This window comes from Oncorhynchus clarkii, chromosome 3 (assembly GCF_045791955.1).
Source record: "Oncorhynchus clarkii lewisi isolate Uvic-CL-2024 chromosome 3, UVic_Ocla_1.0, whole genome shotgun sequence".
In the NCBI taxonomy this organism is placed as follows: domain Eukaryota; kingdom Metazoa; phylum Chordata; class Actinopteri; order Salmoniformes; family Salmonidae; genus Oncorhynchus; species Oncorhynchus clarkii.
The window spans coordinates 83,062,910-83,134,998 of record NC_092149.1 but is presented as its reverse complement, the minus strand read 5'-3'; the positions used below and the strand labels follow the sequence as shown (position 1 = coordinate 83,134,998).

The 72,089-nt window shown below is 43.3% G+C and overlaps 1 protein-coding gene across 1 annotated transcript; it reads left to right on the top strand.

Annotated features, from left to right (window-relative positions):
• The first annotated feature begins 27,700 nt into the window (after positions 1-27,700).
• Positions 27,701-67,938, top strand: LOC139386201 (uncharacterized). The gene is made up of 5 exons (XM_071131682.1): positions 27,701-28,038; positions 28,348-28,460; positions 28,613-28,691; positions 64,949-66,144; positions 66,245-67,938. Exons 1-5 carry the CDS (start codon positions 27,701-27,703, stop codon positions 67,936-67,938), a joined length of 3,420 nt encoding a protein of 1,139 aa, XP_070987783.1.
• The last annotated feature ends 4,151 nt before the right edge of the window (positions 67,939-72,089 follow it).

Genomic DNA, 72,089 nt, shown 5'->3' with positions numbered 1-72,089 from the left:
CACAAACTGCACAAATAGTAGAAGGAATTACTGCACACTGGCTTTTGCCAAGGTAAAGACACGCCAGCGCATGCACACATGTTCTAAACTCCTACACCGTACAGACCACCAGATCACCGTACAGACCACCAGATCACTGTACAGACCACCAGATCACTGTACAGACCACCAGATCACTGTACAGACCACCAGATCACCGTACAGACCACCAGATCACTGTACAGACCACCAGATCACCGTACAGACCACCAGATCACCGTACATACCACCAGATCACTGTACAGACCACCAGATCACCGTACAGACCACCAGATCACCGTACAGACCACCAGATCACTGTACAGAACACCAGATCACTGTACAGACCACCAGATCACTGTACAGACCACCAGATCACCGTATAGACCTCCAGTTCACCGTACAGACCACCAGATCACTGTACAGACCACCAGATCACCGTACAGACCACTAGATCACCGTACAGATCACTGTACAGACCACCAGATCACCGTACAGACCACCAGATCACTGTACAGACCAGCAGATCACTGTACAGACCACCAGATCACCGTACAGACCACCAGATCACTGTACAGACCACCAGATCACTGTACAGACCACCAGATCACTGTACAGACCACCAGATCACTCTACAGACCACCAGATCACCGTATAGACCTCCAGTTCACTGTACAGAACACCAGATCACTGTACAGACCACCAGATCACTGTACAGACCACCAGATCACCGTATAGACCTCCAGTTCACCGTACAGACCACCAGATCACTGTACAGACCACCAGATCACCGTACAGACCACCAGATCACCGTACAGACCACCAGATCACTGCAGGGCATGTTCAAAGAGGTGGATTTCAGTTTCCAAATAATAAATACATAAATAATGCCTTAATGGAAAACATACTGTAGAAATAACAACACTGAAGTTTGACTCTAGCCAGTATGCTCACTGTTATCTAGTCGTTTTGAATTCATGGCACATTTGCCTCCACTTTAGGTTGTGGGAAGGGAAGTGTTTTGATTTTAAACAGACAACTCGATCAAAGGGGCCATCTCTGCTACCAAAGACACAATACCTTTCAAAGCTACAGCTGACTGTTGTGTCCCACTGGACTAGAGGACAATCTATTTTGGATGTAGTTTACGAGCTGGGTTTCATTGTCCGCTGTGTGACTGTATGAGACAGTAGCCTAGGACAGACAGTTGTTGATGTGTGGGTACGGAAGCTTGTCCAGCCAGCCCTATTCAACCAGGCCAGGCCAGGCCAGGAGACTCTGTATCAGTCTCTCTCTCTCTCTAGCTCAGAGGAAATTAATTGTTGACTAAAATAGCCTTTGTTGCCAGGCCAGGAAGTCATATTGTAGGAGAAGGGCTGAGAACAGAGTGAAGTCATGAGGAGGGGTGACCTTGGAGACCGACACACACAAAGGTTCCCACTGACACCCAGATAGCAGGGCAGCATTGGGACTAAGAGCACATCATAGAGAAGACCCCCCCCCCACACACACACATATTACGCACACACACACACACATCACACACACACACACACACACATTACACACAAACACACATTACACACACACACACACACACACTCACACTACACACACACGCACACACACACACACACATCACACACACACACACACACACATTACACACAAACACACATTACACACACACACACACACACACTCACACTACACACACACGCACACACACACACACACACACACACACACACACACACACACACACACACACACACACACACACACACACACACACACACACACAGACGCACACTACACCCATTATTACACACTCACACTAAACCCATTCTTACACACATGTAAACACATACACAACATACCTCTACACTCATAGCCAAACAGGAGGTCAAAGTATCATTGGTGTTCTCCAAAGTGTCACATAATTTTTTTAATGTTTTTTTTTCATGCTTTTTAATATACAATATTAGACATTTAGCCTATGAACAAAATGTTATTCCTTTCTCTTCCTCCTTTCTCTTCCTCCCCCTTCCTCCCTCTTCCTCCCTCCCCCCCCCCCCCCCCCCACCCCCACTCTGTTCCTGGCTTTATGATGCTGCTCTCTGCCTGTCTGTCGTCCTCCACATACTGCACACACGCACACAGGTATACACACACAGACACTCAATTACAAAAATGCATATAGGCATGCGCAAAGCACACACACCGATGCTCACAGAGACAATCATTAATTATCTCACAGAGACACTCGTTAATTATCTCACAGAGACACTCATTAATTCTCCCAAAGACAAACACATATGCACGCAGGTACTGAAGAGTCTAGACAAACACTTTGGCCTAATAACATACACATAACACTCTCTTTTTTCACACGCAAACACAAGACGCACACGTAGGCAACACACATACATGTTGTTTTATTTATTTGATTTATTTCACCTTTATTTAACCAGGTAGGCTAGTTGAGAACACCTTTATTTAACCAGGTAGGCTAGTTGAGAACACCTTTATTTAACCAGGTAGGCTAGTTGAGAACACCTTTATTTAACCAGGTAGGCTAGTTGAGAACACCTTTATTTAACCAGGTAGGCTAGTTGAGAACACCTTTATTTAACCAGGTAGGCTAGTTGAGAACACCTTTATTTAACCAGGTAGGCTAGTTGAGAACACCTTTATTTAACCAGGTAGGCTAGTTGAGAACACCTTTATTTAACCAGGTAGGCTAGTTGAGAACACCTTTATTTAACCAGGTAGGCTAGTTGAGAACACCTTTATTTAACCAGGTAGGCAAGTTGAGAACAAGTTCTCATTTATAATTGCGACCTGGCCAAGATAAAGCAAAGCAGTTCGAGACATACAACGACACAGAGTTACACATGGAATAAACAAACGTACAGTCAATAACACAATAGAAAAATAAAGTCTATATACAATGTGAGACAATGAGGTGAGATATGGGAGGTAAAGGCAAAAAAAGGCCATGGTGGCGAAGTAAATACAATATAGCACGTAAAACACTGGAATGGTAGATTTGCAGTAGAAGATTGTGCAAAGTAGAGATAGAAATAAATCATAAATACATACATTAGGGGGAGAGGTAGTTGTTTGGGCTAAATTATAGATGGGCTATGTACAGGTGCAGTAATCTGTGAGCTGCTCTGACAGCTGGTGCTTAAAGCTAGTGGTGCTGCTACGGTGACCAGCGAGCTGGCACTGTGATAGACTGCATCCAGTTTATTGAGTAGGGTATTGGAGGCTATTTTGAAGATGACATCGCTGAAGTCGAGGATCGGTAGGATGGTCAGTTTTACGAGGGTATGTTTGGCAGCATGAGTGAAGGATGCTTTGAAGAGGGGGATAACCGCGGCAGCATTCCTATCTTTCAGAATCTCAGACGACACGAAAGAGAGGTTGAACAGGCTATTAACAGGGGGTTGCAACAATTTCGGCAGATAGTTTTAGAAAGTAAGGGTCCAGATTGTCTAGCCTGGCTGATTTGTAGGGGTCCAGATGTTGCAGCTCTTTCAGAACATCAGCTGACTGGATTTGGGCGAAGGAGAAATGGGGAAGGCTTGGGCGAGTTGTTGTGGGGGGTGCAGTGTTGTTGACCAGTGTAGGTGTAGCCAGGTGGAAAGCATGGCCAGCCGTAGAGAAATGCTTATTGAAATTCTCAATTATAGTGAATTTATCGGTGGTGACAGTGTTTCCTAGCCTCAGAGCAGTGGGCAGCTGGGAGGAGGTGCTCTTATTCTCCATGGACTTTACAGTGTCCCAGAACCGTTTTAAATTAGTACTACATGAGGCATATAAAAAAAAACTTTATTAATAAAAAAAAATGTTTACCTCCTTTTCTCCCCAATTGTTGTAGTAGTTACTATCTTTTCTCATCGCTACAACTCCCGTACGGGCTCGGGAGAGACGAAGTTCGAAAGCCATGCGTCCTCCGAAACACAACCCAACCAAGCCGCGCTGCTTCTTAACACAGCGCGCATCCAACCCGACACCAACGTGTCGGAGGAAACACTGTGCACCTGGTTAGCTTGCACTGCGCCCGGCCCGCCACAGGAGTCGCTAGTGCAAGATGAGACAAGGATATCACTACCGGCCAAACCCTCCCTAACCCGGATGACGCTACGCCAATTGTGTGTCGCTCCACGGACCTCCCGGTCACGGCCAGCTGCGACAGAGCCTGGGCGCAAACCCAGAGTCTCTGGTGGCACAGCTAGCACTGCGATGCAGTGCACTAGACCACTGCACCACCCGGGATGCCCCAGAATGCAAGTTAATGTTTGAAAAAGCTAGCCTTAGCTTTCCTAACTGCCTGTGTTTATTTTTGTTCCCAACTTCCCTGAAAAGTTGCATATCACGGGGGCTATTCGATGCTAATGCAGAATACCACAGGATGTTTTTGTGCTGGTCAAGGGCAGACAGGTCTGGAGTGAACCAAGGGCTGTTCTTCGTTCTACATTTTTTGAATGGGACATGCTTATTTAAGATGGTGAGACAGGCACTTTTAAAGAATAGCCTGCCATCATCTACTGACGGGATGAGGTCAATGTCATTCCAGGATATCCCGGCCAGGTCAATTATAAAGGCCTGCTAGCAGAAGTGTTTTAGGGACAGTGACAGTGATGAGGGGTGGTCGTTTGGTCGCAGACCCATTACGGATGCAGGCAATGAGGCAGTGATCGCTGAGATCTTGATTGAAAACAGCAGAGGTGTATTTAGAGGACGAGTTAGTTAGGATGACATCTATGAGTGTGCCCGTGTTTACAGATTTGGAGTTGTACCTGGTAGGTTCATTGATCATTTGTATGGGATTGAGGGCATCAAGCTTGGATTGTAGGATGGCTGGTATGTTAAGCATGTCCCAGTTTAGTTCACCTAGTAGCACGAGCTCAGAAGATAGATGGGAGGGATTCAAATTCACATATGGTATCGAGGGCACAGCTGGGGGCAGAGGGAGGTCTATAGCAAGCGGCAACAGTGATACTTGTTTCTGGAAAGGTGAATTTTTAGAAGTAGAAGCTCGAATTGTTTGGGTACAGACCTGGATAGTAATACAGAACTCAGAAGTAGATTGCAACACTGCCACCTTTGGCAGTTCTATCTTGGCGGAAAATGTTATAGTTAGCGATGGAGATTTCAAGAATTTTGGTGGTTTTCCTAAGCCAGGATTCAGACACGACTAAGACATCAGGGTTGGCAGAGTGTGCTAAAGCAGTGAGTAAAACAAACTTAGGGAGTAGGCTTCTAATGTTAACATGCATGAAACCAAGGCTTTTACGGTTACAGAAGTCAACAAATGAGAGCACCTGGGGAGTGGAGCTAGGCACTGCAGGACCTGGATTAACCTCTACATCACCAGAGGAACAGAGGAGAAGTAGGATAAGGGTACGGCTAAATGCTATACGAACTGGCCGTCTAGCACATTCGGAACAGAAATTTAAAGGAGCAGGTTTCTGGGCACGATAGCATAGATTCAAGGCATAGTGTACAGACAAAGGTAAGGTAGGATGTGAGTACATTGGAGGTAAACCTAGGCATTGAGTAATGATGAGAGAGATATAGTCTCTAAAGACATTTAAACCAGGTGATGTCATCGCATATGTAGGAGGTGGGACAACGTGGTTGGTTAAGGCATATTGAGCAGGGCTAGAGGCTCTACAGTGAAATAAGACAGTAATCACTAACCAGGACAGTAATGGACAAGGCATATTGATATTAGAGAGAGGCATGCGTTGCCAAGTGAACGTATGGGTCCAGTGAGTGGTTGGGCTGACTGGGAACACGGCGATTCAGACAGTTAGCAGGCCGATGCTAACACGCTAACAGTTAGTATGCCGGGGCTAAACAAGCTAGTAGTTAGCAGACCGGGGCTGGCAAGCAAGCAGTTAGCAGGGGCTAGCAGTTAACAGACCGGAGCAGGCAAGCTAGCAGTTAGCAGACCGGGGCAAGTCTTCTAGGAGTTAACAGACCGATACCGTGCCCTATACCGGCAGTAGAAGGGCTCCGGATACTGTAGCCCAGGAGTCGGCTTCGGTGGTAGCACAGGAGCCCTGGCCGGGCTAGCTTCAGGCTAATTGGTGCTTGCTCCGGGATGGATACGCTAGCCAGGAGTGGTCACCCGGGATTGCGGTTAGCTAGTTGCGAAGATCCCGATGAAAATGTTCAGAGTTTGTGGTAGGAATCCGGGGATATGGAGAGAAAAATAGGTCCGTTATGCTCTGGTTTGAAACGCGTTGTACGAACTGGCGAGAGCTTTCCGAGCTAAAGGTTAGCTGATGACCGCTAGCAATGGTTTGCTAACTGATAGCTGGTAGGTAGTTAGCTAGTTAGCTAGCTAGCTTCAGTTGAGGTTTTCCAGTTCGGAGGTAAATTGAAATACTTTAGAAAAAAGCAGATCCACGCAACATTGGGTGAGGCGGGTTGCAGGAGAGTATTTAGAAGTTGAGGTTTAGGAAAATATTTTTAAAATATATGTGAAGAAAAATATGTAAAAAGATATATACAAGGGACACGACAGGACAAAAGACAAAGACGTCTGACTGCTACGCCATCTTGGATTCAAGCCAACAGATTTCCGACAGAAGCACCAGATCATCAGCAAACAGTAGACATCAACATCACAGGCATTTTGGGGGTTGGAGGGATTTTATTTTGTCCTGTAGTTCATTCATTGTAATTGGAGAATCCAGTGGGTTCTGGTAGTCTTTAATAGTTAGTATTCTAAGATGTGTATTTGATCATATATATATATTTTTACTGTTTGTTCTTTGTTATAGAACCAACAAGATTGAAGAAGTGGTTTATCCATACATCTCCATTTTGGATAGATCCTCGTGTTGTTGTTTGTTTAGTGTGTTCCACTTTTCCCAGAAGTGGTTAGATTCTATGGATTCTTCAATTACATTGAGCTGATTTCTGACATGCTGTTCCTTCTACTTCCGTAGTATATTTCTGTATTGTTTTAGTGATTCACCACAGTGAAGGTGTAGGCTCAGGTTTTCTGGGTCTCTATGTTTTTGGTTGGATAAGTTTCTCAATTTTTTATTCTTTGTCAAACCATTTGTCATTGCTGTTAATTTTCTTAGATTGTCTGCTTCAATTATTTTTTTTTTGATAGGGAAACTGAGAGGTCAAATATACTGTTAAGATTTTATACTGCCAAGTTTACACCTTCACTATTAAATTGAAATGTTTTGTCCAGGATGTTGTCTAAAAGGGATTGGATTTGTTGATGTCTAATTGGTTTTTGGTATGTTTCCACGCTACTTTCTTTCCATCTATAACATTTCTTAGTATTATGTGGTCCATTTGGCTTTGATGCCTCATAATTGAGTATTGCTTTCTTCATCTAGACTGTAATTTTGATGTGACCTGATAGGGGTGTCAGTGGGCTGACTGTGAACACTGAGAGTTTCTGGATTGAGGTCAGTGATTAAGTAATCTTCAGTACTACTGCCAAGGGATGAGCTGTAGGTGTACCTACCATAGGAGTCCCCTCGGAGCCTTCAATCGACTATGTACAGACCCAGCGTGCGACAGAGCTGCAGGAGTTGTGACCCGTTTTTGTTGGTTGTTTTGGCTTAGTTGTGTCTAGGGGGGTATAATTGGGAGGGAATGCTGTCACTTCAAGGTAGGTGTTTGTTCCCCTGTGTGCTAAGAGTGTCAGGTTCTTGTCCAGTTCTGGTATTTAGGTCGCCGCAGACTAGGAAATGTCCCAGGAAATGGAAATGGTTGATCTCCCCCTCTAGGATGGAGAAGTGGTTGTCGTTAAAGTATGGGGATTCTATTGGGGGGGATACATATGTAGGTAGCACACATGAGGACGTTTTTCTCAGTTGAGATAATTTACTCATTCATTTCTAGCCAGATGTAAAATGCTCCTGTTTTGATTCATTTAATAGAGTGGGTTAGGTCACGCCTGGTAGTTTGGTGAATGTGACTACTAGCTCTCTGTAAACTAGAGGGCAACCAGTGGGTCCGTCTCCTCTATACCTGGTTTCTTGTAGGATGACAATGTCTGTATTTCCACATTTTTTTGTTTAAGCCTGGGTTCCTGCTCTTTAGGCCAAAGGCAGATGACCTGAGACCTTGTATGTTCTGTGTTTCTCTCTCACTCACACTCTTTGTTCGTCTCTCTCCCTCAGTTGTTGCTATTCTAGTTATAAGCTTTTCACAGACCTTTTTGTTAAACAAATAACAAATAGAATGTTTTTTGATTTGATAGGGAAGCTGAGAGGTCAAATATACTGTTAAGATTTTCTACTGCCAAGTTTACAACTTCACTATTACACACACACACACACACACACACACACACACACACACACACACACACACACACACACACACACACACACACACTATATGTTATCCATATACTAATCAATCACAGATGGTTTTGCAGCCTCCCGGCCATTTCAGCAATGTTAACACAATTATCAATTAAGAGTTCAAAGACATAGCAAAGGTGATGGGGAAAAGGATTCCAGAATCCCTGTCTGGGAGTGTGTATTTGGCTGTGTGGGTGTGTTTTAACACACATTGAGATGTCAACTATTCTTCCTTAATAAATCCCAATCCACAAACTGCTTGGTATTCTAGATTGTTGATTCTTCCTTAAAACAACGTAGATCTGAAACACAAGGACATGAGTGATACAACACTAAGCAGTGGAAATAGACATTTTTTTCAGTGGAATTTGGAATCGAACTTTTGACCACTGTTGAGATTTTGAAAATATCAAACAAACTTTCGTCTTTGGGTTAACTGTCCCTGTCAGTGATGGAGCTATTTTGAGACAACTACAGTAATCACTGTGTGAAAAATATGTGGCTTTGTTGCTTATACAATTTTTTCGTTGTAGGACAGGAAAAGAACAGCTTTGGATTGGACCAGTTTGTGGGCCAGTTCGTGGGCCAGTTTGTGGGCCAGTTCGCGGACCAGTTTGTGGGACAGTTCATGGACCAGTTTGTTGGCCAGTTTGTGGGCCAGTTTGTTTGGGCCAGTTCGTGGACCAGTTTGTGGGCCAGTTCATGGGCCAGTTTGTGGGCCAGTTCGTGGGCCAGTTCGTGGGCCAGTTCTTGGGCCAGTTTGTGGGCCAGTTTGCGAGCCAGTTCGTGGGCCAGTTTGCGGGCCAGTTTGTGGGCCAGTTTGTGGGCCAGTTCATGAGCCAGTTCGCAGGCCAGTTCGCGGGCTAGTTCGCGGGCCAGTTTGCGGGCCAGTTCATGGGCCAGTTCGTAGGCCAGTTCGTTGGCCAGTTCGTGGGCCAGTTCGTGGGCCAGTTCGTGGGCCAGTTCATGGGCCAGTTCGTAGGCCAGTTCGTTGGCCAGTTCGTGGGCCAGTTCGTGGCGCAAACAAAGACTTCTCAAAGTAACTGCAGGTATATCCCCCCAATAGAGTTCCCCAGCTTGTAGTTCTGAAAAACAGAAATGACTTACTTCTGGTTTCCGAATGGGGAAACTGAATGGGGAAACTGAATGGGAGAAGAATAGGGTTTGGGATAAACGCTGAAAATAAGGTCTGATGTTGACACAGGTTTAGGAGATATCATACGTTCTGTTCTATGAGATAATATCAGTCAGTTATTAAAACCGTCATGAATTATGAGGCCTTTTATGTGCTTGTTTTGATGACATAAACGTTTATGATCTCACGTACCGCAGAACTTACTTTTGGCGTTTATCCAAAAACTCCCTTCATTTCCCCATAGGCTTTTTATATAGAGTACATAGAGTACATAGGCTTTATCCAACGAACCATGGTGGAGTATATAGGCTTTTTATATAGAGTACATAGAGTACATAGGCTTTTTATATAGAGTACATAGAGTAGTATATAGAGTACATAGGCTTTTTATATAGAGTACATAGAGTATATAGGCTTTTTATATAGAGTACATAGAGTACATAGGCTTTATCCAACGAACCATGGTGGAGTATATAGAGTACATAGGCTTTTTATATAGAGTACATAGGCTTTTTATATAGAGTATATAGGCTTTGTCCAATGAACCATGGTGGAGTATATAGGCTTTTTATATAGAGTACATAGAGTACATAGGCTTTTTATATAGAGTACATAGAGTACATAGGCTTTTTATATAGAGTACATAGGCTTTATCCAACGAACCATGGTGGAGTATATAGGCTTTTTATATAGAGTACATAGAGTACATAGGCTTTTTATATAGAGTACATAGGCTTTATCCAACGAACCATGGTGGAGTATATAGGCTTTTTATATAGAGTACATAGAGTAGTATATAGAGTACATAGGCTTTTTATATAGAGTACATAGAGTAGTATATAGAGTACATAGGCTTTTTATATAGAGTACATAGGCTTTTTATATAGAGTACATAGAGTACATAGGCTTTATCCAACGAACCATGGTGGAGTATATAGGCTTTTTATATAGAGTACATAGAGTACATAGGCTTTTTATATAGAGTACATAGAGTAGTATATAGAGTACATAGGCTTTTTATATAGAGTACATAGAGTATATAGGCTTTTTATATAGAGTACATAGAGTACATAGGCTTTATCCAACGAACCATGGTGGAGTATATAGAGTACATAGGCTTTTTATATAGAGTACATAGGCTTTTTATATAGAGTATATAGGCTTTGTCCAACGAACCATGGTGGAGTATATAGGCTTTTTATATAGAGTACATAGAGTACATAGGCTTTTTATATAGAGTACATAGAGTACATAGGCTTTTTATATAGAGTACATAGGCTTTATCCAACGAACCATGGTGGAGTATATAGGCTTTTTATATAGAGTACATAGAGTACATAGGCTTTTTATATAGAGTACATAGGCTTTATCCAACGAACCATGGTGGAGTATATAGGCTTTTTATATAGAGTACATAGAGTAGTATATAGAGTACATAGGCTTTTTATATAGAGTACATAGAGTAGTATATAGAGTACATAGGCTTTTTATATAGAGTACATAGGCTTTTTATATAGAGTATATAGGCTTTGTCCAACGAACCATGGTGGAGTATATAGAGTACATAGGCTTTGTCCAACGAACCATGGTGGAGTATATAGAGTATATAGCGTAGTATATAGAGTATATAGCGTAGTATATAGAGTATATAGGCTTTGTCCAACGAACCATGGTGGAGTATATAGAGTATATAGGCTTTTTATATAGAGTACATAGGCTTTTTATATAGAGTACATAGGCTTTTTATATAGAGTATATAGGCTTTGTCCAACGAACCATGGTGGAGTATATAGAGTATATAGGCTTTGTCCAACGAACCATGGTGGAGTCAGTGCCTACAAAAATAGCACAAATAATATAGCGTAGTATATAGAGTATATAGCGTAGTATATAGAGTATATAGCGTAGTATATAGAGTATATAGAGTAGTATATAGAGTATATAGCGTATTATATAGAGTATATAGCGTAGTATATAGAGTATATAGCGTAGTATATAGAGTATATAGAGTAGTATATAGAGTATATAGCGTAGTATATAGAGTATATAGCGTAGTATATAGAGTATATAGAGTAGTATATAGAGTATATAGCGTAGTATATAGAGTATATAGCGTAGTATATAGAGTATATAGAGTAGTATATAGAGTATATAGCGTAGTATATAGAGTATATAGCGTAGTATATAGAGTATATAGAGTAGTATATAGAGTATATAGCGTATTATATAGAGTATATAGCGTAGTATATAGAGTATATAGAGTAGTATATAGAGTATATAGAGTAGTATATAGAGTATATAGCGTAGTATATAGAGTATATAGAGTAGTATATCGAGTATATAGTGTAGTATATAGAGTATATAGCGTAGTATATAGAGTATATCGAGTAGTATATAGAGTATATAGCATAGTATATAGAGTATATAGCGTAGTATATAGAGTATATAGCGTAGTATATAGAGTATATAGAGTAGTATATAGAGTATATAGCGTAGTATATAGAGTATATAGCGTAGTATATAGAGTATATAGAGTAGTATATAGAGTATTTAGCGTATTATATAGAGTATATAGCGTAGTATATAGAGTATATAGCGTAGTATATAGAGTATATAGAGTAGTATATAGAGTATATAGCGTAGTATATAGAGTATATAGCGTAGTATATAGAGTATATAGAGTAGTATATAGAGCATATAGCGTAGTATATAGAGTATAGAGCGTAGTATATAGAGTATATAGAGTAGTATATAGAGTATATAGCGTATTATATAGAGTATATAGCGTAGTATATAGAGTATATAGAGTAGTATATAGAGTATATAGCGTATTATATAGAGTATATAGCGTAGTATATAGAGTATATAGAGTAGTATATAGAGTATATATCGTATTATATAGAGTATATAGCGTAGTATATAGAGTATATAGAGTAGTATATAGAGTATATTGTGTAGTATATAGAGTGTATAGCGTAGTATATAGAGTATATCGAGTAGTATATAGAGTATATAGCGTAGTATATAGAGTATATAGCGTAGTATATAGAGTATATAGCGTAGTATATAGAGTATGTAGAGTAGTATATAGAGTATATAGCGTAGTATATAGAGTATATAGCGTAGTATATAGAGTATATAGAGTAGTATATAGAGTATATAGTATAGTATATAGAGTATATAGCGTAGTATACAGCGTAGTATATGGAGTAGTATATAGCGTAGTATATAGAGTATATAGCGTTATATATAGCGTAGTATATGGAGTAGTATATAGCGTAGTATATAGAGTATATAGCATATTATATAGAGTATATAGCGTATTATATAGAGTATATAGCATATTATATAGAGTAAATAGCGTAGTATATAGAGTATATAGAGTATATAGCATAGTATATAGAGTATATAGCGTAGTATATAGAGTATATAGCGTAGTATATAGAGTATATAGCATAGTATATAGAGTATATAGCGTAGTCTATAGAGTATATACTGTAGTATATAGAGTATATAGCGTATTATATAGAGTATATAGCGTAGTATATAGAGTATATAGAGTAGTATATAGAGTATATAGCGTAGTATATAGAGCATATAGCGTAGTATATAGCGTAGTATATGGAGTAGTATATAGCGTAGTATATAGAGTATATAGCGTATTATATAGAGTATATAGCATATTAAATAGAGTAAATAGCGTAGTATATAGAGTATATAGAGTATATAGCATAGTATATAGAGTATATAGCGTAGTATATAGAGTATATAGCGTAGTATATAGAGTTTTATATAGAGTATATAGCATATTATATAGAGTAAATAGCGTAGTATATAGAGTATATAGAGTATATAGCATAGTATATAGAGTATATAGCGTAGTATATAGAGTATATAGCGTAGTATATAGAGTATATAGCGTATTATATAGAGTATATAGCGTATTATATAGAGCATATAGCGTAGTATATAGAGTATATAGCGTAGTATATAGAGTATATAGCGTAGTATATAGAGTATATACCGTAGTATATAGAGTATATAGAGTAGTATATAGAGTATATAGCGTAGTATATAGAGTATATAGCGTAGTATATAGAGTATATAGAGTAGTATATAGAGTATATAGCGTATTATATAGAGTATATAGCGTAGTATATAGTGTATATAGAGTAGTATATAGAGTATATAGCGTATTATATAGAGTATATAGCGTAGTATATAGAGTATATAGAGTAGTATATAGAGTATATAGTGTAGTATATAGAGTATATAGCGTAGTATATAGAGTATATCGAGTAGTATATAGAGTATATAGCGTATTATATAGAGTATATAGCGTCGTATATAGAGTATATAGCGTAGTATATAGAGTATATAGCGTATTATATAGAGTATATAGCGTAGTATATAGAGTATATCGAGTAGTATATAGAGTATATATCGTATTATATAGAGTATATAGCGTAGTATATAGAGTATATAGAGTAGTATATAGAGTATATAGTGTAGTATATAGAGTATATAGCGTAGTATATAGAGTATATCGAGTAGTATATAGAGTATATAGCGTAGTATATAGAGTATATAGCGTTGTATATAGAGTATATAGCGTAGTATATAGAGTATATAGAGTAGTATATAGAGTATATCGAGTAGTATATAGAGTATATAGCGTAGTATATAGAGTATATAGCGTAGTATATAGAGTATATAGCGTATTATATAGAGTATATAGCGTATTATATAGAGTATATAGCATATTATATAGAGTAAATAGCGTAGTACATAGAGTATATAGAGTATATAGCATAGTATATAGAGTATATAGCGTAGTATATAGAGTATATAGCGTAGTATATAGAGTATATAGAGTATATAGCATAGTATATAGAGTATATAGTGTAGTATATTGAGTATATAGCGTAGTATATAGAGTATATAGAGTATATAGCATAGTATATAGAGTATATAGCGTAGTATATAGAGTATATAACGTAGTATAGAGAGTATATAGCATAGTATATAGAGTATATAGCGTAGTATATAGAGTATATAGCGTAGTATATAGAGTATATAGCGTATTATATACAGTATATAGCGTAGTATATAGAGTATATAGAGTATATAGCATAGTATATAGAGTATATAGCGTAGTATATAGAGTATATAGCGTAGTATATAGAGTATATAAAGTATATAGCATAGTATGTAGAGTATATAGCATTGTATATAGCATAGTATATAGAGTAGTATAAAGAGTATATAGCATAGTATATAGAGTATATAGCATAGTATGTAGAGTATATAGCGTAGTATATAGCGTAGTATATAGAGTAGTATAAAGAGTATATAGCGGAGTATATAGAGTATATAGCGTAGTATATAGAGTATACAGTGTATTATATAGAGTATATAGCGTATTATATAGAGTATATAGCGTAGTATATAGAGTATATAGCGTAGTATATAGAGTATATAGCGTAGTATATAGAGTATATAGCATAGTATATAGAGTATATAGCGTAGTATATAGAGTATATAGCGTAGTATATAGAGTATATAGCATAGCATATAGAGTATATAGCGTAGTATATAGAGTATATAGCGTAGTATATAGAGTATATAGAGTATATAGCATAGTATATAGAGTATATAGTGTAGTATATTGAGTATATAGCGTAGTATATAGAGTATATAGAGTATATAGCATAGTATATAGAGTATATAGCGTAGTATATAGAGTATATAGCGTAGTATAGAGAGTATATAGCGTAGTATATAGAGTATATAGCGTAGTATATAGAGTATATAGCGTAGTTTATAGAGTATATAGCGTATTATATACAGTATATAGCGTAGTATATAGAGTATATAGAGTATATAGCATAGTATATAGAGTATATAGCGTAGTATATAGAGTATATAGCGTAGTATATAGAGTATATAAAGTATATAGCATAGTATATAGAGTATATAGCATAGTATATAGAGTAGTATAAAGAGTATATAGCATAGTATATAGAGTATATAGCATAGTATATAGAGTATATAGCGTAGTATATATCGTAGTATATAGAGTAGTATAAAGATTATATAGCGGAGTATATAGAGTATATAGCGTAGTATATAGAGTATATAGCGCAGTATATAGCGTAGTATATAGCGTTGTATATAGCGTAGTATATAGTGTAGTATATTGCGTATATAGCGTAGTATATAGTGTAGTATATAGAGTATATAGCGTAGTATATAGCGTAGTATATAGAGTATATAGCGTAGTATATAGCGTAGTATATAGCGTAGTATATAGCGTATATAGCGTAGTATATAGCGTAGTATATAGCGTAGTGTATAGAGTATATAGCGTAGTATATAGCGTAGTATGTAGCGTAGTATATAGAGTATATAGCGTAGTATATAAAATATATAGCGTAGTATATAGCGTAGTATATAGCGTAGTATATAGAGTAGTATATAGCATAGTATATATCGTAGTATATAGAGTAGTATATAGAGTAATATAGAGCGTAGTATATAGCGTAGTATATAGCGTAGTATATAGAGTATATAGCGTAGTATATAGAGTAGTATATAGCGTAGTATATAGCGTAGTATATAGAGTATATAGCGTAGTATATAGAGTATATAGCGTAGTATATAGCGTAGTATATAGAGTATATAGCGTAGTATATAGCGTAGTATATAGCGTAGTATATAGCGTATATAGCGTAGTATATAGCGTAGTATATAGCGTAGTGTATAGAGTATATAGCGTAGTATATAGCGTAGTATGTAGCGTAGTATATAGAGTATATAGCGTAGTATATAAAATATATAGCGTAGTATATAGCGTAGTATATAGCGTAGTATATAGTGTAGTATATAGAGTATATAGCGTAGTATATAGCGTAGTATACAGAGTAGTATATAGCGTAGTATATAGCGTAGTATATAGAGTAGTATATAGCATAGTATATATCGTAGTATATAGAGTAGTATATAGCATAGTATATAGCGTAGTATATAGCGTTGTATATAGTGTAGTATATAGAGTAGTACATAGCGTAGTATATAGCGTATATAGCATAGTATATAGCGTAGTATATAGAGTAGTATATAGCGTAGTATATAGAGTAGTATATAGCGTAGTATATAGCGTAGTATTTAGAGTAGTATATATAGTATATAGCGTAGTATATAGAGTAGTATATAGAGTAATATAGAGCGTAGTATATAGCGTAGTATATAGCGTAGTATATAGAGTATATAGCGTAGTATATAGAGTAGTATATAGCGTAGTATATAGCGTAGTATATAGAGTATATAGCGTAGTATATAGAGTATATAGCATAGTATATAGCGTAGTATGTAGCGTAGTATATAGAGTATATAGCATAGTATATAGCGTAGTATATAGCGTAGTATATAGTGTAGTATATAGAGTAGTACATAGCGTAGTATATAGCGTATATAGCATAGTATATAGCGTAGTATATAGAGTAGTATATAGCGTAGTATATAGAGTAGTATATAGCGTAGTATATAGCGTAGTATTTAGAGTAGTATATATAGTATATAGCGTAGTATATAGAGTAGTATATAGAGTAATATAGAGCGTAGTATATAGCGTAGTATATAGCGTAGTATATAGAGTATATAGCGTAGTATATAGAGTATATAGCGTAGTATATAGAGTATATAGAGTAGTATATAGAGTATATAGCGTAGTATATAGAGTATATAGAGTAGTATATAGAGTATATAGCGTAGTATATAGAGTATATAGCGTAGTATATAGAGTATATAGAGTAGTATATAGAGTATATAGCGTAGTATATAGAGTATATAGCGTAGTATATAGAGTATATAGAGTAGTATATAGAGTATATAGCGTAGTATATAGAGTATATAGCGTAGTATATAGAGTATATAGAGTAGTATATAGAGTATATAGCGTATTATATAGAGTATATAGCGTAGTATATAGAGTATATAGAGTAGTATATAGAGTATATAGAGTAGTATATAGAGTATATAGCGTAGTATATAGAGTATATAGAGTAGTATATCGAGTATATAGTGTAGTATATAGAGTATATAGCGTAGTATATAGAGTATATCGAGTAGTATATAGAGTATATAGCATAGTATATAGAGTATATAGCGTAGTATATAGAGTATATAGCGTAGTATATAGAGTATATAGAGTAGTATATAGAGTATATAGCGTAGTATATAGAGTATATAGCGTAGTATATAGAGTATATAGAGTAGTATATAGAGTATTTAGCGTATTATATAGAGTATATAGCGTAGTATATAGAGTATATAGCGTAGTATATAGAGTATATAGAGTAGTATATAGAGTATATAGCGTAGTATATAGAGTATATAGCGTAGTATATAGAGTATATAGAGTAGTATATAGAGCATATAGCGTAGTATATAGAGTATAGAGCGTAGTATATAGAGTATATAGAGTAGTATATAGAGTATATAGCGTATTATATAGAGTATATAGCGTAGTATATAGAGTATATAGAGTAGTATATAGAGTATATAGCGTATTATATAGAGTATATAGCGTAGTATATAGAGTATATAGAGTAGTATATAGAGTATATATCGTATTATATAGAGTATATAGCGTAGTATATAGAGTATATAGAGTAGTATATAGAGTATATTGTGTAGTATATAGAGTGTATAGCGTAGTATATAGAGTATATCGAGTAGTATATAGAGTATATAGCGTAGTATATAGAGTATATAGCGTAGTATATAGAGTATATAGCGTAGTATATAGAGTATGTAGAGTAGTATATAGAGTATATAGCGTAGTATATAGAGTATATAGCGTAGTATATAGAGTATATAGAGTAGTATATAGAGTATATAGTATAGTATATAGAGTATATAGCGTAGTATACAGCGTAGTATATGGAGTAGTATATAGCGTAGTATATAGAGTATATAGCGTTATATATAGCGTAGTATATGGAGTAGTATATAGCGTAGTATATAGAGTATATAGCATATTATATAGCGTATATAGCGTATTATATAGAGTATATAGCATATTATATAGAGTAAATAGCGTAGTATATAGAGTATATAGAGTATATAGCATAGTATATAGAGTATATAGCGTAGTATATAGAGTATATAGCGTAGTATATAGAGTATATAGCATAGTATATAGAGTATATAGCGTAGTCTATAGAGTATATACTGTAGTATATAGAGTATATAGCGTATTATATAGAGTATATAGCGTAGTATATAGAGTATATAGAGTAGTATATAGAGTATATAGCGTAGTATATAGAGCATATAGCGTAGTATATAGCGTAGTATATGGAGTAGTATATAGCGTAGTATATAGAGTATATAGCGTATTATATAGAGTATATAGCATATTAAATAGAGTAAATAGCGTAGTATATAGAGTATATAGAGTATATAGCATAGTATATAGAGTATATAGCGTAGTATATAGAGTATATAGCGTAGTATATAGAGTTTTATATAGAGTATATAGCATATTATATAGAGTAAATAGCGTAGTATATAGAGTATATAGAGTATATAGCATAGTATATAGAGTATATAGCGTAGTATATAGAGTATATAGCGTAGTATATAGAGTATATAGCGTATTATATAGAGTATATAGCGTATTATATAGAGCATATAGCGTAGTATATAGAGTATATAGCGTAGTATATAGAGTATATAGCGTAGTATATAGAGTATATACCGTAGTATATAGAGTATATAGAGTAGTATATAGAGTATATAGCGTAGTATATAGAGTATATAGCGTAGTATATAGAGTATATAGAGTAGTATATAGAGTATATAGCGTATTATATAGAGTATATAGCGTAGTATATAGTGTATATAGAGTAGTATATAGAGTATATAGCGTATTATATAGAGTATATAGCGTAGTATATAGAGTATATAGAGTAGTATATAGAGTATATAGTGTAGTATATAGAGTATATAGCGTAGTATATAGAGTATATCGAGTAGTATATAGAGTATATAGCGTATTATATAGAGTATATAGCGTCGTATATAGAGTATATAGCGTAGTATATAGAGTATATAGCGTATTATATAGAGTATATAGCGTAGTATATAGAGTATATCGAGTAGTATATAGAGTATATATCGTATTATATAGAGTATATAGCGTAGTATATAGAGTATATAGAGTAGTATATAGAGTATATAGTGTAGTATATAGAGTATATAGCGTAGTATATAGAGTATATCGAGTAGTATATAGAGTATATAGCGTAGTATATAGAGTATATAGCGTTGTATATAGAGTATATAGCGTAGTATATAGAGTATATAGAGTAGTATATAGAGTATATCGAGTAGTATATAGAGTATATAGCGTAGTATATAGAGTATATAGCGTAGTATATAGAGTATATAGCGTATTATATAGAGTATATAGCGTATTATATAGAGTATATAGCATATTATATAGAGTAAATAGCGTAGTACATAGAGTATATAGAGTATATAGCATAGTATATAGAGTATATAGCGTAGTATATAGAGTATATAGCGTAGTATATAGAGTATATAGAGTATATAGCATAGTATATAGAGTATATAGTGTAGTATATTGAGTATATAGCGTAGTATATAGAGTATATAGAGTATATAGCATAGTATATAGAGTATATAGCGTAGTATATAGAGTATATAGCGTAGTATAGAGAGTATATAGCATAGTATATAGAGTATATAGCGTAGTATATAGAGTATATAGCGTAGTATATAGAGTATATAGCGTATTATATACAGTATATAGCGTAGTATATAGAGTATATAGAGTATATAGCATAGTATATAGAGTATATAGCGTAGTATATAGAGTATATAGCGTAGTATATAGAGTATATAAAGTATATAGCATAGTATGTAGAGTATATAGCATTGTATATAGCATAGTATATAGAGTAGTATAAAGAGTATATAGCATAGTATATAGAGTATATAGCATAGTATATAGAGTATATAGCGTAGTATATAGCGTAGTATATAGAGTAGTATAAAGAGTATATAGCGGAGTATATAGAGTATATAGCGTAGTATATAGAGTATACAGTGTATTATATAGAGTATATAGCGTATTATATAGAGTATATAGCGTAGTATATAGAGTATATAGCGTAGTATATAGAGTATATAGCGTAGTATATAGAGTATATAGCGTAGTATATAGAGTATATAGCATAGTATATAGAGTATATAGCGTAGTATATAGAGTATATAGCGTAGTATATAGAGTATATAGCATAGCATATAGAGTATATAGCGTAGTATATAGAGTATATAGCGTAGTATATAGAGTATATAGAGTATATAGCATAGTATATAGAGTATATAGTGTAGTATATTGAGTATATAGCGTAGTATATAGAGTATATAGAGTATATAGCATAGTATATAGAGTATATAGCGTAGTATATAGAGTATATAGCGTAGTATAGAGAGTATATAGCATAGTATATAGAGTATATAGCGTAGTATATAGAGTATATAGCGTAGTTTATAGAGTATATAGCGTATTATATACAGTATATAGCGTAGTATATAGAGTATATAGAGTATATAGCATAGTATATAGAGTATATAGCGTAGTATATAGAGTATATAGCGTAGTATATAGAGTATATAAAGTATATAGCATAGTATATAGAGTATATAGCATAGTATATAGAGTAGTATAAAGAGTATATAGCATAGTATATAGAGTATATAGCATAGTATATAGAGTATATAGCGTAGTATATATCGTAGTATATAGAGTAGTATAAAGATTATATAGCGGAGTATATAGAGTATATAGCGTAGTATATAGAGTATATAGCGCAGTATATAGCGAAGTATATAGCGTTGTATATAGCGTAGTATATAGTGTAGTATATTGCGTATATAGCGTAGTATATAGTGTAGTATATAGAGTATATAGCGTAGTATATAGCGTAGTATATAGAGTATATAGCGTAGTATATAGCGTAGTATATAGCGTAGTATATAGCGTATATAGCGTAGTATATAGCGTAGTATATAGCGTAGTGTATAGAGTATATAGCGTAGTATATAGCGTAGTATGTAGCGTAGTATATAGAGTATATAGCGTAGTATATAAAATATATAGCGTAGTATATAGCGTAGTATATAGCGTAGTATATAGAGTAGTATATAGCATAGTATATATCGTAGTATATAGAGTAGTATATAGAGTAATATAGAGCGTAGTATATAGCGTAGTATATAGCGTAGTATATAGAGTATATAGCGTAGTATATAGAGTAGTATATAGCGTAGTATATAGCGTGGTATATAGAGTATATAGCGTAGTATATAGAGTATATAGCGTAGTATATAGCGTAGTATATAGAGTATATAGCGTAGTATATAGCGTAGTATATAGCGTAGTATATAGCGTATATAGCGTAGTATATAGCGTAGTATATAGCGTAGTGTATAGAGTATATAGCGTAGTATATAGCGTAGTATGTAGCGTAGTATATAGAGTATATAGCGTAGTATATAAAATATATAGCGTAGTATATAGCGTAGTATATAGCGTAGTATATAGTGTAGTATATAGAGTATATAGCGTAGTATATAGCGTAGTATACAGAGTAGTATATAGCGTAGTATATAGCGTAGTATATAGAGTAGTATATAGCATAGTATATATCGTAGTATATAGAGTAGTATATAGCATAGTATATAGCGTAGTATATAGCGTAGTATATAGTGTAGTATATAGAGTAGTACATAGCGTAGTATATAGCGTATATAGCATAGTATATAGCGTAGTATATAGAGTAGTATATAGCGTAGTATATAGAGTAGTATATAGCGTAGTATATAGCGTAGTATTTAGAGTAGTATATATAGTATATAGCGTAGTATATAGAGTAGTATATAGAGTAATATAGAGCGTAGTATATAGCGTAGTATATAGCGTAGTATATAGAGTATATAGCGTAGTATATAGAGTAGTATATAGCGTAGTATATAGCGTAGTATATAGAGTATATAGCGTAGTATATAGAGTATATAGCATAGTATATAGCGTAGTATGTAGCGTAGTATATAGAGTATATAGCATAGTATATAGCGTAGTATATAGCGTAGTATATAGTGTAGTATATAGAGTAGTACATAGCGTAGTATATAGCGTATATAGCATAGTATATAGCGTAGTATATAGAGTAGTATATAGCGTAGTATATAGAGTAGTATATAGCGTAGTATATAGCGTAGTATTTAGAGTAGTATATATAGTATATAGCGTAGTATATAGAGTAGTATATAGAGTAATATAGAGCGTAGTATATAGCGTAGTATATAGCGTAGTATATAGAGTATATAGCGTAGTATATAGAGTAGTATATAGCGTAGTATATAGCGTAGTATATAGAGTATATAGCGTAGTATATAGAGTATATAGCATAGTATATAGCGTAGTATGTAGCGTAGTATATAGAGTATATAGCGTAGTACATAAAGTATATAGCGTAGTATATAGCGTAGTATATAGCGTAGTATATAGTGTAGTATATAGAGTATATAGCGTAGTATATAGCGTAGTATATAGAGTAGTATATAGCGTAGTATATAGAGTAGTATATAGCGTAGTATATAGCGTAGTATATAGAGTAGCATATAGCGTAGTATATAGCGTAGTATATAGAGTAGTATATAGCATAGTATATAGCGTAGTATATAGCGTAGTATATAGTGTAGTATATAGAGTAGTATATAGCGTAGTATATAGCGTATATAGCATAGTATATAGCGTAGTATATAGAGTAGTATATAGCGTAGTATATAGCGTAGTATATAGCGTAGTATTTAGAGTAGTATATATAGTATATAGCGTAGTATATAGAGTAGTATATAGAGTAATATAGAGCGTAGTATATAGCGTAGTATATAGCTTAGTATATAGAGTATATAGCGTAGTATATTGCGTAGTATATAGCGTAGTGTATAGCATAGTATATAGAGTATATAGCGTAGTATATAACATAGTATATAGCGTAGTATATAGCGTAGTATATAGCGTAGTATATAGCGTAGTATATCGCGTAGTATATAGCGTAGTGTATAGCGTAGTATATGGAGTATATAGCGTAGTATATAACATAGTATATAGCGTAGTATATAGCGTAGTATATAGCGTAGTATAGGACTATCAGTGGTATGTTAAGGCGTCCGTAAGCTTCCCATCTCAGACAGTTCGGCACGTGTTGCGAAGACATTTTGTTACGTTTTTTATTAGTTTTGGTCTTCGGCAAGGTAAAAAAAAAAATTACATTTTATTTGGCTGTTCTAGTACACGACATGCAAGCTGAAGTCAGTAGCCAAAGTCGTCGTTGATTAGTCAACAGGATTCTTCAATAAAGTGTTCGTTGTCATTCAGCAAGAGACAAATATTTTTCATGCACATTTTTTTTTCACTTGAGAAATACTGCACCAAACATCTTAGTCAGATGCGAAATTCCGCGACTAAGTTCTCCTCTGCTAAAAAAAAAAACGTCAAAATGAAAAATTGACATATTTCTTAAATGATTTTAAATCAATTCTGACTGTTTTGAGGACTGGCTATGACGTCTCAAGACGGACAAACAGTACTATTGCTGCTGTTTTTTGCTCTCGTTTTTTTTCAAACGAAGGTCTTCATGAGGGAGTAACACTGGTCCGGAGCTCGGCACCAGCGGAAGGCTGGATCAAAAGGATCTTAACAGTTGACAAATATAAATATGTTAGAAGTTTCAAGTTTTAATGTCACTTGCACAAGTACAGTGAAATGCTTTTTTTCGCAAGCTCAGAACCAAGGCAAAAAAACATTTTGGCTCGAGGGCCATATCAGGCTTTTGAAATTCAACGGAGGGACGTGTTTATTTTTGGGGGGGACCAATTGTTTGATAAAATCACTTAGCAGGGGGAGGCCCTCCTGAGTGGCGCAGCGGCACTGCATTTTCGTGCTTGAGGAATCACTACAGACTCGGGTTCGATCCCAGGCTGTGTCACAGCTGACCGTGACTGGGAGACCCATGAGGCAGCGCACAATTAGCCCAGCGTCGTCTCGGTTAGTGGAGGGTTTGGCCCAGCGTCGTCCGGGTTATAAGAGGGTTTGGCAGGCCAGGATTTGGCTGGCTGGGTTTCGGTGGACGCACGGTTCTCGACCTTCGCCTCTCCTGAGTCCGTATGGGAGTTACAGCGATGGGGCAAGAAGACTAAATAAAATATAAACCCCTTGCTCTAAACCCAACAATGCAGTAATCAATATCGATGTAGCACTAAGAATAACATCATGTAGAACACAAACACACACAATATAAAAATAAGAAACAAGAAGAACATGATATATACAGGGTCAGTTCCAATACCGTATTTACAACATGCAGAAATACTGGGGATGTTTCATTTCTAATCGTGTCTCCCCAGTACCTTTTCACTTCCTGTCTCTCCTCCTACAGAGAAGTGATGTTGACTCAATTGTTTCATTAATGGCCAGACACCAGAACACCAGAACACCAGCCCCTGGGAACTGCCCGGAGTGTGGCGGCACAGATTCCCGTGAGTCAGTGTGTGTTTAGTCAGTGTGTGTGTGTGTGTGTGTGTGTGCGTGCGTGTGTGCATGTGCGTGTGTGTGCGTGTGTGTGTGTGTGTGCGAGGGTGCGTGCGTGCGTGCGTGCGTGCGTGCGTGTGTGTGTGTGTGTGTGTGTGCGTGCGTGTGTGTGTGAATGTGTGTGTGTGTCTGTCTCACTAAGTAAGAGGCCTAGCCTAAGCCCACTTTGTAACAATGTGTGGGAAGAAAGCCGTCAACTCTTCCTCTGTGTTTTCTCAGTGATTATTCCAGAGGAAATGCTAATGGCTGTTTGGATAGCCGTGGACCGGGGCTAAAGCATTTGTTTTACTTGGTGATCTTCGTCTAGCTAACAAGGCCGCCAGTCTGTTGTTTTTACATTATGGGGGGGAATTGCTGCTTCAGCAAAGGTACCCTAGTCCACCAACACCCCTTCTCCAAAAAGTGCTGAGTGATACAAATGATGGAACTTCTTTGTCTGTGTCTGTGTGTGTGTGTGTGTGTGTGTGTGTGTGTGTGTGTGTGTGTGTGTGTGTGTGTGTGTGTGTGTGTGTGTGTGTGTGTGTGTGTGTGTGTGTGTGTGTGTGTGTGTGTGTGTGTGTGTGTGTGTGTGTGTGTGTGTGTGTGTGTGTGTGTGTGTGTGTCTGTGTGTGTATGTGTGTGTGTGTGTGTGTGTATGTGTGTGTGTGTGTGTGTGTGTGTGTGTGTGTGTGTGTGTGTGTGTGTGTGTGTGTGTGTATGTGTGTGCGTGCGTGCGTGCGTGCGTGTGTGTGTGTGTGTGTGTGTGTGTGTGTGTCTGTGTGTGTATGTATGTGTGTGTGTGTGTGTGTGTGTGTATGTGTGTGTGTGTATGTGTGTGTGTGTGTGTATATATGTATATGTGTGTGTGTGTGTAAGTATATGTGTGTGTGTGTTTACCTTGTGTTGTCGAGCCAAAGTCCATCTGTTTCGTGATTAGAACAATATTGCTATAAATCACTTTGGAAAGTCTTGAGTTGTCTGCTGTTTTTTGCTTCCACTGATAAACAAGCCAGATGAAGACTATGTAAAGCCTATGTAAAGCCTATGTAAAGCCTTGTTCTGTGTTGTATTGGGGTGAGGCTGGAGGCTTGATAGACTACATTGTTCTGTGTTGTATTGGGGTGAGGCTGGAGGCTTGATAGACTACATTGTTCTGTGTTGTATTGGGGTGAGGCCGGAGGCTTGATAGACTACATTGTTCTGTGTTGTATTGGGGTGAGGCTGGAGGCTTGATAGACTACATTGTTCTGTGTTGTATTGGGGTGAGGCTGGAGGCTTGATAGACTACATTGTTCTGTGTTGTATTGGGGTGAGGCCGGAGGCTTGATAGACTACATTGTTCTGTGTTGTATTGGGGTGAGGCCGGAGGCTTGATAGACTACATTGTTCTGTGTTGTATTGGGGTGAGGCTGGAGGCTTGATAGACTACATTGTTCTGTGTTGTATTGGGGTGAGGCCGGAGGCTTGATAGACTACATTGTTCTGTGTTGTATTGGGGTGAGGCCGGAGGCTTGATAGACTACATTGTTCTGTGTTGTATTGGGGTGAGGCCGGAGGCTTGATAGACTACATTGTTCTGTGTTGTATTGGGGTGAGGCTGGAGGCTTGATAGACTACATTGTTCTGTGTTGTATTGGGGTGAGGCTGGAGGCTTGATAGACTACACTGTTCTGTGTTGTATTGGGGTGAGGCTGGAGGCTTGATAGACTACATTGTTCTGTGTTGTATTGGGGTGAGGCCGGAGGCTTCATAGACTACACTGTTCTGTGTTGTATTGGGGTTGGAGGCTTGATAGACTACACTGTTCTGTGTTGTATTGGGGTTGGAGGCTTGATAGACTACATTGTTCTGTGTTGTATTGGGGTGAGGCTGGAGGCTTGATAGACTACATTGTTCTGTGTTGTATTGGGTGAGGCCGGAGGCTTGATAGACTACATTGTTCTGTGTTGTATTGGGGTGAGGCTGGAGGCTTGATAGACTACATTGTTCTGTGTTGTATTGGGGTGAGGCTGGAGGCTTGATAGACTACATTGCTAAGCAGACGTCAGGTTGAAGCTACCCAAAGAGGCCCAGGCAGGCTGATAGACTACATTGCTAAGCAGACGTCAGGTTGAAGCTACCCAAAGAGGCCCAGGCAGGCTGATAGAAACCGAGGAACGGATGTGCAGTTCGTTCAGGCTTTCTTTCTCATGGGCTGCATCTGAAGTAAGACCCTACGGTCTTCTAAGTACACTACTTTTTAACCCGAGACTCATGGACCCTATTTAAATGTAGTGCACTATACTGTAGGGCCACTATTTCAGACACAGCCGTGGGGTTAAAAGGTTTAAATTAAGGAAGAATACACGAGACGGATCAGCCACTATCTGGAAGTGTCCACACGAGACGGATCAGCCACTCTCTGGAAGTGTCCACACGAGACGGATCAGCCAATCTCTGGAAGTGTACACACGAGACTGATCAGCCACTCTCTGGAAGTGTCCACACGAGACGGATCAGCCACTCTCTGGAAGTGTCCACATGAGACGGATCAGCCACTCTCTGGAAGTGTACACACGAGACGGATCAGCCACTCTCTGGAAGTGTCCACACGAGACGGATCAGCCACTCTCTAGAAGTGTCCACACGAGACGGATCAGCCACTCTCTGGAAGTGTCCACACGAGACGGATCAGCCACTCTCTGGAAGTGTCCACACGAGACTGATCAGCCACTCTCTGGAAGTGTCCACACGAGACGGATCAGCCACTCTCTGGAAGTGTCCACACGAGACGGATCAGCCACTCTCTGGAAGTGTCCACACGAGACGGATCAGCCACTCTCTGGAAGTGTCCACACGAGACGGATCAGCCACTCTCTGTAAGTGTCCACACGAGACGGATCAGCCACTCTCTGGAAGTGTACACACAAGACGGATCAGCCACTCTCTGAAAGTGTCCACTAGTAAAGAAGTTTGTTTTGGTACAGTCTGAAATAATGAAGCATAACAATGACCAACATAGCTCATTATTTACCTCAATAAGTTTGAATGAGCAACGTTTTAGAACTAAACAACTCTACTCTCTGAGGAGGGGGCCCCCACAGCAACACACAAATCAAATCAAATCAAATGAATGAACGTGTGTGTTTATACTGCGTGTTCGTGCCAGTATGTGCGTGTCGACGTAGAGGCATCTCCCTGCCTGTGTGTACGGACTACCGTGCTCTGGACTTCACAGAGGCTCTGAAGGGTCTGACATGTCTGATCACGGTGCTCTTAGTTCACCCAAAGAGGAGAGATGGTAACGGTTATGAGAGATGACTTGCTGCCCCTTTCATTTAGACAAATAGGTCAAAGAGTCTGTTCCATTGAGTCATTCCTCAACCCTTTTTAGAATCATCCAAATATGTGGATTCTTCCAAAAAGTGGAGTAATTGATGTGTTTCTCTGAAGGAAAGTTTGCGGACGACACAACAGTGGTAGGCTTGATTACCAACAACGACGAGACGGCCTACAGGCCTACAGGGAGGAGGTGAGGGCCCTCGGAGTGTGGTGTCAGGAAAATAACCTCACACTAAACGTCAGCAAAACTAAGGAGATGATTGTGGACTTCAAGAAACAGCAGAGGGAACACCCCCCGATCCACATCGATGGAACAGTAGTGGAGAGGGTAGTAAGTTTGAAGTTCCTCGGCGTACACATCACAGACAAACTGAATTGGTCCACCCACACAGACAGCATCGTGAAGAAGGTGCAGCAGCGCCTCTTCAACCTAAGGAGGCTGAAGAAATTCGGCTTGTCACCAAAAGCACTCACAAACTTCTACAGATGCACAATCGAGAGCATCCTTTCGGGCTGTATCACCGCCTGGTATGGCAACTGCTCCGCCCCCAACCGTAAGGCTCTCCAGAGGGTAGTGAGGTCTGCACAACGCATCACCGGGGGCAAACTACCTGCCCTCCAGGACACCTACACCACCCGATGTCACAGGAAGGCCATAAAGATCATCAAGGACAACAACCACCCGAGCCACTGCCTGTTCACCCCGCTATCATCCAGAAGGCGAGGTCAGTACAGGTGCATCAAAGCTGGGACCGAGAGACTGAAAAACAGCTTCTATCTCAAGGCCATCAGACTGTTAAACAGCCCCCACTAACATTGAGTGGCTGCTGCCAACACACTGACTCAACTCCAGCCACTTTAATAATGGGAATTGATGGGAAATTATGTAAAATATATCACTAGCCACTTTAAACAATGCTACCTAATATAATGTTTACATACCCTACATTATTCATCTCATATGTATATACTGTACTCTATATCATCTACTGCATCTTTATGTAATACATGTATCACTAGCCACTTTAACTATGCCACTTTGTTTACATACTCATCTCATATGTACATACTGCACTCAATACCATCTACTGTATCTTGCCTATGCCGCTCTGTACCATCACTCATTCATATATCTTTATGTACATATTCTTTATCCCTTTACACTTGTGTGTATAAGGTATTAGTTTTGGAATTGTAAGCTAGATTACTTGTTGGTTATTACTGCATTGTCGGAACTAGAAGCACAAGCATTTCGCTACACTCGCATTAACATCTGCTAACCATGTGTATGTGACAAATAAAATTTGATTTGATTTGATTTGATTTGAACGGAGAGAATTTAAAGTAAACAACACAATTTCCATTTCGTTTGATCATTAGCTTATTGAGACTGTTGGCAATGTGTTTTGCCCAGACCCAAATCGCCAACGCCGACTAGTATAAATGCACATTCTAGTGTGTGGCGAGTATATAAATATATAATAATAAATAAATATATAAACCTCATTGCTATTATATACATTACTGTTCCATGGTTATTCCCCCCTCCTATCCCCTGTAACTATTCCCCAGGTTATTCCCCCCTCCTCTCCCCTGTAACTATTCCCCAGGTTATTCCCCCCTCCTCTCCCCTGTAACTATTCCCCAGGTTATTCCCCCCTCCTCTCCCCTGTAACTATTCCCCAGGTTATTCCCCCCTCCTCTCCCCTGTAACTATTCCCCAGGTTATTCCCCCCTCCTCTCCCCTGTAACTATTCCCCAGGTTATTCCCCCCTCCTCTCCCCTGTAACTATTCCCCAGGTTATTCCCCCCTCCTCTCCCCTGTAACTATTCCCCAGGTTATTCCCCCCTCCTCTCCCCTGTAACTATTCCCCAGGTTATTCCCACTCCTCTCCCCTGTAACTATTCCCCAGGTTATTCCCCCCTCCTCTCCCCTGTAACTATTCCCCAGGTTATTCCCCCCTCCTCTCCCCTGTAACTATTCCCCAGGATATTCTCCTCTCCCCTGTAACTATTCCCCAGGTTATTCCCCTATCCCCTGTAACTATTTCCCAGGTTATTCCCACTCCTTTCCTCTGTAACTATTCCCCAGGTTATTCCCCTCTCCCCTGTAACTATTCTCTAGGTTATTCCCCTATCCCCTGTAACTATTCCCCAGGTTATTCCCACTCCTTTCCTCTGTAACTATTCCCCAGGTTATTCCCCTATCCCCTGTAACTATTCCCCAGGTTATCCCCCCCCCTCCTCTCCTCTGTAACTATTCCCCAGGTTATTCCCCTATCCCCTGTAACTATTCTCCAGGTTATTCCCCTATCCCCTGTAACTATTCCCCAGGTTATTCTCCTCTCCCCTGTAACTATTCCCCAGGTTATTCCCCTCTCCCCTGTAACTATTCCCCAGGTTATTCCCCTGTCCTCTCCCCTGTAACTATTCCCCAGGTTATTCCCCTCTCCCCTGTAACTATTCCCCAGGTTATTCCCCTGTCCTCTCCCCTGTAACTATTCCCCAGGTTATTCCCCTATCCCCTGTAACTATTCCCCAGGTTATTCTCCTCTCCCCTGTAACTATTCCCCAGGTTATTCCCCCCTCCTCTCCCCTGTAACTATTCCCCAGGTTATTCCCCCCTCCTCTCCCCTGTAACTATTCCCCAGGTTATTCCCCCCTCCTCTCCCCTGTAACTATTCCCCAGGTTATTCCCCTCTTCTATCCCCTGTAACTATTCCCCAGGATATTCTCCTCTCCCCTGTAACTATTCCCCAGGTTATTCCCCCCTCCTATCCCCTGTAACTATTCTCCAGGTTATTCCCCTATCCCCTGTAACTATTCCCCAGGTTATTCCCCTATCCCCTGAAACTATTCCCCAGGTTATTCCCACTCCTTTCCTCTGTAACTATTCCCCAGGTTATTCCCCTCTCCCCTGTAACTATTCTCTAGGTTATTCCCCTATCCCCTGTAACTATTCCCCAGGTTATTCCCACTCCTTTCCTCTGTAACTATTCCCCAGGTTATTCCCCTCTCCCCTGTAACTATTCCCCAGGTTATTCCCCCCTCCTCTCCCCTGTAACTATTCCCCAGGTTATTCCCACTCCTCTCCCCTGTAACTATTCCCCAGGTTATTCCCCCCTCCTCTCCCCTGTAACTATTCCCCAGGTTATTCCCCCCTCCTCTCCCCTGTAACTATTCCCCAGGATATTCTCCTCTCCCCTGTAACTATTCCCCAGGTTATTCCCCTATCCCCTGTAACTATTCCCCAGGTTATTCCCACTCCTTTCCTCTGTAACTATTCCCCAGGTTATTCCCCTCTCCCCTGTAACTATTCTCTAGGTTATTCCCCTATCCCCTGTAACTATTCCCCAGGTTATTCCCACTCCTTTCCTCTGTAACTATTCCCCAGGTTATTCCCCTATCCCCTGTAACTATTCCCCAGGTTATCCCCCCCTCCTCTCCTCTGTAACTATTCCCCAGGTTATTCCCCTATCCCCTGTAACTATTCTCCAGGTTATTCCCCTATCCCCTGTAACTATTCCCCAGGTTATTCTCCTCTCCCCTGTAACTATTCCCCAGGTTATTCCCCTCTCCCCTGTAACTATTCCCCAGGTTATTCCCCTGTCCTCTCCCCTGTAACTATTCCCCAGGTTATTCCCCTCTTCTATCCCCTGTAACTATTCCCCAGGATATTCTCCTCTCCCCTGTAACTATTCCCCAGGTTATTCCCCTATCCCCTGTAACTATTCCCCAGGTTATTCTCCTCTCCCCTGTAACTATTCCCCAGGTTATTCCCCCCTCCTCTCCCCTGTAACTATTCCCCAGGTTATTCCCCCCTCCTCTCCCCTGTAACTATTCCCCAGGTTATTCCCCCCTCCTCTCCCCTGTAACTATTCCCCAGGTTATTCCCCTCTTCTATCCCCTGTAACTATTCCCCAGGATATTCTCCTCTCCCCTGTAACTATTCCCCAGGTTATTCCCCCCTCCTATCCCCTGTAACTATTCTCCAGGTTATTCCCCTATCCCCTGTAACTATTCCCCAGGTTATTCCCCTATCCCCTGTAACTATTCCCCAGGTTACTCCCACTCCTTTCCTCTGTAACTATTCCCCAGGTTATTCCCCTCTCCCCTGTAACTATTCTCTAGGTTATTCCCCTATCCCCTGTAACTATTCCCCAGGTTATTCCAACTCCTTTCCTCTGTAACTATTCCCCAGGTTATTCCCCTATCCCCTGTAACTATTCCCCAGGTTATTCCCCCTCCTCTCCTCTGTAACTATTCCCCAGGTTATTCCCCTATCCCCTGTAAATATTCTCCAGGTTATTCCCCTATCCCCTGTAACTATTCCCCAGGTTATTCCCCTCTCCCCTGTAACTATTCCCCAGGTTATTCCCCCCTCCTCTCCCCTGTAACTATTCCCCAGGTTATTCCCCCCTCCTCTCCCCTGTAACTATTCTCCAGGTTATTCCCCTCTCTCCTGTAACTATTCCCCAGGTTATTCCCCTCTCCCCTGTAACTATTCCCCAGGTTATTCCCCTCTCCCCTGTAACTATTCCCCAGGTTATTCTCCTCTCCTCTGTAACTATTCCCCAGGTTATTCTCCTCTCCCCTGTAACTATTCCCCAGGTTATTCCCCCCTCCTCTCCCCTGTAACTATTCCCCAGGTTATTCCCCCCTCCTATCCCCTGTAACTATTCCCCAGGTTATTCCCCTGTCCCCTGTAACTATTCCCCAGGTTATTCCCCCCTCCTCTCCTCTGTAACTATTCCCCAGGTTATTCCCCTATCCCCTGTAACTATTCCCCAGTTTATTCCCCTATCCCCTGTAACTATTCCCCAGGTTATTCCCACTCCTTTCCCCTGTAACTATTCCCCAGGTTATTCCCCCCTCCTATCCCCTGTAACTATTCCCCAGGTTATTCCCCTGTCCCCTGTAACTATTCCCCAGGTTATTCCCCCCTCCTCTCCCCTGTAACTATTCCCCAGGATATTCTCCTCTCCCCTGTAACTATTCCCCAGGTTATTCCCCCCTCCTCTCCCCTGTAACTATTCCCCAGGTTATTCCCCCCCTCCTCTCCCCTGTAACTATTCCCCAGGTTATTCCCCTATCCCCTGTAACTATTCCCCAGGTTATTCCCCCCTCCTCTCCCCTGTAACTATTCCCCAGGATATTCTCCTATCCCCTGTAACTATTCACCAGGTTATTCCCCCCTCCTCTCCCCTGTAACTATTCCCCAGGTTATTCCCCCCTCCTCTCCCCTGTAACTATTCCCCAGGATATTCTCCTCTCCCCTGTAACTATTCCCCCGGTTATTCCCCCCTCCTCTCCCCTGTAACTATTCCCCAGGTTATCCCCCCCTCCTCTCCCCTGTAACTATTCCCCAGGTTATTCCCCTATCCCCTGTAACTATTCCCCAGGTTATTCCCCCCTCCTCTCCCCTGTAACTATTCCCCAGGTTATTCTCCTCTCCCCTGTAACTATTCTACAGGTTATTCCCCTCTCCCCTGTAACTATTCCCCAGGTTATTCCCCCCTCCTCTCCCCTGTAACTATTCCCCAGGTTATTCCCCCCTCCTCTCCCCTGTAACTATTCCCCAGGTTATTCCCCCCTCCTATCCCCTGTAACTATTCCCCAGGTTATTCCCCTGTCCCCTGTAACTATTCCCCAGGTTATTCCCCCCTCCTATCCCCTGTAACTATTCTCCAGGTTATTCCCCTATCCCCTGTAACTATTCCCCAGGTTATTCCCCTATCCCCTGTAACTATTCCCCAGGTTATTCCCACTCCTTTCCCCTGTAACTATTCCCCAGGTTATTCCCCCCTCCTATCCCCTGTAACTATTCCCCAGGTTATTCCCCTGTCCTCTGTAACTATTCCCCAGGTTATTCCCCCCTCCTCTCCCCTGTAACTATTCCCCAGGATATTCTCCTCTCCCCTGTAACTATTCCCCAGGTTATTCCCCCCTCCTCTCCCCTGTAACTATTCCCCAGGTTATTCCCCCCTCCTCTCCCGTGTAACTATTCCCCAGGTTATTCCCCTATCCCCTGTAACTATTCCCCAGGTTATTCCCCCCTCCTCTCCCCTGTAACTATTCCCCAGGATATTCTCCTCTCCCCTGTAACTATTCCCCAGGTTATTCCCCACTCCTCTCCCCTGTAACTATTCCCCAGGTTATTCCCCCCTCCTCTCCCCTGCAACTATTCCCCAGGATATTCTCCTCTCCCCTGTAACTATTCCCCAGGTAATTCCCCCCTCCTCTCCCCTGTAACTATTCCCCAGGTTATTCCCCCCTCCTCTCCCCTGTAACTATTCCCCAGGTTATTCTTCTCCTCTCCCCTGTAACTATTCTCCAGGTTATTCCCCTCTCCCCTGTAACTATTCCCCAGGTTATTCCCCCCTCCTCTCCCCTGTAACTATTCCCCAGGTTATTCCCCCCTCCTCTCCCCTGTAACTATTCCCCAGGTTATTCCCCTATCCCCTGTAACTATTGCCCAGGTTATTCCCCTCTCCCCTGTAACTATTCTCCAGGTTATTCCCCTCTCCCCTGTAACTATTCCCCAGGTTATTCCCCTCTCCCCTGTAACTATTCCCCAGGTTATTCCCCTCTCCCCTGTAACTATTCCCCAGGTTATTCCCCTCTCCCCTGTAACTATTCTCCAGGTTATTCCCCTATCCCCTGTAACTATTCCCCAGGTTATTCCCCCCTCCCCTGTAACTATTCCCCAGGTTATTCCCCCCTCCTCTCCCCTGTAACTATTCTCTAGGTTATTCCCCTATCCCCTGTAACTATTCCCCAGGTTATTCCCCCCTCCCCTGTAACTATTCCCCAGGTTATTCCCCCCTCCTCTCCCCTGTAACTATTCCCCAGGATATTCCCCCCTCCTCTCCCCTGTAACTATTCCCAAGGTTATTCCCCTCTCCCCTGTAACTATTCCCCAGGTTATTCCCCTATCCCCTGTAACTATTCCCCAGGTTATTCCCCTATCCCCTGTAACTATTCCCCAGGTTATTCCCCTATCCCCTGTAACTATTCCCCAGGATATTCTCCTCTCCCCTGTAACTATTCCCCAGGATATTCTCCTCTCCCCTGTAACTATTCCCCAGGAGATTCTCCTCTCCCCTGTAACTATTCCCCAGGTTATTCCCCCCTCCTCTCCCCTGTAACTATTCCCCAGGTTATTCCCCCCTCCTCTCCCCTGTAACTATTCCCCAGGTTATTCCCCCCTCCTTTCCCCTGTAACTATTCCCCAGGATATTATCCTCTCCCCTGTAACTATTCCCCAAGTTATTCCCCCCTCCTCTCCCCTGTAACTATTCCCCAGGTTATTCCCCCCTCCTTTCCCCTGTAACTATTCCCCAGGTTATTCTCCTCTCCTCTGTAACTATTCCCCAGGTTATTCCCCCCTCCTCTCCCCTGTAACTATTCTCCAGGTTATTCCCCTGTCCTCTCCCCTGTAACTATTCCCCAGGTTATTCCCCCCTCCTATCCCCTGTAACTATTCCCCAGGTTATTCCCACTCCTCTCCCCTGTAACTATTCCCCAGGTTATTCCCCCCTCCTCTCCCCTGTAACTATTCCCCAGGATATTCCCCCCTCCTCTCCCCTGTAACTATTCCCCAGGTTATTCCCCTCTCCCCTGTAACTATTCCCCAGGTTATTCCCATATCCCCTGTAACTATTCCCCAGGTTATTCCCCTATCCCCTGTAACTATTCCCCAGGTTATTCCCCTATCCCCTGTAACTATTCCCCAGTTTATTCCCCTATCCCCTGTAACTATTCCCCAGGTTATTCCCACTCCTTTCCCCTGTAACTATTCCCCAGGTTATTCCCCCCTCCTATCCCCTGTAACTATTCCCCAGGTTATTCCCCTGTCCCCTGTAACTATTCCCCAGGTTATTCCCCCCTCCTCTCCCCTGTAACTATTCCCCAGGATATTCTCCTCTCCCCTGTAACTATTCCCCAGGTTATTCCCCCCTCCTCTCCCCTGTAACTATTCCCCAGGTTATTCCCCCCTCCTCTCCCCTGTAACTATTCCCCAGGTTATTCCCCTATCCCCTGTAACTATTCCCCAGGTTATTCCCCCCTCCTCTCCCCTGTAACTATTCCCCAGGATATTCTCCTCTCCCCTGTAACTATTCACCAGGTTATTCCCCCCTCCTCTCCCCTGTAACTATTCCCCAGGTTATTCCCCCCTCCTCTCCCCTGTAACTATTCCCCAGGATATTCTCCTCTCCCCTGTAACTATTCCCCCGGTTATTCCCCCCTCCTCTCCCCTGTAACTATTCCCCAGGTTATCCCCCCCTCCTCTCCCCTGTAACTATTCCCCAGGTTATTCCCCTATCCCCTGTAACTATTCCCCAGGTTATTCCCCCCTCCTCTCCCCTGTAACTATTCCCCAGGTTATTCTCCTCTCCCCTGTAACTATTCTACAGGTTATTCCCCTCTCCCCTGTAACTATTCCCCAGGTTATTCCCCCCTCCTCTCCCCTGTAACTATTCCCCAGGTTATTCCCCCCTCCTCTCCCCTGTAACTATTCCCCAGGTTATTCCCCCCTCCTATCCCCTGTAACTATTCCCCAGGTTATTCCCCTGTCCCCTGTAACTATTCCCCAGGTTATTCCCCCCTCCTATCCCCTGTAACTATTCTCCAGGTTATTCCCCTATCCCCTGTAACTATTCCCCAGGTTATTCCCCTATCCCCTGTAACTATTCCCCAGGTTATTCCCACTCCTTTCCCCTGTAACTATTCCCCAGGTTATTCCCCCCTCCTATCCCCTGTAACTATTCCCCAGGTTATTCCCCTGTCCTCTGTAACTATTCCCCAGGTTATTCCCCCCTCCTCTCCCCTGTAACTATTCCCCAGGATATTCTCCTCTCCCCTGTAACTATTCCCCAGGTTATTCCCCCCTCCTCTCCCCTGTAACTATTCCCCAGGTTATTCCCCCCTCCTCTCCCCTGTAACTATTCCCCAGGTTATTCCCCTATCCCCTGTAACTATTCCCCAGGTTATTCCCCCCTCCTCTCCCCTGTAACTATTCCCCAGGATATTCTCCTCTCCCCTGTAACTATTCCCCAGGTTATTCCCCACTCCTCTCCCCTGTAACTATTCCCCAGGTTATTCCCCCCTCCTCTCCCCTGCAACTATTCCCCAGGATATTCTCCTCTCCCCTGTAACTATTCCCCAGGTAATTCCCCCCTCCTCTCCCCTGTAACTATTCCCCAGGTTATTCCCCCCTCCTCTCCCCTGTAACTATTCCCCAGGTTATTCTCCTCTCCCCTGTAACTATTCTCCAGGTTATTCCCCTCTCCCCTGTAACTATTCCCCAGGTTATTCCCCCCTCCTCTCCCCTGTAACTATTCCCCAGGTTATTCCCCCCTCCTCTCCCCTGTAACTATTCCCCAGGTTATTCCCCTATCCCCTGTAACTATTGCCCAGGTTAGTCCCCTCTCCCCTGTAACTATTCTCCAGGTTATTCCCCTCTCCCCTGTAACTATTCCCCAGGTTATTCCCCTCTCCCCTGTAACTATTCCCCAGGTTATTCCCCTCTCCCCTGTAACTATTCCCCAGGTTATTCCCCTCTCCCCTGTAACTATTCTCCAGGTTATTCCCCTATCCCCTGTAACTATTCCCCAGGTTATTCCCCCCTCCCCTGTAACTATTCCCCAGGTTATTCCCCCCTCCTCTCCCCTGTAACTATTCTCTAGGTTATTCCCCTATCCCCTGTAACTATTCCCCAGGTTATTCCCCCCTCCCCTGTAACTATTCCCCAGGTTATTCCCCCCTCCTCTCCCCTGTAACTATTCCCCAGGATATTCCCCCCTCCTCTCCCCTGTAACTATTCCCAAGGTTATTCCCCTCTCCCCTGTAACTATTCCCCAGGTTATTCCCCTATCCCCTGTAACTATTCCCCAGGTTATTCCCCTATCCCCTGTAACTATTCCCCAGGTTATTCCCCTATCCCCTGTAACTATTCCCCAGGATATTCTCCTCTCCCCTGTAACTATTCCCCAGGATATTCTCCTCTCCCCTGTAACTATTCCCCAGGAGATTCTCCTCTCCCCTGTAACTATTCCCCAGGTTATTCCCCCCTCCTCTCCCCTGTAACTATTCCCCAGGTTATTCCCCCCTCCTCTCCCCTGTAACTATTCCCCAGGTTATTCCCCCCTCCTTTCCCCTGTAACTATTCCCCAGGATATTCTCCTCTCCCCTGTAACTATTCCCCAAGTTATTCCCCCCTCCTCTCCCCTGTAACTATTCCCCAGGTTATTCCCCCCTCCTTTCCCCTGTAACTATTCCCCAGGTTATTCTCCTCTCCTCTGTAACTATTCCCCAGGTTATTCCCCCCTCCTCTCCCCTGTAACTATTCTCCAGGTTATTCCCCTGTCCTCTCCCCTGTAACTATTCCCCAGGTTATTCCCCCCTCCCATCCCCTGTAACTATTCCCCAGGTTATTCCCACTCCTCTCCCCTGTAACTATTCCCCAGGTTATTCCCCCCTCCTCTCCCCTGTAACTATTCCCCAGGATATTCCCCCCTCCTCTCCCCTGTAACTATTCCCCAGGTTATTCCCCTCTCCCCTGTAACTATTCCCCAGGTTATTCCCATATCCCCTGTAACTATTCCCCAGGTTATTCCCCTATCCCCTGTAACTATTCCCCAGGTTATTCTCCTATCCCCTGTAACTATTCCCCAGGATATTCTCCTCTCCCCTGTAACTATTCCCCAGGATATTCTCCTCTCCCCTGTAACTATTCCCCAGGATATTCTCCTCTCCCCTGTAACTATTCCCCAGGTTATTCCCCCCTCCTCTCCCCTGTAACTATTCCCCAGGTTATTCCCCCCTCCTCTCCCCTGTAACTATTCTCCAGGTTATTCCCCCCTCCTTTCCCCTGTAACTATTCCCCAGGATATTCTCCTCTCCCCTGTAACTATTCCCCAGGTTATTCCCCCCTCCTCTCCCCTGTAACTATTCCCCAGGTTATTCCCCCCTCCTTTCCCCTGTAACTATTTCCCAGGTTATTCTCCTCTCCTCTGTAACTATTCCCCAGGTTATTCCCCCCTCCTCTCCCCTGTAACTATTCCCCAGGTTATTCCCCCCTCCTTTCCCCTGTAACTATTCCCCAGGATATTCTCCTCTCCCCTGTAACTATTCCCCAGGTTATTCCCCCCTCCTCTCCCCTGTAACTATTCCCCAGGTTATTCCCCCCTCCTTTCCCCTGTAACTATTCCCCAGGTTATTCTCCTCTCCTCTGTAACTATTCCCCAGGTTATTCCCCCCTCCTCTCCCCTGTAACTATTCTCCAGGTTATTCCCCTGTCCTCTCCCCTGTAACTATTCCCCAGGTTATTCCCCCCTCCTATCCCCTTTAACTATTCCCCAGGTTATTCCCACTCCTCTCCCCTGTAACTATTCCCCAGGTTATTCCCCCCTCCTCTCCCCTGTAACTATTCCCCAGGTTATTCCCCCCTCCTCTCCCCTGTAACTATTCCCCAGGTTATTCCCCCCTCCTCTCCCCTGTAACTATTCCCCAGGATATTCTCCTCTCCTCTGTAACTATTCCCCAGGTTATTGTCCTCTCCCCTGTAACTATTCCCCAGGTTATTCCCCTATTCCCCCATTTGTGGTTGGCCATTGGTCCTGACTAGAACAACCTTTCCCATTGGTCCTGACTAGAACAACCTTTCCCATTGGTCCTGACTAGAACAACCTTTCCCATTGGTCCTGACCAGAACAACCTTCCCCATTGGTCCTGACCAGAACAACCTTCCCCATTGGTCCTTACTAGAACAACCTTTCCCATTGGTCCTGACTAGAACAACCTTTCCCATTGGTCCTGACCAGAACAACCTTCCCCATTGGTCCTGATTAGAAGAACCTTTCTCATCAGCTGGGCTTGACAATCTGGACCCTCTATATCTGAAACTATCCGCCGCCATTGTCGCAACCCCTATTACCAGCCTGTTCAACCTCTCTTTCAAATCGTCTGAGATCCCCAAGGATTGGAAAGCTGCCGCAGTCATCCCCCTCTTCAAAGGGGGAGACACCCTGGACCCAAACTGTTACAGACCTATATCCATCCTGCCCTGCCTATCTAAGGTCTTCGAAAGCCAAGTCAACAAACAGGTCACTGACCATCTTGAATCCCACCGTACCTTCTCCGCTGTGCAATCTGGTTTCCGAGTGCACCTCAGCCACGCTCAAGATACTAAATGATATCATAACCGCCATCGATAAAAGACAGTACTGTGCAGCCGTCTTTTTCGACCTTGCCAAGGCTTTCGACTCTGTCAATCACCATATTCTTATCGGCAGACTCAGTAGCCTCGGTTTTTCTGATGACTGCCTTGCCTGGTTCAAATCGGAGGGCATGCTGTCCGGTCCTCTGGCAGTCTCTATGGGGGTGCCACAGGGTTCAATTCTCAGGCCGACTCTTTTCTCTGTATATATCAATGATGTTGCTCTTGCTGCGGGCCATTCCCTGATCCACCTCTACGCAGACGACACCATTCTGTATACTTCCGTCCCGTCCTTGGACACTGTGCTATCTAACCTCCAAACGAGCTTCAATGCCATACAACACTCCTTCCGTGGCCTCCAACTGCTCTTAAACGCTAGTAAAACCAAATGCATGCTTTTCAACCGTTCACTGCCTGCACCCGCACGCCCGACTAGCATCACCACCCTGGATGGTTCCGACCTAGAATATGTGGACATCTATAAGTACCTAGGTGTCTTGCTAGACTGTAAACTCTCCTTCCAGACTCATATCAAACATCTCCAATCTAAAATCAAATCTAGAGTCGGCTTTCTATTCCGCAACAAAGCCTCCTTCACTCACGCCGCCAAACTTACCCTAGTAAAACTGACTATCCTACCGATCCTCGACTTCGGCGATGTAATTTACAAAATAGCTTCCAACACTCTACTCAGCAAACTGGATGCAGTTTATCTCAGTGCCATTCGTTTTGTTACTAAAGCACCTTATATTCCATGTGTACCTACCTATGTGTTGTCTGTTCACACTGCTATGCTTTATCTTGGCCAGGTCGCAGTTGCAAATGAGAACTTGTTCTCAACTAGCCTACCTGGTTAAATAAAGATGAAATAAAAAAATTTAATAAATTGGTCCTGCCCAGAACAACCTTTCCCATTGGTCCTGACGAGAACAACCTTTCCCATTGGTCCTCACTAGAACAACCTTTCCCATTGGTCCTGACTAGAACAACTTTTCCCATTGGTCCTCACTAGAACAACCTTTCCCATTGGTCCTGACGAGAACAACCTTTCCCATTGGTCCTCACTAGAACAACCTTTCCCATTGGTCCTGACTAGAACAACCTTTCCCATTGGTCCTGCCCAGAACAACCTTTCCCATTGGTCCTGCCCAAAACAACCTTTCCCATTGGTCCTGACTAGAACAACCTTTCCCATTGGTCCTGCCCAGAACAACCTTTCCCCCATATGCACTGGCATACTGGACACTCGCTAGGCAGGGCGGTCTCACAAGCTCTGTCAACGATGTCTTAAAAAAATATACATTGTATATATAATTCTGACAGTGACCCTCCAAAAGGAGATTCACTCCGTATGTAACCTGGACCTACACGCTGTGGTGGAATCATTTACACATAAAAAAAGAAAGAGATTGGGACTTGAGGAGAGTCGCTCAAGTTGGATTTAATTTAATTGACCTTAAATATTGTAGTTCATTTGTGTTAGGCTGTTAGTGGCTGAATCAGTCCTCAAACCAACGACCTCATTGTTAGGCTATTGGATGTGCAATTTTTTATAAAACCGTGTATAGATAGCAGGTTACACAGCATAAGAAAACAGTCCCTAGTTAGCTGGTATTTTGAGGGTGAGCAGACTGTATTATTTGGAATTAATAGACTGGTTTGATGCACAATAACTTTCCATTCTAGCTGGGAGAGAGTGTGAGGAGGGCTCGTGTCATGTAGGTTCAGGTAGCCTATACAGGTTCAGGTAGCCAATACAGGTTCAGGTAGCCTATACAGGTTCAGGTAGCCAATACAGGTTCAGGTAGCCTATACAGGTTCAGGTAGCCTCTACAGGTTCAGGTAGCCTCTACAGGTTCAGGTAGCCTATACAGGTTCAGGTAGCCTATACAGGTTCAGGTAGCCTATACAGGTTCAGGTAGCCTCTGCAGGTTCAGGTAGCCTATACAGGTTCAGGTAGCCTATACAGGTTCAGGTAGCCTATACAGGTTCAGGTAGCCTCTACAGGTTCAGGTAGCCTATACAGGTTCAGGTAGCCTATACAGGTTCAGGTAGCCTATACAGGTTCAGGTAGCCTCTACAGGTTCAGGTAGCCTATACAGGTTCAGGTAGCCTATACAGGTTCAGGTAGCCAATACAGGTTCAGGTAGCCTATACAGGTTCAGGTAGCCTCTACAGGTTCAGGTAGCCTATACAGGTTCAGGTAGCCTATACAGGTCCAGGTAGCCAATACAGGTTCAGGTAGCCTATACAGGTTCAGGTAGCCTCTACAGGTTCAGGTAGCCTATACAGGTTCAGGTAGCCTCTACAGGTTCAGGTAGCCTATACAGGTTCAGGTAGCCTCTACAGGTTCAGGTAGCCTATACAGGTTCAGGTAGCCTCTACAGGTTCAGGTAGCCTATACAGGTTCAGGTAGCCTCTACAGGTTCAGGTAGCCTATACAGGTTCAGGTAGCCTCTACAGGTTCAGGTAGCCTATACAGGTTCAGGTAGCCTCTACAGGTTCAGGTAGCCTATACAGGTTCAGGTAGCCTCTACAGGTTCAGGTAGCCTATACAGGTTCAGGTAGCCTATACAGGTTCAGGTAGCCTATACAGGTTCAGGTAGCCTCTACAGGTTCAGGTAGCCTCTACAGGTTCAGGTAGCCTCTACAGGTTCAGGTAGCCTATACAGGTTCAGGTAGCCTATACAGGTTCAGGTAGCCAATACAGGTTCAGGTAGCCTATACAGGTTCAGGTAGCCTCTACAGGTTCAGGTAGCCTATACAGGTTCAGGTAGCCTCTACAGGTTCAGGTAGCCTATACAGGTTCAGGTAGCCTCTACAGGTTCAGGTAGCCTCTACAGGTTCAGGTAGCCTCTACAGGTTCAGGTAGCCTCTACAGGTTCAGGTAGCCTCTACAGGTTCAGGTAGCCTCTACAGGTTCAGGTAGCCTATACAGGTTCAGGTAGCCTCTACAGGTTCAGGTAGCCTCTACAGGTTCAGGTAGCCTCTACAGGTTCAGGTAGCCTCTACAGGTTCAGGTAGCCTATACAGGTTCAGGTAGCCTCTACAGGTTCAGGTAGCCTATACAGGTTCAGGTAGCCTATACACGACAGGCTGGAAGTAAGAAAAAAAGAAGGCGACTAGTGTTCTGTTGTATCGAACATTTATTTGACAATCTGCAACGTTTTGAATTTCCAACTTTAATTACTGAACAATCAATTACAAAGAAACGCCGACCTTGCGGAGGCCCAGAGAAACTGTGTTGAGCCAGTCCATGTGTGGAGCCTTTGGCCTCTTCCTCCCTTACATATTGTAGTGTTGTAACGCAGGGCAAGACATCAGCAACTACATGAAGCCGGCTGCATGTCTAGGTCTGCTGTGTGTAATAGTGGAGTAATGGTAGCGTTATGTGTCGGATGTTGAAAGGGTGGTGATGCTGATAATAACAGCGTTGAGTGAGAACCTGGAGTTTAGCATCTAAGAGCTAGGCTAAGATAAACACTAGTGTGTGTGTGTGTGTGTGTGTGTGTGTGTGTGTGTGTGTGTGTGTGTGTGTGTGTGTGTGTGTGTGTGTGTGTGTGTGTGAGTGTGTCTCTTCTTTGTGCCTTCACGTATGAGGAATGTGAGTCAGTTCTCCTAACAGAATATTCCTTTACATTGGAAATTTAGAAATAAAATAAACACATTTGGGTTTTGCTTTTATCAACGGAACTAGTAGATATCTGTGAGAATTATATTATAAACCAAGTCCACTTATACTAGATGAAAGGTTGCTTCTGTGTTTCTGGGTAGGGAGGCAGAGAGCCAAGCAGTTACGTAACCAAACGGTTGCTGGTTCGAATCCCAGAGCTGACTATGTGAAAAATCTGTCGATGTGCCCTTGAGCAAGGCACTTTACCCAATTTCCTCATGTAAGTCTCTCTGGATAAGCACATCTGTTTAAATGACTCAGTTCTGTAAGTCTCTCTGGATAAGAGTGTCTGTTAAATGACTCACTACTGTAAGTCTCTCTGGATATGAGTGTCTGCTAAATGACTCACTACTGTAAGTCTCTCTGGATAAGAGAGTCTGTTAAATGACTGAAATGTAAATGAGTGCTTTGTCTGAATGAGCAGGAGTTTGGTGGTGCTGACCTAAGGAGCCCTCTAAATCACAGAGTGATGGATTCCATCTCTAACGGTTACGAGTGGGGGCCTGCGCTTAAACGGCTGCTAGCCACTCTCTCTTGTTTTGTTTTGGAGCTGCTGTAATTTGAGAATTGGCCGCCATTACCATTTAAAAGCCCTATAGATTCTCAGACGCGTCCCTGCCAACAGCGCGGAGGAGGTGAGGAGGTGAGGAGGAGGTGGAGGTGAGGAGGTGGAGGTGAGGAGGAGAAGGAGGTGAGGAGGAGAGGAGGAGGTGAGGAGATGATGAGGAGGAGGAGGTGAGGAGGAGGAGGAGGTGATGAGGAGGAGGAGGTGATGAGGAGGAGAGGAGGAGGGGGAGGAGGAGGAGGAGGAGAGGAGGAGGTGAGGAGGAGGAGGAGGTGATGAGGAGAAGAGGAGGAGGGGGAGGAGGAGGAGGAGGAGGAGGAGGAGAGGAGGAGGAGGTGAGGAGGAGGAGGTGAGGAGATGATGAGAGGAGGAGGGGGAGGAGGATTAGGAGGAGAGGAGGAGGTGAGGAGGAGGAGGTGAGTAGAGGAGATGAGGAGGAGGATGTGAGGAGAGGAGATGAGGAGGAGAAGGAGAGGAGGAGGAGATGAGGAGGAGGAGGTGAGGAGGAGGAGGAGATGAGGAGGTGAGGAGATGAGGAGGAGGAGGTGAGGAGAGGAGATGAGGAGGAGGAAGTGAGGAGGAGGAGAGGAGAGGAGAGGAGGGGGAGGTGAGAAGAGGAGATGAGGAGGAGGAGGAGATGAGGAGGAGATGAGGAGGATGAGGTGAGGAGGAGTTAAGGAGAGGAGAGGAGGAGGAGGAGGTGAGGAGAGGAGATGAGGAGGAGGAGGTGAGGAGGATGAGGTGAGGAGGAGGTGAGGAGAGGAGGAGGAGGTGAGGAGGATTAGGTGAGGAGATGAGGAGGAGGAGGTGAAGAGGTGAGGAAGAGGAGAAGAGGAGGAGGAGGGGGTGAGGAGAGGAGAGGAGAGGAAAGGAGGAGGAGGTGAGGAGGAGGAGGTGAGGAGATCAGGAGGTTGAGGTGAGGAGGTGAGGAGGAGGAGGTGAGGAGGAGGAGGAGAGGGGATGAGGAGGAGGAGGTGAGGAGATGAGGAGGTGAGGAGGAGGAGGAGAGGAGGAGTTGGAGGTGAGGGAGAGGAGAGGAGAGGAGGAAGAGAGGAGGAGGAGGAGAGGAGGAGGAGGTGAGGAGGAGGAGGAGGTGAGGAGATGAGGAGGAGGAGGTGAGTAGGAGGAGGAGAGGAGAAGGAGGAGAGTAGGAGTTGGAGGTGAGGGAGAGGAGAGGAGAGGAGGAAGAGAGGAGGAGGAGGAGGTGAGGAGAGGAGGAGGAGGAGAGGAGATGTCCCAGCTGAAAGCCAGAGTGTGTGGTGTAGTTCTCACCACCAGCTGAGCAAGCCCCCACCAACCCCCCAACTAGACCTAACTGCCTTGCCCATTTAAATGCAAATAGAACCAGGCACTCAGCAAATTTCCAGCCTGGCTTTACGGCCCTGTGGCCTGGCCTCTCTGCCTGTCTCTGGCTGCATCACTCTGGGTGGTTGAGCGAGGCATCTGGACGGAACAATGGCCCTGGGTTCTGCTGTCCTTTTCATTGACACATGCCGAGATGCATAATATTCAAACAGATGAGAACAGAAACACACACACACACACACACACACACACACACACACACACACACACACACACACACACACACACACACACACACACACACACACACACACACACACACACACACACACACACACACACACACACACACACACTTATATTGTAACTATGTAGAAACAGACATTGACAGAAACAGAACAAGTCACACACTCAGAGGTGTGCAGAGGTTGTACTGAGGATGATATCATGACATCATGACTTTGTGACAGCTCAGCTGATTGAATACTGTGAGGCTTGGAGGCTGTACCTCTTACCTCATCAACATGAGACCATCAGTGCCCTGCCACTCTGTGACAGCTCAGCTGAATGAATGCTGTACCTCTCTCAAACAGGGCTCCAAAGTGGGACAAGATGTTTTTCTGAGCGACCATTAATTTTTTCCCCCAGATAACAATTGTTGTAATGATAAGTCTTCGCTGTGCCGTTGTTTCCCAGGAGGAAACAAGAACAAAAGATTATAATACATTATATACAGTGAGGGAAAAAAAGTACTTGATCCCCTGCTGATTTTGTACGTTTGCCCACTGACAAAGAAATGATCAGTCTATAATTGTAATGTTAGGTTTATTTTAACAGTGAGAGACAGAATAACAACAAAAATCCAGAAAAACGCATGTCAAAAATGTTATAAATTGGTTTGCATTTTAATGAGGGAAATAAGTATTTGACTCCCTCTCAATCAGAAAGATTTCTGGCTCCCAGGTGTCTTTTATACAGGTAACGAGCTGAGATTAGGAGCACACTCTTAAAGGGAGTGCTCCTAATCTCAGTTTGTTACCTGTATAAAAGACACCTGTCCACAGAAGCAATCAATCAATCAGATTCCAAACTCTCCACCATGGCCAAGACCAAAGAGCTCTCCAAGGATGTCAGGGACAAGATTGTAGACCTACACAAGGCTGGAATGGGCTACAAGACCATCGCCAAGCAGCTTGGTGAGAAGGTGACAACAGTTGGTGCGATTTTTCGCAAATGGAAGAAACACAAAAGAACTGTCAATCTCCCTCGGCCTGGGGCTCCATGCAAGATCTCCCCTCGTGGAGTTGCAATGATCATGAGAACGGTGAGGAATCAGCCCAGAACTACACAGGAGGATCTTGTCAATGATCTCAAGGCAGCTGGGACCATAGTCACCAAGAAAACCATTGGTAACACACTACGTCGTGATGAAGGACTGAAATCCTGCAGCGCCCGCAAGGTCCCCCTGCTCAAGAAAGCACATATACATGCCCATCTGAAGTTTGCCAATGAACATCTGAATGATTCAGAGGACAAAGTGGTTTGGTCAGATGAGACCAAAATGGAGCTCTTTGGCATCAACTCAACTCGCTGTGTTTGGAAGAGGAGGAATGCTGCCCCAAGAACACCATCCTCACTGTCAAACATGGAGGTGGAAACATTATGCTTTGGGGGTGTTTTTCTGCTAAGGGAACAGGACAACTTCACCGCATCAAAGGGACGATGGACGGGGCCATGTAACGTCAAATCTTGGGTGAGAACCTCCTTCCCTCAGCCAGGGCATTGAAAATGGGTTGTGGATGGGTATTCCAGCGTGATAATGACCCAAAACACATGGCCAAGGCAACAAAGGAGTGACTCAAGAAGAAGCACATTAAGGTCCTGGAGTGGCCTAGCTAGTCTGCAGACCTTAATCCCATAGAAAATCTGTGGAGGGAGCTGAAGGTTCGAGTTACCACAAGTCAGCCTCGAAACCTTATTGACTTGGAGAAGATCTGCAAAGAGGAGTGGGACAAAATCCCTCCTGAGATGTGTGCAAACCTGGTGGCCAACTACAGGAAAACGTCTGACCTCTGTGATTGCCAACAAGGGTTTTGCCACCAAGTACTAAGACATGTTTTGCAGAGGGGTCAAATAATTATTTCCCTCATTAAAATGCAAATAAATTTATAACATTTTTGACATGCGTTTTTCTGGATTTCTTTGTTGTTATTCTGTCTCTCACTGTTCAAATAAACCTACCATTCAAATTATAGACTGATCATTTCTTTGTCAGTGGGCAAACGTACAAAATCAGCAGGGGATCAAATACTTTTTTCCCTCACTATATATTTTGTATTTTATATATATATATATATATATATATATACACACGTGTATTTGACCAATAGAATTTGATTTGATTTGAAGCTAGTGAGTGCAGATTTGTTAGCATCATGGAGTTGCATTTTTGATGCTCCCTGACTGTCTTGTGATTATTAACGAGCTGGACAGTCATCAAACTGCATGAATATAGACCACCCGCAGGCCGGATTGGACCTCCTGTTCAAAAGATCTGACCAGGCTGTATCACAACCGGCCGTGATTGGGAGTCCGGCGCACAATTGGCTAAGCGTCAAAACAAAATTAGGAAAAAAATCCAGAAAATCACATTGTAGGATTTTAAATGAATTTATTTGCAAAATCCAGAAAATCCTACAATGTGATTTTCTGGATTTCTTTTTCTCATTCTGTCTGTCATAGTTGAAGTGTACCAATGATGAAAATTACAGGCCTCTCTCATCTTTTTAATTAAGTGGGAGAACTTGCACAATTGGTGGCTGACTAAATACTTTTTTTGCCCCACTGTATATATATACAGTGCCTTGCGAAAGTATTCGGCCCCCTTGAACTTTGCGACCTTTTGCCACATTTCAGGCTTCAAACATAAAGATATAAAACTGTATTTTTTTGTGAAGAATCAACAACAAGTGGGATACATCATGAAGTGGAACGACATTTATTGGATATTTCAAACTTTTTTAACAAATCAAAAACTGAAAAATTGGGCGTGCAAAATTATTCAGCCCCCTTAAGTTAATACTTTGTAGCGCCACCTTTTGCTGCGATTACAGCTGTAAGTCGCTTGGGGTATGTCTCTATCAGTTTTGCACATCGAGAGACTGAAATTTTTTCCTATTCCTCCTTGCAAAACAGCTCGAGCTCAGTGAGGTTGGATGGAGAGCATTTGTGAACAGCAGTTTTCAGTTCTTTCCACAGATTCTCGATTGGATTCAGGTCTGGACTTTGACTTGGCCATTCTAACACCTGGATATGTTTATTTTTGAACCATTCCATTGTAGATTTTGCTTTATGTTTTGGATCATTGTCTTGTTGGAAGACAAATCTCCGTCCCAGTCTCAGGTCTTTTGCAGACTCCATCAGGTTTTCTTCCAGAATGGTCCTGTATTTGGCTCCATCCATCTTCCCATCAATTTTAACCATCTTCCCTGTCCCTGCTGAAGAAAAGCAGGCCCAAACCATGATGCTGCCACCACCATGTTTGACAGTGGGGATGGTGTGTTCAGCTGTGTTGCTTTTACGCCAAACATAACGTTTTGCATTGTTGCCAAAAAGTTCAATTTTGGTTTCATCTGACCAGAGCACCTTCTTCCACATGTTTGGTGTGTCTCCCAGGTGGCTTGTGGCAAACTTTAAACAACACTTTTTATGGATATCTTTAAGAAATGGCTTTCTTCTTGCCACTCTTCCATAAAGGCCAGATTTGTGCAATATACGACTGATTGTTGTCCTATGGACAGAGTCTCCCACCTCAGCTGTAGATCTCTGCAGTTCATCCAGAGTGATCATGGGCCTCTTGGCTGCATCTCTGATCAGTCTTCTCCTTGTATGAGCTGAAAGTTTAGAGGGACGGCCAGGTCTTGGTAGATTTGCAGTGGTCTGATACTCCTTCCATTTCAATATTATCGCTTGCACAGTGCTCCTTGGGATGTTTAAAGCTTGTGAAATATTTTTGTATCCAAATACGGCTTTAAACGTCTTCACAACAGTATCTCGGACCTGCCTGGTGTGTTCCTTGTTCTTCATGATGCTCTCTGTGCTTTTAACGGACCTCTGAGACTATCACAGTGCAGGTGCATTTATACGGAGACTTGATTACACACAGGTGGATTGTATTTATCATCATTAGTCATTTAGGTCAACATTGGATCATTCAGAGATCCTCACTGAACTTCTGGAGAGAGTTTGCTGCACTGAAAGTAAAGGGGCTGAATAATTTTGCACGCCCAATTTTTCAGTTTTTCATTTGTTAAAAAAGTTTGAAATATCCAATAAATGTCGTTCCACTTCATGATTGTGTCCCACTTGTTGTTGATTCTTCACAAACAAATACAGTTTTATATCTTTATGTTTGAAGCCTGAAATGTGGCAAAAGGTCGCAAAGTTCAAGGGGGCCGAATACTTTCGCAAGGCACATGTCTACCTTGATTACTTCGAACCCCCGAACATCGACTCTGTACTGGTACCTCGTGTATATAACCAAGTTATAGTTAATCACTGTGTTATCATCTTTCTATTTCTCTCTGCATTGTTGGCCCCTAACTAAGCATTTCACTGTTAGTCTACACCTGTTGTTTACCAAGCATTTCCCTGTTAGTCTACACCTGTTGTTTACCAAGCATTTCCCTGTTAGTCTACACCTGTTGTTTACCAAGCATTTCCCTGTTAGTCTACACCTGTTGTTTACCAAGCATTTCCCTGTTAGTCTACACCTGTTGTTTACCAAGCATTTCCCTGTTAGTCTACACCTGTTGTTTACCAAGCATTTCCCTGTTAGTCTACACCAGTTGTTTACCAAGCATTTCACTGTTAGTCTACACCTGTTGTTTACCAAGCATTTCCCTGTTAGTCTACACCTGTTGTTTACCAAGCATTTCACTGTTAGTCTACACCTGTTGTTTACCAAGCATTTCCCTGTTAGTCTACACCTGTTGTTTGCGAAGCGTGTGACAAATAAAATTAGATTCAGATTTTTGATTTCAATCATTTAAAAAAAAAAGAAGTATTTTCTGGTGTTCCTAAATTGGCAGTCACCAGTGCTACCAATTACAAATGTTAATTTAGAGACCTGCTCTTACCTCATCAATATGATGAGAGCCCTGCCAGCTGCCTGCCACCCTAGGGTACTGAAGAGGCACTGAGCAGCTAAATGGGACAGCTGGGCAATAAACACAGATGTACACACACACACACACACACACACACACACACACACACACACACACACACACACACACACACACACACACACACACACACACACACACTCACGGAGGAACATGAGGACACACACACACTTAATTAAGCTCTTCCTCTCTCACACTAAGACCACCTCAGTTAAGATGGAGTAGTGATGGGCTTTCTGTTTGGTAACAAGTCAATTTGTCAACAGACTGTCTGAAGAAGGGGTACTTGGAAGGAACACAAAGCCCCTTTCGGACTCCTCCCCTTTCCAATCTTGCGGACATTTTAGGGAGGGCAGCAGGGAGCAGGGAGGGTTGGGGGCCTTGGAGGGCAGCAGGGAGGGTTGGGGGCCTTTGGATGGCTGCAGGGAGGGTTATGGGCCTTGGAGGGCAGCAGGGAGGGTTGTGGGCCTTGGAGGGCAGCAGGGAGGGTTGGGGGCCTTGGAGGGCAGTGGGAGGGTTGGGGGCCTTGCAGGGCAGCGAGAGGGTTGGGGGCCTTGGAGGGCTGCAGGGAGGGAGATTTGTTTCTGGAGTAGCAATGAGAGTTAATGTGTTGCTTGGAAGGAGGAGGACAGAGACAGTCCCTGGAAAACTCTGTCTGCTGCATGAGGCAGACAAACTCTGTATCATATTTTCGTATAACTCCATTTATTGTCTCCAAACTCTATTTGAGTGGTCCACAATGTGGCTTTTAAAATATGTATTTTTTATTGTCAACTATAGTATCATCGTGGAGAGAGACTTTAATAAATTTTTTCTCTAAATCTTGGTCTATACTGAGGGCTGTAGACCTGGAAACACGCCTGTGGGAGAGACTGGAGAACACACTTGGACAGTGACACAGCAGAGAGGTTCTGTGTGTGTGTGTGTGTGTGTGTGTGTGTGTGTGTGTGTGTGTGTGTGTGTGTGTGTATGTGTGTGTGTGTGTGTGTGTGTGTGTGTGTGTGTGTGTGTGTGTGTGTGTGTGTGTGTGTGTGTGTGTGTGCGTCCGTGCGTCCGTGCGTGTGTGTGTGTGTGTGTGTGTGTGTGTGTGTGTGTGTGTGTGTGTGTGTGTGTGTGTGAGTGTGTGTGTGTGTGTGTGTGTGTGTGTGTGTCTGTCCGTGCGTCCGTGCGTGTGTGCGTCCGTGGAGTTTAAACACATGTTTGCATTCACACAGCTGTGACAGAAAGAGGTTAGATTGAAGCTAGGACTCTGCCTGTGTAAGTGATTAGGTATACCCGGGGCTGTTGTATTACAACCCATTGCTCGTATATATTCAACCACACTCTGTTCCCTAGTGTGTTTGTTACAGTGGTAGTCCCAGTGGTGGTCCCAGCGTCTCGCCAGGAGCGTTGGCAGGATGAAGGATGCCAGCGTTGTAAAGCCGTGTCGGTGTGTGACCAGACGCCCGGACCGGGTGGGAGGAAATAAGGGGAAGATTTATACGCTAATATATATTATTTATTTGTGTATTTATTTATATTTCCGCTCTCTTCTTCTCTCCTCTTCTCAGCTCCTCTCCTCCTCTCTTCTTCTCTCCTCTTCTCAGCTCCTCTCCTCCTCTCTTCTCCTCTCCTCTTCTCAGCTCCTCTCCTCTGCCATAACATGCTAACTGGGCCAATAAGATAGATGGATGGAGACAATTAGGAGGCTACAGAACAGGAAGAACTTTATCACTACTATAGTACCTCCATCCTGCTAGCTGTTACCACTACAGTTCTATAGTACCTCCATCCTGCTAGCTGTTACCACTACAGTACTATAGTACCTCCATCCTGCTAGCTGTTACCACTACAGTACTGTAGTACCTCCATCCTGCTAGCTGTTACCACTACAGTTCTATAGTACCTCCATCCTGCTAGCTGTTACCACTACAGTACTATAGTACCTCCATCCTGCTAGCTGTTACCACTACAGTTCTATAGTACCTCCATCCTGCTAGCTGTTACCACTACAGTACTATAGTACCTCCATCCTGCTAGCTGTTACCACTACAGTTCTATAGTACCTCCATCCTGCTACCTGTTACCACTACAGTACTATAGTACCTCCATCCTGCTACTAGCTGTTACCACTACAGTACTATAGTACCTCCATCCTGCTAGCTGTTACCACTACAGAACTATAGTACCTCCATCCTGCTAGCTGTTAACACTACACTACTATAGTACCTCCATCCTGCTAGCTGTTACCACTACACTACTATAGTACCACCATCCTGCTGCTAGCTGTTACCACTACAGTACTATAGTACCACCATCCTGCTGCTAGCTGTTACCACTACAGTACTATAGTACCACCATCCTGCTGCTAGCTGTTACCACTACAGTACTATAGTACCTCCATCCTGCTGCTAGCTGTTACCACTACACTACTATAGTACCTCCATCCTGCTAGCTGTTACCACTACAGTACTATAGTACCTCCATCCTGCTAGCTGTTACCACTACAGTACTATAGTACCTCCATCCTGCTAGCTGTTACCACTACAGTACTGTAGTATCTCCATCCTGTTGCTATCTGTTACCACTACAGTACTATAGTACCTCCATCCTGCTAGCTGTTACCACTACAGTACTATAGTACCTCCATCCTGCTACTAGCTGTTACCACTACAGTTCTATAGTACCTCCATCCTGCTAGCTGTTACCACTACACTACTATAGTACCTCCATCCTGCTAGCTGTTACCACTACAGTACTATAGTACCTCCATCCTGCTGCTAGCTGTTACCACTACAGTACTATAGTACATCCATCCTGCTAGCTGTTACCACTACAGTACTATAGTACCTCCATCCTGCTAGCTGTTACCACTACAGTTCTATAGTACCTCCATCCTGCTAGCTGTTACCACTACAGTACTATAGTACCTCCATCCTGCTAGCTGTTACCACTACAGTACTATAGTACCTCCATCCTGCTAGCTGTTACCACTACAGTACTATAGTACCTCCATCCTGCTAGCTGTTACCACTACAGTACTATAGTACCTCCATCCTGCTAGCTGTTACCACTACAGTACAGACAGCCAAATAACTATTTTGGAAAGTTATTTCTAGGAAGGAGTTCTCCGTCCTTGTCTAAAGACAGACTAATTCACCGTGCCACCGCTCTGTTTTTCTCTGTTCTATCTGTTTTCTCTCTCTCTTTCTTCCTCTCTCTTTTTCTCTCTTTCTCCCAATCTATCTTTCTCAATCTCTTCCTCCATCTCTCAACCTCCCCCCCTCTATTTTCTGGCTCTGTGGTGTCCCCCGGCTCCTAAAATGTGGTTTAAATTCCTGTGCTTAAGAGGAGCCAGGAGGGGTTTAGGGACAGAGATATGAGGATGGAGTGATGAGGAATGGAGGATAAAGAGGTGAGTGATGACGGGGAGGAGAAGGGCTTGATCTATTCACTGGTTTTGTAGACTGGATCCAGCTAAATCCAGAGGGAAAATTGGTGTTCCACCATCAAGGGTTACCTTGGAACTAGGGAGAGAGAGAGAGAGGAGAGAGAGAGAGAGGAGAGAGAGAGGAGAGAGAGAGGAGAGAGAGAGGATAGAGAGAGGAGAGAGAGAGAGGAGACAGAGAGATGAGAGAGAGGAAAGAGAGAGAGAGGAGACAGAGAGAGAGGGAGAGAGAGGAGAGAGAGAGAGAGGAGAGAGAGAGGAGAGAGGAGCGAGACTGAGGAGAGAGAGAGAGGAGAGAGAAAGGAGACAGAGAGAGAGAGAGAGAGAGAGAGAGAGAGAGAGAGAGAGAGAGAGAGAGAGAGAGAGAGAGAGAGAGAGAGAGAGAGAGAGGAGAGAGAGGAGAGAGAGAGAGGGGAGAGAGATAGAGGACAGAGAGATAGAGGACAGAGAGAGAGAGGAGAGAGAGAGAGAGAGAGAGGAGATGGAGAGCGAGAGAGGAGAGAGAGAGAGAGAGGAGAGAGAGAGAGGACAGAGAGAGAGGAGAGAGAGAGAGAGGACAGAGAGAGAGAGGAGAGAGAGAGAAGAGAGAGAGACAGAGAGAGAGAGAGAGAGAGGAGAGAGAGAGGAGAGAGAGAGGACAGAGAGAGAGAGGAGAGAGAGAGGAGAGAGAGGAGAGAGAGAGTGGAGAGAGAGAGAGAGGACAGAGAGAGAGGAGAGAGAGAGAGAGGAGACAGAGAGAGAGAGGACAGAGAGAGAGATGAGAGAGAGGAGAGAGAGAGAGGAGAGAGAGAGAGGACAGAGAGAGAGGAGAGAGAGAGAGGAGACAGAGGAGAGAGAGAGAGGAGAGAGAGAGAGGACAGAGAGAGAGGAGAGGGAGAGGAGAGAGAGAGGGGATTGCTACATAGCCTATCAAATTGATTATACTCTCTCTTCCTGTTCATTTCTCATTTTCCATCCCTTTTCCAATCTGTGCCCCATCCTCCCCCTTTCCTCCCTCTTCCTTTTACTGTGTGTTTTTGGCATTTCCAGATGTGACCCAACAGTAAGAGCTTAGGGACCACAGTCCAACAAGCTGAGGCCTACAGTGCTGTCCAAGGCTTCCAAAATCACCCCAACACCATCAGAGCATCCAGCCTAGAAAGCATTTTCATAACTGCGTACGACATCCCAATTATAGACATGAACATTCAGGACAACAAAAGACAAGCAGGATCCAGCAACCCAAATAATTTCTTTACTCTCATTAAAACGTTCAAAGTAGATTAAAGAAGGAAACAAGATAGATTTGAGTTCCAGCGTTTCAACTCTGGAGCAGAACATCTTATTTCATGGTGTTGTGCAATGCCATTTTTTAAAAAAATGTAAAAACGTTATCGCTTCTCTCATCTGACTCTGAGGGAATTTTTCTAATTCACCATCCCTCGGTGTCGTTCCCTGAAAGCTCTCCCCTACCATCTACAAGCATTGGTTTTTGTTGTTGATTTGAAGTCAAGCTTGGCTTTATTGTATTACCAGAATATGCATAGTCTGTCTGCAGAACCTGTGGAACGTAGCAGAGTACAGTTCTGACTGTTTATCGGACAGACAAAGGTCAAAATATGTGACCGTCCTGGAGTTTTCTTCCAGAACGCTGTGTAAGGTGATTCACCATGCTCTCCACTACTCAATTAAATGATGTGATTAGGATTGTATTTATAATTATACTCATATGGTTATGTATAATGAACTGACTTCAAACTTCTGGAGTGGCATTGTGGGAAATGTACACGCACGCACGCACACAAACATACATACACACACACACACACACACACACACACACACACACACACACACACACACACACACACACACACACACACACACACACACACACACACACACACACACACACACACACAGGAACAGGAACAGAAAAATAGTTTAAGGGAAAGGAAGATATTCGGGGACAGATAAAGGGGAACAACATACAAGCAACCAGAGATAATATTCTGTTTTTACCAGTGAGACTTGACTTTCTATCCCTAAACACAAAGAGTGATCTCAGTCATAAAACTCCTGTTGTACTTAGCACAAGTGTCCTTGTAAAAAAATATATATTTTTAAATAAGCACATTTGAGATATTTCTCCTTGGGTGAACACTTGCAGTCATATGCTGTCTTCTCAGTGCATGACACATCTCCTCATGCTTACATAATATAGATCTGTCCTAATTCCTCTCTCCAGAGCAGTACTGTGATCTTCAAGGACTAAGCAACATAACAGCAGCAATCTTCCAAACAGAGTCAAGACTATTTCATACTGGATAAGGGGGGCATTCAAATCAAATCAAATTTATTTATATAGCCCTTCGTACATCAGCTGATATCTCAAAGTGCTGTACAGAAACCCAGCCTAAAACCCCAAACAGCAAGCAATGCAGGTGTAGAAGCACGGTGGCTAGGAAAAACTCCCTAGAAAGGCCAAAACCTAGGAAGAAACCTAGAGAGGAACCAGGCTATGTGGGGTGGCCAGTCCTCTTCTGGCTGTGCCGGGTGGAGATTATAACAGAACATGGTCAAGATGTTCAAATGTTCATAAATGACCAGCATGGTCGAATAATAATAAGGCAGAGCAGTTGAAACTGGAGCAGCAGCACAGTCAGGTGGACTGGGGACAGCAAGGAGTCATCATGTCAGGTATTCCTGGGGCATGGTCCTAGGGCTCAGGTCCTCCGAGAGAGAGAAAGAAAGAGAGAAGGAGAGAATTAGAGAACGCACACTTAGATTCACACAGGACACCGAATAGGACAGGAGAAGTACTCCAGATATAACAAACTGACCCTAGCCCCCCGACACATAAACTACTGCAGCATAAATACTGGAGGCTGAGATAGGAGGGGTCAGGAGACACTGTGACCCCATCCGAGGACACCCCCGGACAGGGCAAAACAGGAAGGATATAACCCCACCCACTTTGCCAAAGCACAGCCCCCACACCACTAGAGGGATATCTTCAACCACCAACTTACCATCCTGAGACAAGGCTGAGGGGGGGGGGGCCAAACCAGACAGGATGACCACATCAGTGAATCAACCCACTCAGGTGACGCACCCCCTCCAGGGACGGCATGAGAGAGCCCCAGTTAGCCAGTGACTCAGACCCTGTAATAGGGTTAGAGGCAGAGAATCCCAGTGGAAAGAGGGGAACCGGCCAGGCAGAGACAGCAAGGGCGGTTCGTTGCTCCAGAGCCTTTCCGTTCACCCTCCCACTCCTGGGCCAGTCTACACTCAATCATATGACCCACTGAAGAGATGAGTCTTCAGTAGAGACTTAAAGGTTGATACCGAGTTTGCGTCTCTGACATGGGTAGGCAGACCGTTCCATAAAAATGGAGCTCTATAGGAGAAAGCCCTGCCTCCAGCTGTTTGCTTAGAAATTCTAGGGACAATTAGGAGGCCTGCGTCTTGTGACCTTAGCGTACGTGTAGGTATGTACGGCAGGACCAAATCAGAGAGATAGGTAGGAGCAAGCCCATGTAATGCTTTGTAGGTTCAGTAAAACCTTGAAATCAGCCCTAGCCTTAACAGGAAGCCAGTGTAGAGAGGCTAGCACCGGAGTAATATGATCACATTTTTTGGTTCTAGTCAGGATTCTAGCAGCCGTATTTAGCACTAACTGAAGTTTATGTAGTGCTTTATCCGGGTAGCCGGAAAGTAGAGCATTACAGTAGTCTAACCTAGAAGTGACAAAAGCATGGATTAATTTTTCTGCATCATTTTTGGACAGAAAGTTTCTGATTTTTGCAATGTTACGTAGATGGAAAAAAGCTGTCCTTGAAATGGTCTTGATATGTTCTTCAAAAGAGAGATCAGGGTCCTTAAAATGTAAACTTTGCTTCTGAAACTTGAGATAATTTTTTTTTTAAGTGTACAGAGCTGCAGATCCTACACACACTGTCGTCATCTGTCTTTTACCTGCCTGTGTCTTTGACCCTTCACCCCTGCACTCTGACCTAAGGAGTCTGCTCACTAATCCTCTCGGACAGACTCTGAGCCCACTCTCTCATGCCTGATCATGCACACCACAATCAGCAAAGTCGGCAGGGCTGCCAACAACTAACCTTCCTTCTCCTCTGTCCGCCCTCTGCCCCCCCCCCCCTCTCTCTGTCTCTCCCTGTCCACTCCCGCAACTCTTTCTGTCTCCCCTGTCTCCCCCTGTCTCTCTCTGTCTCTCCCTGTCCATCCCCCCCTGTCTCTCTCTGTCTCCCCCTGTCTCCCCCTGTCTCTCTCTGTCTCCCCCTGTCTCTCTCTGTCTCTCCCTGTCCATCCCCCCTGTCTCTTTCTGTCTCCCCCTGTCTCTCTCTGTCTCCCCCTGTCTCTCTCTGTCTCTCCCTGTCCATCCCCCCCAGTCTCTCTCTTTCTCCCCCTGTCTCCCTCTGTCTCTCTCTGTCTCTCCCTGTCCATCCCCCCTGTCTCTTTCTGTCTCCCCCTCTTTCTCTGTCTCTACCTGTCCACCCCCCTGTCTCTCTCTGTCTCCCCCTGTCTCTCTCTGTCTCTCTCTGTCTCTCCCTGTCCACCCCCCCTGTCTCTCTCTGTCTTCCCCTGTCTCTCTCTGTCTCTCCCTGTCCATCCCCCCGGTCTCTCTCTGTCTCCCTCAACTCTTTCTGTCTCCCTTGTCTCCCCCTGTCTCTCTCTGTCTCTCCCTGTCCACCCCCCCCCCCCTTGTCTCTCTCTGTCTCCTCCTGTCTCTCCCTGTCTCTCTCTGACTCCCCCTGTCTCTCTCTGTCTCCCCCTGTATCTCTCTGTCTCTCCCTGTCCATCCCCCCTGTCTCTTTCTGTCTCCCTCTGTCTCTCTCTGTCTCCTCCTGTCTCTCTCTGTCTCTCCCTGTCCATCCCCCCCAGTCTCTCTCTGTCTCCCCCTGTCTCCCTCTGTCTCTCTCTGTCTCTCCCAGTCCATCCCCCTGTCTCTTTCTGTCTCCCCCTGTCTTTCTCTGTCTCTCCCTGTCCATCCCCCTGTCTCTCTCTGTCTCTCTCTGTCTCTCCCTGTCCATCCCCCCTGTCTCTCTCTGTCTCCCCCTGTCTCTCTCTCTGTCTCTCCCTGTCCATCCCCCCGGTCTCTCTCTGTCTCCCCCTGTCACTCTCTGTCTCTCCCTGTCCATCCCCCCCGTCTCTCTCTGTCTCCCCCTGTCTCTCTCTGTCTCTCCCTGTCCACCCCCCCCTGTATCTCTCTGTCTCCCCCTGTCTCTCTCTGTCTCTCTCTGTCTCTCCCTGTCCATCCCCCCTGTCTCTCTCTGTCTCCCCCTGTCTCTCTCTGTCTTTCCCTGTCCATCCCCCCTGTCTCTCTCTGTCTCTCTCTGTCTCTCTCTGTCTCTCCCTGTCCATCCCCCCTGTCTCTCTCTTTCTCCCCCTGTCACTCTCTGTCTCTCCCTGTCCATTCCCCCTGTCTCTCTCTGTCTCCCCCTGTCTCTCTCTGTCTCTCTCTTTCCATCCCCCCTGTCTCTCTCTGTCTCTCTCTGTCTCTCCCTGTCCACCCCCCCTGTCTCTCTCTGTCTCCCCCTGTCTCTCTCTGTCTCCCCCTGTCCACCCCCCCTGTCTCTCTCTGTCTCTCTCTGTCTCTCCCTGTCCATCCCCCCTGTCTCTCTCTGTCTCTCCCTGTCCATCCCCCCTGTCTCTCTCTGTCTTTCCCTGTCCATCCCCCTGTCTCTCTCTGTCTCTCTCTGTCTCTCCCTGTCCATCCCCCCTGTCTCTCTCTGTCTCCCCCTGTCTATCTCTGTCTCTCCCTGTCCATCCCCCCTGTCTCTCTCTGTCTCCCCCTGTCTCTCTCTGTCTCTCCCTGTCCATCCCCCCTGTCTCTCTCTGTCTCTCTCTGTCTCTCCCTGTCCACCCCCCCTGTCTCTCTCTGTCTCCCCCTGTCTCTCTCTGTCTCCCCCTGTCTCTCTCTGTCTCTCCCTGTCCATCCCCCTGTCTCTCTCTGTCTCTCTCTGTCTCTCCCGGTCCACCCCCCCTGTCTCTCTCTGTCTCCCCCTGTCTCTCTCTGTCTCCCCCTGTCTCTCTCTGTCTCTCCCTGTCCATCCCCCCTGTCTCTCTCTGTCTCTCTCTGTCTCTCCCTGTCCACCCCCCCCTGTCTCTCTCTGTCTCCCCCTGTCTCTCTCTGTCTCCCCCTGTCTCTCTCTGTCTCTCCCTGTCCATCCCCCCTGTCTCTCTCTGTCTCTCTCTGTCTCGCCCTGTCCATCCCCCCTGTCTCTCTCTGTCTCTCCCTGTCCATCCCCCCTGTCTCTGTCTGTCTCTCCCTGTCCATCCCCCCTGTCTCTTTCTGTCTCTCTCTGTCTCTCTCTGTCTCTCTCTGTCTCTCCCTTTCTCTCCCTGTCTCCCCCTGTCTCTTTCTGTCTCTCTCTGTCTCTCTCTGTCTACATAAAACAACACATAAACTGTGATATAGTACTGTGATATTATACAGTAATATAATACTGTTATATAATACTGTTATATAATACTGTGATATAATACTGTGATATAATACTGTGATATAATACTGTGAAATCATACTGTGAAATAATACTGTGATATACTACTGTGATATAGTAGTGTGATATAATACTTTGATATAATACTGTGATATAATACTGTGATATACTACTGTGATATAGTAGTGTGATATAATACTGTGATATATACTTAGATATAATATTTTGATATAATACTTTGATATAATACTGTGATATAATACTGCGATATAATACTGTGATTTAATACTGTGATATAATACTTTGATATAATACTGTGATATAATACTGTAATATAGTACTGTGATTTAATACTGTGATTTAATACTGTGATATAATACTGTAATATAGTACTGTGATTTAATACTGTGATATAATACTGTGATATAATACTCTAATATAGTACTGTGATTTAATACTGTGATTTAATACTGTGATATAATACTGTAATATAGTACTGTGATTTAATACTGTGATATAATACTGTGATATAATACTGTAATATAGTACTGTGATTTAATACTGTGATTTAATACTGTGATATAATACTGTAATATAGTACTGTGATTTAATACTGTGATATAATACTGTACTATAGTACTGTGATTTAATTCTGTGATTTAATACTGTGATATAATACTGTAATATAGTACTGTGATTTAATTCTGTGATATAATACTGTGATATAATACTGTAATATAGTACTGTGATTTAATTCTGTGATATAATACTGTGGTATTTGATCTGTCATTATCTCAGAGGCTGATACTCAGTCTCTCTCTCCTTCAATCCTTCCCTGTCTCCCCCCTCTCCCTCTGTCCCTCTCCATTCTCCCCCTCTCATCCATCCTTCCCTCTCATCCTCTCCTCTCTCAAGGTTAATCATAACTCAGAGAGGTTAACAGCCATGTCAGCGGATTCCCCTGATCTGATCCACACCATTGAAAGGAGAGGAGATTGTTCTTCTGAAGCTAGTTCTATCGATTAGCCTTGTATTCTCTGTTAGCCGGGGCCCGGGCTGCAATTGATTGCCTGGATCATTCCCTAATACCACATGTAAACAATCTGATCCAGCTGACAGGGAGAATATGAGCTCCATGGCCCCAAGGCAGAGCCACATTGTCCCAGCTCCAGAGCACTCCTGACTATACTGGGACAGGGCCAGCAGCCAGCCAGGTAAGGGATAGATAACGATATCACATCAGATAGAGTGGAGGGTTATGTGGGATGGCTTGTAGTGGAGGGTTATATGGAATGGCTTGTAGTGGAGGGTTATATGGGATGGCTTGTAGTGGACGGTTATATTGGTTGGCTTGTAGTGAGGGTTATATGGGATGGCTTGTAGTGGAGGGTTATATGGAATGGCTTGTAGTGGAGGGTTATATGGGATGGCTTGTAGTGGACGGTTATATTGGATGGCTTGTAGTGAGGGTTATATGGGATGGCTTGTAGTGGAGGGTTATATGGAATGGCTTGTAGTGGAGGGTTATATGGGATGGCTTGTAGTGGAGGGTTATATGGGATGGCTTGTAGTGGAGGGTTATATGGGATGGCTTGTAGTGGAGGGTTATAAGGGATGGCTTGTAGTGGAGGGTTATACGGGATGGCTTGTAGTGGAGGGTTATAAGGGATGGCTTGTAGTGGAGGGTTATAAGGGATGGCTTGTAGTGGAGGGTTATACGGAATGGCTTGTAGTGGAGGGTTATACGGGATGGCTTGTAGTGGAGGGTTATATGGGATGGCTTGTAGTGGAGGGTTATAAGGGATGGCTTGTAGTGGAGGGTTATACGGGATGGCTTGTAGTGGAGGATTATACGGGATGGCTTGTAGTGGAGGGTTATAAGGGATGGCTTGTAGTGGAGGGTTATACGGGATGGCTTGTAGTGGAGGGTTATATGGGATGGCTTGTAGTGGAGGGTTATAAGGGATGGCTTGTAGTGGAGGGTTATACGGGATGGCTTGTAGTGGAGGATTATACGGGATGGCTTGTAGTGGAGGGTTATAAGGGATGGCTTGTAGTGGAGGGTTATATGGGATGGCTTGTAGTGGAGGGTTATACGGGATGGCTTGTAGTGGAGGGTTATATGGGATGGCTTGTAGTGGAGGGTTGTATGGGATGGCTTGAATTGGAGGGTTATATGGGATGGCTTGTAGTGGAGGGTTGCATGGGATGGCTTGTAGTGGAGGGTTATATGGGATGGCTTGTAGTGGACGGTTATATGGAATGGCTTGTAGTGGAGGGTTATATGGGATGGCTTGTAGTGGAGGGTTGCATGGGATGGCTTGTAGTGGAGGGTTGCATGGGATGGCTTGTAGTGGAGGGTTATATGGGATGGCTTGTAGTGGAGGGTTGAATGGGATGGCTTGTGTTCATAGGACTGCATCAGTTGTGTGGATTAGTGTTTAGTGCTGTTTACTGGCCGGCTAGTCCGTGTCTTCATTTGGCAGCCACATTAGCTTCAATGTTTACCACATTAATACTGTAGGGCTGCTATAGCTTATGTCATGATGATAACAGTTTACTGTAGTAGGGGACTGTCTTTCATCCTAGACTTCCTTGACTGGAACATTTACCTATAGTTCTGCTGGAACCTTCACGCAGAGTTCTGCTGGAACCTTCACCTGTAGTTCTGCTGGAACCTTCACCCGTAGTTCTGCTGGAACCTTCACCACTAGTTCTGCTGGAACCTTCACCTGTAGTTCTGCTGGAACCTTCACCTATAGTTCGGCTGGAACCTTCACCTGTAGTTCTACTGGAACCTTTACCTATAGTTCTGCTGGAACCTTCACCTATAATTGTGCTGGAACCTTTACCACTAGTTCTGCTGGAACCTTCACCTATAGTTCTACTGGAACCTTCACTTATAATTCTGCTGGAACCTTCACATATAATTCTGCTGGAACCTTCACCTATAGTTCTGCTGGAACCTTCACTTATAATTCTGCTGGAACCTTCACCTATAATTCTGCTGGAACCTTCACCTATAATTCTGCTGGAACCTTCACCGATAATTCTGCTGGAACCTTTACCACTAGTTCTGCTGGAACCTTCACCTATAATTCTGCTGGAACCTTCACCTATAGTTCGGCTGGAACCTTCACCTGTAGTTCTGCTGGAACCTTCACCTATAGTTCTACGGGAACCTTTACCTATAGTTCTGCTGGAACCTTCACCTATAGTTCTGCTGGAACCTTCACCTATAGTTCTACTGGAACCTTTACCTATAGTTCTGCTGGAACCTTTACCTGTAGTTATGCTGGAACCTTCACCTATAGTTCTACTGGAACCTTTACCCATAGTTCTGCTGGAACCTTCACCCATAGTTCTGCTGGAACCGTTACCTGTAGTTATGCTGGAACCTTCACCTATAGTTCTACTGGAACCTTTGCCTATAGTTCTGCTGGAAACCTTTACCTGTAGTTGCTGGAACCTTCACCTATAGTTCTACTGGAACCTTTACATATAGTTCTGCTGGAAACTTCACCCATAGTTCTGCTGGAACCTTCAATTATAGTTCTACTGGAACCTTTACCTATAGTTCTGCTGGAACCTTCACCTATAATTCTGCTGGAACCTTCACCTATAGTTCTGCTGGAACCTTCACCTATAGTTCGGCTGGAACCTTCACCTGTAGTTCTACTGGAACCTTTACCTATAGTTCTGCTGGAACCTTCACCTATAATTCTGCTGGAACCTTTACCACTAGTTCTGCTGGAACCTTCACCTATAGTTCTACTGGAACCTTCACTTATAATTCTGCTGGAACCTTCACCTATAATTCTGCTGGAACCTTCACCTATAGTTCTGCTGGAACCTTCACCTGTAGTTCTGCTGGAACCTTCACCTGTAGTTCTACTGGAACCTTTACCTATACTTCTGCTGGAACCTTCACCTATAATTCTGCTGGAACCTTTACCTGTAGTTATGCTGTAACCTTCACCCATAGTTCTGCTGGAACCTTCACCTTTAGTTCTACTGGAACCTTTACCTATAGTTCTGCTGGAAACTTCACCCATAGTTCTGCTGGAACCTTCAATTATAGTTCTACTGGAACCTTTACCTATAGTTCTGCTGGAACCTTCACCTATAATTCTGCTGGAACCTTCACCTATAGTTCTGCTGGAACCTTCACCTATAGTTCGGCTGGAACCTTCACCTGTAGTTCTACTGGAACCTTTACCTATAGTTCTGCTGGAACCTTCACCTATAATTCTGCTGGAACCTTTACCACTAGTTCTGCTGGAACCTTCACCTATAGTTCTACTGGAACCTTCACTTATAATTCTGCTGGAACCTTCACCTATAATTCTGCTGGGACCTTCACCTATAGTTCTGCTGGAACCTTCACTTATAATTCTGCTGGAACCTTCACCTATAATTCTGCAGGAACCTTCACCTATAGTTCTGCTGGAACCTTCACCTATAATTCTGCTGGAACCTTTACCACTAGTTCTGCTGGAACCTTCACCTATCATTCTGCTGGAACCTTCACCTATAGTTCGGCTGGAACCTTCACCTATAGTTCTGCTGGAACCTTCACCTATAGTTCTGCTGGAACCTTCACCTATAGTTCTACTGGAACCTTTACCTATAGTTCTGCTGGAACCTTTACCTGTAGTTATGCTGGAACCTTCACCTATAGTTCTACTGGAACCTTTACCTATAGTACTGCTGGAACCTTTACCTATAGTTCTGCTGGAACCTTCACCTATAATTATGCTGGAACCTTCACCTATAGTTCTGCTGGAACCTTCACCTATAGTTCTGCTGGAACCTTCACCTGTAGTTCTGCTTGAACCTTCACCTGTAGTTCTACTGGAACCTTTACCTATAGTTCTGCTGGAACCTTCACCTATAATTCTGCTGGAACCTTCACCTATAGTTCTGCTGGAACCTTCACCTGTAGTTCTGCTGGAACCTTCACCTGTAGTTCTACTGGAACCTTTACCTATACTTCTGCTGGAACCTTCACCCTATAATTCTGCTGGAACCTTTACCTGTAGTTATGCTGTAACCTTCACCCATAGTTCTGCTGGAACCTTCACCTTTAGTTCTACTGGAACCTTTACCTATAGTTCTGCTGGAACCTTCACCCATAGTTCTGCTGGAACCTTTACCACTAGTTCTGCTGGAACCTTCACCTGTAGTTCTGCTGGAACCTTCACCTATAGTTCTGCTGGAACCTTCACCTATAGTTCGGCTGGAACCTTCACCTATAGTTCTGCTGGAACCTTTACCTATAGTTCTGCTGGAACCTTTACCTGCAGGTCTGCTGGAATCTTTACCTGTAGTTCTGCTGGAACCTTCACCTATAGTTCGGCTGGAACCTTCACCTATAGTTCGGCTGGAACCTTCACCTATAGTTCTGCTGGAACCTTCACCTATAGTTCGGCTGGAACCTTCACCTATAGTTCGGCTGGAACCTTCACCTATAGTTCTGCTGGAACCTTCACCTATAGTTCTGCTGGAACCTTTACCCATAGTTTTGCTGGAACCTTTACCCATAGTTCTGCTGGAACCTTCACCTGTAGTTCTGCTGGAACCTTCACCTGTAGTTCTGCTGGAACCTTCACCTATAGTTCTGCTGGAACCTTCACCTATAGTTCTGCTGGAACCTTCCCCTGTAGTTCTGCTGGAACCTTTACCTGTAGTTCTGCTGGAACCTTTACCCATAGTTCTGCTGGAACCTTCACCTGTTTTTCTGCTGGAACCTTCACCTGTAGTTCTGCTGGAACCTTCACCTATAGTTCTGCTGGAACCTTCACCTATAGGTCTGCTGGAACCTTCACCTGTAGTTCTGCTGGAACCTTCACCTATAGTTCTGCTGGAACCTTTACCCATAGTTCTGCTGGAACCTTTACCAATAGTTCTGCTGGAACCGTTACCCGTAGTTCTGCTGGAACCTTCACCTGTAGTTCTGCTGGAACCTTCACCTATAGTTCTGCTGGAACCTTCACCTGTAGTTCTGCTGGAACCTTCACCTGTAGTTCTGCTGGTACCTTCACCTGTAGTTCTGCTGGAACCTTCACCTGTAGGTCTGCTGGAACCTTCACCTGTAGTTCTGCTGGAACCTTTACCCATAGTTCTGCTGGAACCTTCACCCGTAGTTCTGCTGGAACATTCACCTATAGTTCTACTGGAACCTTCACTTATAATTCTGCTGGAACCTTCACCTATAGTTCGGCTGGAACCTTCACCTATAGTTCGGCTGGAACCTTCACCTATAGTTCGGCTGGAACCTTTTCCTATAGTTCGGTTGGAACCTTCACCTATAGTTCTGCTGGAACCTTTTCCTATTGTTCTGCTGGAACCTTTACCCGTAGTTCTGCTGGAACCTTCACCTGTAGTTCTGCTGGAACCTTCACCTGTAGTTCTGCTGGAACCTTCACCTATAGTTCTGCTGGAACCTTCACCTGTAGTTCTGCTGGAACCTTTACCTGTAGTTCTGCTGGAACCTTCACCTGTAGTTCTGCTGGAACCTTCACCTGTAGTTCTGCTGGAACCTTCACCTGTAGTTCTACTGGAACCTTCACCTGTAGCTCTGCTGGAACCTCTGCCCTGCCCTCTGTCCACTAGCTATGTCTAATCTCTGTGTTTCAGCAGTTTCCTTCCACTCCAACAACCGTGTTTATTTTCCCTGCAATTTGATTCATGTACTGTCAGTTTGATTGTGAGCGGGCCGAGATAAGGAAAGTCTCACCGTTACGTTACGGTGCTTCCGATTCTACCAGTCCCATGGCGGGGAGAAGTGGTTCCCGTTGCCTGTGTGAGAGATGAGGGGGTGAAGTCATACAGGTTCTAATTTGTTACGGCAACACTTAAAACCAAACCAGAAACAGAAGTACTTCAGACAGTGCTCCAGCTGGCGCAACAAAAGGGTGTCTCGTTACGTGGAAGCCTTAGTCAGGTAGCCTAGCGGGTAGAGCGTTGGGCCAGTAACTCAAAGGTTGCTGGATCAAATCCCAGAGTTGACAAGGTAAAGATCTGACGTTCTGCCCCTGAACAAGGCACCCCCCCGCCCCCCCCCTCCAGAACCTCTCTAATTCAGAAGGGTTGAGTTTCAGTTGAAAGCGTTCAGTTGTACAACTGACTAGGTATCAGTACAACTGACTAGGTATCAGTACAACTGACTAGGTATCAGTACAACTGACTAGGTATCAGTACAACTGACTAGGTATCAGTACAACTGACTATCACCCTGGCTATCACCCTTTCTCTAGCAAAACTGTCAAACGCATTAGGTAACACTTTGGATAGTCCATCCTTGATGCCTGACAATCTATCCTGCCCTTTTGACCTCACTTCATCAGAATTGTGAATCAATAGTTCTACAGAAGGTGTGTTCCTGTTATCACGTAGTTACCGGTCTTGGATCCGACCACAGGTCTGGATCCAATCAGTCTCTCGTTTGTCCTCCTCCGTTCCCTGCATAGACAGACGTGTTCATTCGGTACAACGGTAATGATGATGTAAAATCACAGCTGCCCTCTTAATGTAAATTCAGCGTGACAAAGTATAAACACAAAGCTTATACAGTGGGGTTGGGTGACTGATTTTCAGCGAACGCGGGACTGTATGTTCCAAAGTCTATATTATTAAGTCTCTGCGATGGGCTTGGGGACTTTTTGTGTGAAATGTATTTGGATCATGTGGATGCGTTTTTTGCCTGTAGAAGTGTGTGTGTGTGTGTGTGTGTGTGTGTGCCTGTAGAGGTGTGTGTGTGTGTGCCTGTAGAAGTGTGTGTGTGTGCCTGTAGAAGTGTGTGTGTGTATGTGTGTGTGTGTGTGTGTGTGTGTGTGTGTGTGTGTGTGTGCGTGTGTGTGTGTGTGTGTGTGTGTGTGTGTGTGTGTGTGTGTGTGCGTGCGTGCGTGTGTGTGTGTGTGCGTGTGTGTGTGTGTGTGTGTGTGTGTGTGTGTGTGTGTGTGTGTGTGTGTGTGTGTGTGTGTGTGTGTGAATGTGTGTGTGCCTGTAGACGTGTGTGTGTGTGTGTGCCTGTAGAAGTGTGTGTGTGTTTGTGCGTGTGTGTGCCTGTAGAGGTGTGTGTGTGTGTGTGTGCCGACCCCCTTTCTTTTGTGTTTACTCAGGGCTGAGGATCAAACAGTAAACCTCCTGGCTGCGAAGTGGTGGATTCAACTCTGTCACACCTTCACTAAACACGACTGCATATGTCATAATGGCATTAGCCACTCTGGAGTGCACACTGGCCCCAAACACAAACACCGTCTTCCATGGAGATGTCACATCCTCACACTCTAATGAAGTCCACCTTGAGCCAGTCTATTGGAGGAAAGGGGTGGGGGGGGTCAATCCTTCACTCAGAGGATAAAGACACAAAGAGAAGCTGTTCTAGTTCACTTCCTGTACCTGTCATTTGAGAATGGTGAAGGGTTTGTTATGTGATGAAGCAATATGAAAGGCTATTGAGCCATTTTGACTGATCTCTAATATGTAAATAATGACGTTTTTCAGAAATAATCAATTTATGTTTTTTCCACAGAGGAACGTTTTACCTCTCTCTCTCCCTCTGGTTTTATTCCTTTGTCTAAATCAAATCAAATAAAATACCATTTTATTGCTCACATACACATGGTTAAAAGCTGTTATTTGCAAGTGTAGCGAGATGCTTGTGCATCTAGTTCCGACCGTGCAGTAATATCTAACTAGTAATCTAACAAATCCCCAACAACTACCTAATACACACAAATCTAAAGGGGTGAATGAGAATAACGTATATATAAATATATGGATGAGCGATGTCTATCTCCCTCTCTCACTTTCTTCCTATTGTCGAGAGTTCCAAGTTCCTTGGTGTCCACGTCACCAACAAACTATCATAGTCCAAACACACCAAGAGAGTCGTGAAGAGGGCACGGACATGGCCTTTTTTTTCCCCTCATGACACTGAAAACATTTGGCACGGGTCCCCCGGGGTCGGCAGGGTAGCCTAGTTAGAGTGTTGGGCTAGTAACCGAAAGGTTGCAAGTTCAAACCCCCGAGCTGACAAGGTACAAATCTGTCGTTCTGCCCCTGAACAGGCGGTTAACCCACTGTTCCTAGGCCGTCATTGAAAATAATAATTTGTTTTTAACTGACTTGCCTGGTTAAATAAAGGTAAAATAAAAATAAAATAAAAATAAAGCTCCACAAAAAGTGTTACAGCTGCACCATCGAGAGCATTCTGACCGGTTATATCACCGCCTGGTATGGCAACTGCTCGGCATCCAACCGTAAGGCGCTACAGAGGGTAGAGGGTACGGCCCAGTACATCACTGGGGCCAAACTTCCTGCCATCCAGGACCTCTATACCAGGCAGTGACAGAGGAAGGCCCTGAAAACTGCAGCCATCTCCAGTCACCCTAGTCATAGACTGTTCTCTCTGCTACCGCATGGCAATCAGTAGCGGAGCGCCAAGTCTAGGACTAAGAGGCTCCTTGACAGCTTCTACCCCCAAGTTGTAAGACTGGTGAACAATTCATCAAATGGCCACCCAGTCTTTTGACCCCACCACTTTGTTTTGTACACTGCTGCTACTCGCTGTTTATGATCTATATATAGTCACTTCACCCCTACCTACATGTACAAATGACCTCAACTAACCTGGACCCCCGCACATTGACTCGGTCCCTGTACCCCCCTGTATAGAGCCTCGTTATTGTTATTTTATTGTGTTACTTTTAATTAAATGTTTCATTTTAGTTTATTTATTAAATATTTTCTTGAACTGTGTTGTTGGTTCAGGGCTTGTAAGTTTAAGCATTTCACGGTAAGGTCAACAACCCACCTGTTGTATTCGGCGTATGTGACGAATACAATTTGATTTGACTTATACTGTCCACTCTTTCTCTCTCTTTCCTTTTCCACCTTTCTCTGTGTAATTTTCCCTCTCTCTCTCTCTATCATTATCGCTCTCCCACCCACCTCCCATCAATCTCCATTCCCCTCCCATCTCCCGTCCGTTAAATCAAATCAAATTGTATTTGTCACATGCACCGAATACAACAGAATACAACCTTACAGTGAAACGCTAACTTACAAGCCCTTAACCAACAAGGCTTTAAGAAGTTAAGAAGAAAAATGTGTTAAATAAAAAATAAATAAATAGAAAATAAAAAGTAACAAATAATTAAACAGCAGCAGGAAAATAACAATGTGGAGGCTATATACAGGGAGAGACAATGTGGAGGCTATATACAGGGTATTACGGTACAGAGTCAATGTGGAGGCTATATACAGGGTGTTACGGTACAGAGTCAATGTGGAGGCTATATACAGGGTATTACGGTACAGAGTCAATGTGGAGGCTATATACAGGGTGTACCGGTACAGAGTCAATGTGGAGGCTATATACAGGGTATTACGGTACAGAGTCAATGTGGCGGCTATATACAGGGGGTACCGGTACAGAGTCAATGTGGAGGCTATATACAGGGGGTACTGGTACAGAGTCAATGTGGAGGCTATATACAGGGTATTACGGTACAGAGTCAATGTGGAGGCTATATACAGGGGGTACCGGTACAGAGTCAATGTGGAGGCTATATACAGGGTGTACCGGTACAGAGTCAATGTGGAGGCTATATACAGGGTATTACGGTACAGAGTCAATGTGGAGGCTATATACAGGGAGCAACGGTACAGAGTCAATGTGGAGGTTATATACAGGGTGTACCGGTACAGAGTCAATGTGGAGGCTATATACAGGGTGTACCGGTACAGAGTCAATGTGG

Bases quoted from the DNA above. Each gene is read 5' to 3' on its own strand.
- LOC139386201 (XM_071131682.1), top strand. From the start codon at position 27,701: ATGAGACGGATCAGCCACTCTCTGGAAGTGTACACACGAGACGGATCA. The intron at 28,461-28,612 runs GTAACGGTTATG...GTTTCTCTGAAG, and splicing joins TCACCCAAAGAGGAGAGATG to GAAAGTTTGCGGACGACACA. The intron at 28,692-64,948 runs GTGAGGGCCCTC...CTTCACCTATAG, and splicing joins TACAGGCCTACAGGGAGGAG to TTCTGCTGGAACCTTCACCT.